The sequence below is a fragment of the Chenopodium quinoa genome, unplaced genomic scaffold (assembly GCF_001683475.1).
Source record: "Chenopodium quinoa cultivar QQ74 unplaced genomic scaffold, ASM168347v1, whole genome shotgun sequence".
NCBI lineage: Eukaryota > Viridiplantae > Streptophyta > Magnoliopsida > Caryophyllales > Amaranthaceae > Chenopodium > Chenopodium quinoa.
Window position 1 is genome coordinate 1,665,369 of NW_018742418.1, and position 72,089 is coordinate 1,737,457.

Genomic DNA, 72,089 nt, shown 5'->3' on the forward strand with positions numbered 1-72,089 from the left:
TATCAATATGAAATCCCACTTTTCTATACCTTCACTTGCATCATTTCTCTTCTTCCTATTCTTATTCTCACCTTCAAGTGGTAAGTTACTTAGATTGTACTTTGTATATATTTTAGTGACAACAAAGTTAATAGTGAACATATACGACTAGTTTGGTAGGCGGTTGCATAGTATTATAGTGCGATATGATTAGATTAATTACTACTCCTTCCTTTTGGAATTATAGTCATGTTGCTCGACTAATGACGTAATTGAACCAGCAACATGGCTACTAATTCCCGAGGGAAGGAGTAATAGAATTACTTTAAATTGTAGTACATACCATACTAACATCTAATACGTAATATAGTTCTAATTAATTAACACAACGCTAATAATAATTTTCTATATAAATTTTTTTTTTTTAAATTTCTTATTTGATCATAAAATTTCCTCTGTTCCTTGCAGCTGCACCAGTTGGAATATGCTATGGAAATATAGCAGACAACCATCCACCACCATCCTCAATAGTCTCCCTCCTCCAATCGAACGCGATACCGACGTTTCGAATCTTCAAACCATCACCAGAAGTGTTACAATCATTCTCAGACTCAGGGATCAACCTAATGATAGGTGTCCCAAATGAAATACTACCTTCCTTAGCCAATAACCCTGTTACATTTTCTTTACAATGGCTTCAATCCAACATTTTAGACTATTTCCCACCTACACAAATCAAATACTTAGCCGTTGGAAATGAAGTTTTTGTAAAAGATCCATATTACACACCTTTTGTAGTCCCTTCAATTTGGAACCTTCATCAAGCCTTAAAAACCCTAAATTTAGATCAAATGATAAAACTGTCTACCCCACATGCGGCGTGTGTTCTTGGGACTTCTTTCCCCCCTTCAAATGGGAGTTTTAATCATGAAATTGTGCAACAAATGATCCCTTTGTTACAATTTTTGCAACAAAATGATTCACCCTTTATGGTAAATATATACCCTTTTTTTAGTTACATAAATAACAAAAAAGATATTGGTCTAGACTATGCCCTATTTAACTCCCAAGGTTATATGTTGGATAATGAGTTGTACTATAACAACTTGTTCGATGCCACGTTGGACTCGTTCGTGGTGGCGATGGAGAGGGAGGGGTTCCCTGGGGTACGAGTCGTGGTGACGGAGACAGGGTGGCCTACGGGTGGGGGCGAGGACGCGAGCCCGGATAATGCTAGGATGTACAATGGTAATGTTGTTAGGCGCGCTAGAGGAGATGTTGGGACTCCTATGAGGCCGGGTGTTGGAGTGGAGGTATTTTTGTTTGATATGTTTGATGAAAATGAGAAGGATGGAGAAGAATATGAGAAGCACTTTGGGGTTTTTGAGCTTAATGGTATGAAGGCTTATGATGTTAGCTTTACCTAGCTAATGTAACATGGTTTATTTGATCACTAAATTTTCATGTCATTGTCTTGATATACTTGTAAAGTTGTTCTAGTTCATATACTTTTATCATGCATTCCTCCAACTTCAAACTAAATTAGAATGTACTTGCATTAATGCATATATGTTACAACAATATATTACGTGCAAAGAAAAACAATTTTATGTACTTTTTTTGTAGCAATTATTTGGGAAGTAGATATTAGAGAATTCTTTGTCATTTTTTTAAGATATATATTGGCGTGAATTTATACTCTCCAGATCCGATCATTTTTGAAATAGGTTGATATCAACTTAAATAATGTGATCTAAATATAGCCTTATTATAATTTTTTATTATTTTTTTTTTAAAAAAAAAGCACCCATTGTATAATTTGATTTTGACAAATAATATGAATTTCGTTTTCTTTAATTGATCTTTTGACTAATTTTTTCCTAATTTGTAGGCCATTAGGAATCTATGCAAATTCTTAGCTACACGCTTATGTAGGTAAGCTAGCTGCACTAGCTTCATATATATGAACACATAGTACTTTAAAAATGAACTTACGTTTTTTTTTTCTTTCATTAATTATTCGGAACTCTCTCTCTCTTCTCTTTTCTTACCTCTATTAATTTTCTCTCTCCTCTGTTTTCTACTTATTTTGAAACTTTCTCTCTCCTCTATTATCTCTATAAAAATGAGCATGTAAATGCCTCACTTTCCTTCAATCATTGTTCTTCTTTGTCCTTCTATTTCGAGCATTCTCCAATTCGTCATCATTGTAGCATTCTCCATCGTCATCATATTCATCGCGGTCGTGAATCGTGAGGTAATTTTGAATTTTTTTTTTTTTTTGTGGTTTTATAAATACGTGATTGTTATAAAATTGTTGATTTTTATCAATTTTGCATTTGTGATTCTAAATCAATCATATTATAGATCAATAATTATTTTCTCTATGATGAACCAAGATAAGATTTAAGGTGGATATTTGAATTTCAGAGTTAAAATAATTACAATCCAACTTGTGTATAATTTCCGTAAAAAAAAAGAAAAAAAAAATCCATAGTACTTTAAAAATGAACATGTAGTACAAAATGAACTTTAATACACTAAAAATGAACATATTTTAACGATTTATTTTATCTTTATTTTCGTTAATATGTAAAGAATTTGAAACTTTATGAATATATGAAAAATCATGTTCATTTTTAATATACTAAATGTTCATAACTTTTTTTGACGTGTTCATTTTTATTTAATAAGTGTTCATATTTTTTATGAAATGTTCATTTTATTAGTTATGGTCTAGGTATTCAATGATTGTATGATAAGTGTTCATTTGTAATATACTAAATATTCATATTTTTTATATGTGTTCATTTTTTATTACTAAATGTTCATTTTTTTAACGTGTTCATATTTATTTATTTATTTTTTTTTTTTTACTTAATGTTCATTTATAAGGCCGTTGTCTAGCAATTCTATGATTATATGATAATCATGTTCATTTTGAATTTGCAATATGATCATATTTTTTAACGTATTCACTTTTTAATACTAAATTTTTATTTTATTAACGTGTTCATTTTTATTACTAAGTGTTTATTTTTTTTACATGTTCATTTTATAAGTCGCGGTGCATCTATCCTAGCTGCACCCTCAAAACACTCTGGCATGGGTTTGCGAAAATACAGGCCCAACAAGTATAAACCTATTGATAAGGATAAAGATCCTACTACTTAGTTTTCATATTTTTTTACTACATGTTCATTTTATAGGTTGTGGTGCATCTATCCTAGCTGCACCATCACCACGAGCACACCACCGGCGCCTAGGGAGGAGGAGAGAGTCGTGTGAGAGAGAGAGAGAGAGTTTGAGGAGGTTGGTCTTCGTGTTTGCTAATTAGGGTTTGATCTCACTGATCATGAATTGTCTTGTTCAACCCTAGACACCTAGTCTATTTATAATCTTATTATAATTAGACTAGGATTAAAGCCCAAAACCTCCTAAACACCTCCATATGGCCGGCCACCTAGGGGATGAGACCCATCACGGGCCTCATCTTCTTATACTTGATCTAGGCCCTTTGTGTGACCTTATATGATCTGTCCAATTGGGCTTTAGCCTATTTTACTAGCCCAAAGACCGTTAGTACCTCTAGTTATGATATAACGACGACCCAAATGGACGAACTTAATTATCTCCATAATTTGATCCATTATATATCTAGTAATTGCACTTGACGAAGACATAAATTCTTCATCAACCCCCTCTCCCAAACCGCCAGACTAACCCCGTACTTGCTGGCGACCACCCCTGTCTACGGGTCCCCCACAAAACCCCGCAAATACCTCACCTAGCCTCAACGACCCCCACCCAGACGGCCAGACCCCTGCTACCCTAACCCGCCTAACCCTATCATTGCTGGCGACGACCCACCCAGCTCCATCTACCCCCTGAAGCGAACCCCCACCCAGCTCCAACTACCCCCCGCAAGTGAATCCCCACCCAGCTACCACCCTATCCCACCCAGTCAATCAAACCCACACACCAACCCACTAAGCCAGTGCGACCCCGGGGCACCCAACCCTCCTACACCCAGACGACAACCCAATTTTTTATTTATTTATTGTAAATAAAATTAATGTTTTGTATTTAAATTTAATACACGTATTAAATTAATTTTTCTTTAGTTGAAAGTTAATTATGGTATACTTAAACTTTGGCTTATGATTTCCTTCAAAAAAAAAAAAAAAAAAAAAAAAAAAAAAAAAAAAAAAACACTTCGACTTATGATGGTTAATTTTCCACTAAATTATGCAAAGTATAATTTATTTATCTTTTCTTGAGATTTATGGATAGAAAAATACCATCATCTAGTATTATTTATTCTTTTTGACAGGTTATCTAGTTTTATATGTATACAATTACAAAGTAGTGTTTTAGTTTGATAAAATTACTAAATTAGATAGACGGCACAATAGACACATGATAGACTTCAAAATATTAATACATAAATGAAAAAAAAAAGGAAAAATTGGTTTTAATAATTTCAAGTTGACCGATTTTCTTTAAATAATCCCAACTTTTAATTACTCTGAGATAATCCCAACTTATATAGGTATCTTCTAATAATAATCCGAACTTTTATTTTTGTTTTACATAATAATCCCAAAAGGATCGGCAAAAGCAACAAAAATAACACTTTGGATTATTTTAGAAAGATGCCTATATAACTTGGGATTATTATTAAAAAAAAAAAAAAAAAAAAAAAAAATTGGAATTACTTTAAGAAAATCAGTTAAAGTTAACATTATTAAAATCAAAATTTCCAAAAATCTAAAACAAAATAAAAGATAAGAGATTTTATATCAACTTTTCAAGCCAATAATTACCTATATATATAGGTTATTACTTATTATATATACTTCTTATCAATAACATAATACTAAAACAGACACTTCCTAGTGCTGTATTTTCCCTCCAAAACTGTTTTCTCCTTTTTTTTCAAATATATTTTATATATATTCATCAAATCATTTGATTGTGATTCACTTTCCTAGTAAAAATATATATATTTGTGATTCACATATTTTTCATATCTTTTATTGTATATATTATTATTATTATTATTATTATTATTATTATTATTATTATTATTATTATTATTATTATTATTGTTATTATTATTATTATTACTATTCAATCTATAACGTAATATTAAAACAGACACTAGGAAAAAAATGACTCTAGAAATAACACGTGTCACAATTTGGTACCATTTTTTCCTCTAAGTTTTTTTCCACGGTGACATCAACTACTTATTGTAAAATATACTAAAATTATTTACCAAATCATTCACTTACTTAAACAAAATATATATTTGTGATTCACATATTTTCCATAAAATACTATTCTAACGTCTATTACTTTGTATATATATGGAGTATATATTATTTCCTAATCCTTATGTAGTATTTTATTCCTTCGAATCTTCAATATATTATATATGCAGTAATTTTGTAACAAAAAAAAAAAAGTTATGCGTTTTAGAAATAATTGATACTTGATTATTAATATTACTATTACTATTAATATTATTCCCTAAGCCTTCTTTTGTTATTCATTATTCTCTATTTAGAAATTTCAAAATGTTTTAATTTCTTATTAGGGAACAGCTTCCTAATAGCATAACTTTTTTTTTTTTACAATATCAATCTTATTTGATTTATTTCAATTTTTAGTTATTTATGTATATCAAAAGTACGACAAATTAGATATGTTTTCCACTATCCTAAATTGTATCAAATACGCTGTAGTAATTATTTATGTTACAATCCCATAGTGTTTACAATTTTAAAATACTTAATTATTTAGTAAGTAAAAAGAAAAACGATATCAATTTATTATTAAATTTTAAACTTATTTGTCTAATTACTCTATTGTCATTATATTTCATGTTTCATTTCATTATATACATAAAAAAAAAAAATAATAAAATAAAATAAAATACTATGGTTACATATTGTGTCCACATGCATTATACAAAATATTTATTTTTATTTTTTAAAATTTTTGTGTTGAATTATAAACAATAGTGAAATTAATTACCATGCATGGCACGGAACCTAATCTAGTATTGTTATTGTATCTTTGCCAAAGGAAAAAAATTTACAACAGCATGATCACAGAGTCATCAACAAAAACAACCAGCGTTCGTCAAAGAAAAAAGCAAAAACAAAGAGCAAAATGATAGAGACTATGATTATGTCTCTGTTCGTTCTAGATTATTCTAGTCCTTAATGGACATTTCTGTATTCGTTGTATATATATTTATGTAGAATTTTCCCAAAACTACTCTAGTAAGTTGTATAATCTAGATATTTCCCTAGTCTAGTAAGTTGTAGTATCTAGATATTTCCCAAGACTATTCTAGTAAGTTGTAATTCTTATAAATACATATTTGAATGAATAAGAGAAGACAAGAGGGATTACAAAACTAACATGGTATCAGGCTAAATACTCTGTGTCTCAACCTCCATTTCTTTTCTTTCCCGTGTAACCCTTTCTCCAATACACTTTAATTTCTGCCATGGCTGTAACCGACGATACACATCACTCCTCTTCCTCTTCCCCTTCTTTTCACCCTGCATATGCTGTAACTAACATCAAAAACCTCATTCCTATAACTCTTGACAATGAGGACAGCCAATATGCAACATGGGTAGAGCTCTTTCAAAACCATGCTTGTGCGTTCAATGTACTCCACCACATCGATGATACTGTACCCCGCCCTTCTGACATTGATGATGCTTCTTGGAAACGATTGGATGCTATAGTCAAGCAATGGATTTATAGCACAATCTCGAGGGACCTTGTTCACACCATTATCAAACCGGGTGCAACAGCTTTAGAGCTTTGGAACCGTTTACCAGATATATTCCATGATAATAAACATACCCGGGCAGTGTATTTGGAGGAGAAATTCACAAACAATAGACTTGAACAATTTGCAAACATGACTGAGTATTGCAAGCAGATAAAGCTCCTACCCGATCAACTCGCAAACGTCGGCAAGCCGGTCAGTGAGGAAGCCATGGTGCTCCAACTTATCAAAGGGCTCCCGAAAGACGAATACGATGCCCTTGCTGTGCTCATCCAACAATCTGACCCATTGCCCTCTTTTAATAAAGCACGATCTCAATTTATCCTTGAAGAAACTAGGCGGAACAACCAAGATGAGCACATTCAACCGACGGCTCTCATTACACAACAGGCAAACCCGTCGACCAATACTTCTTCTCCGGTAGGTTCCGATCAAAACAATAAAGGAGTTGGCCGTGGTGGTAGCACCGGAGGAGGAAGAGGACGCCACACCGGCAGAGGACGTGGTGGTCGTGGCGGTCGAACTTCTGGCCGAAATAATAACAACTTCAACAATGGAGCTTCTGGTTCTCGTAATCAAAATATTGGAAATCAAAGGCAATGGTTTTCAAGCCCAATTTGGAATAGTCAGAATCTTGGAAATCAAGGGCAATGGCTTTCAAGCCCAACTTGGAGTAGCCCATTTAATTGAAAGCATCAAGAAAATTCATGGGCATCACCCCCATGCCCTTATCCAACTGGGCCAGCTCAACAAATCAAGCCTCAACAAGGGATATTGGGCCGCCCACCAGTCCATACATCTCAACAAGCCTTCCTCATGCCTCAATATGGACCTCCAATGAGCCCAACCGAATTGGGCGAGGCTTATAGCTCGTTGAGCATCCAACCACCCGGCAACGAATGGTATATGGATACGGGAGCCTCTTCTCATCTCACCAACAATTCCGGTAATTTTTCTAAACTCTTTAATCTTAGTTATCCTCAATTTGTTTTTGTTGGTGACGGTAAACGTATTCCAATTCGAGGTTTTGGCACAACAACCACACCCTCACCTCACCATAACTTCACTTTAAAAGATGTCCTTTTTACCCCCAATATAATTAAAAATTTAATTTCTGTTAGGAGATTCACTTCTGATAATTCTGTTGCCGTTGAATTTGACCCTTTTGGTTTTTCAGTGAAGGATCTCAGTACGGGGAAAGTCTTAGCGAGGTGCAATAGTGTGGGGGACCTTTACCCATTCACTTCTTCCGCTGCACCACACAACCAACATATCTCTCTTGCTGCTGTTTCTCCCTCTACTTGGCATAGTCGTCTCGGACATCCCGGGAATTCAGTTTTTCAACAATTAGTTAGTAATAAACTAATTCAATGTAATAATGGGTCTAAATCCCAATTTTATTATTCATGTTCCATAGGAAAACATGTCAAACTACCTTTTCAATCCTCTGTATCGGTTACCTTTTCTCCCTTTGATATAATTCATGCAGATCTATGGACTTCACCCATTACTAGCAAGTTGGGTCATAAGTATTACTTAGTACTACTTGATGATTTTTCGCATTTCACTTGGGTATATCCTCTTAAGTTTAAATCTCAAGTTTTTCATATTTTTCTTGAATTTCGAGCTTATGTGAACACTCAATTTGAGAAAGACATTAAAACTTTTCAAACCGACAATGGTCGAGAATTTGACAACACCCCATTTCACAAATTTTGTGCGGACCATGGCTTACGCTTCCGATTCTCGTGTCCAAACACATCGTCTCAAAACGGCAAAGCCGAGCGTATGATACGCACAATTAACAATATGGTCCGTCCTCTTCTTTTCCATGCCTCTCTCCCACCTTCCTTCTGGGTTTACGCTCTTACAGTCGCAACCCATGTTCTTAACATTCTTCCCTCAACCACTATACAAAATAAAAGTCCTACCGAAATTCTTTTCCGACGTACTCCGACATATGATCACCTTAGAATCTTCAAGTGTTTGTGTTTTCCAAACCTTTCTTCCACAGCCCCTCATAAATTAGCTCCTAGGTCTACACCGTGCATTTTCCTAGGATACCCTTCTAATCATCGAGGCTATTTATGCTACGATATTTCTAAAAACAAAATGCTAATATCTCGCCATGTCACTTTTGTAGAAAATATTTTCCCATTTTCTAATATCCAACAATTTCGGGAAACGGAATATTCCTTTCTTGATGATTCTTTGCCCCTTGCAGTCTCTCAATTCTTGGATCAACCCACAAACTCTCCATCTCAGCCCAACTCACACAACGACACAATTCCACAATGCACCACAAGCCCGTCTAGGCCTTCAGCTTCTACTACCCCGTCTGGGTCGCCTTCCCCACAAGCCCAAACTCTAACTTCCTCACCCTCATCACCGTCTAGCCCACAAACTCAACCATTACTCCCCACATCTCCTCAAATGCAAACTCGCGCCAAACACGGGATTTTCAAGCCTAAAACACATTTCAACCTATCAGTACAATCAATCTCTCCTTTACCCAAAAATCCAAAATCGGCCCTGCTTGACCCGAATTGGAATGCGGCTATGCATGAGGAATTTAATGCTCTTACTAAACAACATACTTGGGATCTTGTTCCTGAACCGGATGGGGTTAATATCATTCGTTGCATGTGGTTATATAAGCATAAATTCAAGGACAATGGTGAACTTGAGAGGTATAAAGCCAAATTAGTCATTAATGGAAAATCACAAGAGGTCGGGGTGGATTGTGATGAGACTTTCAGTCCAGTTATTAAACCAGCTACTATTCGGACTGTTCTCAGTGTTGGCTTGAGTTATAACTGGCCCATTCACCAGTTAGATGTAAAAAATGCATTTTTGCATGGTGATTTACAAGAGACTGTTAATATGCATCAGCCACCGGGTTTTGTTAACCCAAATGCTCCTACTCATGTGTGTCGTCTTCGAAAATCTCTGTATGGCTTAAAACAAGCTCCTAGAGCTTGGTACCAGCGGTTTGCAACTTATCTTTCTCAGATCGGTTTTGTCTGTAGTAAGAGTGACTCATCTTTGTTTATTCTCCGTCAAGGTAATATGACAGCCTATTTATTACTATATGTGGATGACATTGTCCTCACTGCCTCATCAGAGTATTTGAAAAATATCATTATTGCTCTGCTTAAATCTGAATTTTCAATGACGGATCTTGGTCAGCTGAGCTATTTTCTGGGAATTTCTGTCACTCGTTCTCCACATAGCATGTTCCTTTGTCAGAAAAAGTATGCCGAAGAAATTATTCACAGGGCTAACATGGACAACTGCAAACCTGCTGCTACTCCCGTTGACACTAGCTCAAAACTCAGTGCAACTATCGGACATCCGATTGCAGATCCGTCTTTGTACAGAAGTCTAGCAGGGGCACTTCAATATCTTACCTTCACCCGACCAGACATTGCATATGTTGTCCAACAAATATGCCTTTTCATGCATGATCCGAGAGAACCTCACTTTAATGCCTTGAAACGCATAATTAGGTACGTAAAGGGTACTTCTGATCATGGACTGCACCTTTTCCCATCCAAAGCTAATCAGCTTGTTGCCTATACGGACGCTGATTGGGGTGGTTGCCCGGACACTCGTCGCTCAACATCGGGTTATTGTGTATTCTTGGGGGACAATCTCATTTCTTGGTCCACAAAGAGACAAGCCACTTTATCTAGATCCAGTGCAGAGGCAGAGTACCGGGGGGTTGCCAACGTTGTTGCTGAGTCTTGCTAGCTTCGAAACCTTCTTCTCGAGTTACATTGCCCAGTCCAACGGGCCACCTTGGTTTTTTGCGACAATGTGTCTGCAGTATATTTATCTACCAATCCAGTAAATCACCAGCGTACCAAACACATTGAGATGGATATTCATTTCGTACGTGAAGAAGTGGCTTTGGGTAATGTCCGAGTCCTACATGTTCCATCATCTTATTAGTATGCGGACATTTTTACGAAGGGTCTTCCTCGCCAGTTGTTTCTAGATTTTCGTCACAGTCTTTGCGTCCGTCCTCCTCCCGCTTTGACTGCGGGGGCGTGATAGAGACTATGATTATGTCTCTGTTCGTTCTAGATTATTCTAGTCCTTAATGGACATTTCTGTATTCGTTGTATATATATATTTATGTAGAATTTTCCCAAGACTACTCTAGTAAGTTGTATAATCTAGATATTTCCCTAGTCTAGTAAGTTGTAGTATCTAGATATTTTCCAAGACTATTCTAGTAAGTTGTAATTCTTATAAATACATATTTGAATGAATAAGAGAAGACAAGAGGGATTACAAAACTAACACAAAAGATGGGTTTTAGAGTTAACCTTGGAGTTAGGCAAAGCCCTAGAACCTCCAAGTTGGACACGAAGACTAAGCCTTGGTCACCGAATGAAGACCTATTCCGTGGTGTGGGTTAACCCGGCTCGTAAGTACTTCACCCGTATCGACAAGCATGGTGGTTCAAACCCAAACCGGAACTGCAAGTTCGATTTTATAGTGAAAAGCTAAAACAAAAACTTTACTATAAACATAGAAATATATTATGTTGCAGTAGGGTTGATGATCAAGAACCGCCTTATTGGTAGCACCTGCTTTGAGGTTCAGGCTATACCTGTTAATGAACCTGTCGGTATCTTTCGCAACCTCGAAGTTAAACGCTCTGCAGCTAAGGCTAAGACTAAGGCCAAGGACGGAGTGATGCACGCTCGGTGGATCAACACCAGGACCAACGTGATCCCTTACAAAAAAACCGCCTCCGCCACCCAAGATGACTAATGAAGAAATTAAGAAGGAATTTGATGAATTAGAATATGCCACGTGGCATAATTAGCCTTAATGACTAACGGAGTTAGTTGTCGTTAGTCATTAAGGGCATTTGGTCATAATTTTTTGAAACTCAAGTGTTTTTGGTGAATTTGAAAAAAAAAAGTTGGGTATATGGTGAATAAAAAAATAACTCAAGGGTATATATTGAAAAATCCATAAATAATATGAACTAAACATAGCGTAATTAAATACGTTTTTTTATTTAAAAAGACACAGTGTATAATTTGCTTTATATAGGTTTTTTGGTGCAATCACTCTCAATCCGTTTTGATTCAAAAGATTCAATTAGATCTATAGGAAACAACTAAATAAAAAAATGCAAAGAACTTCTAACTATGAAAAATTATTGATTTATTTACAATTTGCTACTCAACAATCAAATTATGAGATGCCCGGATGAGGATAAAGTCTAAACCAATCTAAATCGGTCCGGTCCGAATTTTAGACAGGTGACGTGTGAGCACCATAGTACTGATTAGTGTGATTATGGGAAAGAATATCCCCTAATCAGTAATCACACTAATCAGTCATCTCTTTCTTTCATTCTCTCTTTGCCCTGTACATTGTCATGGCCACCCCAACAAAGTCCACAGTACATGATCTTCCTTCAATTTTGTCTTCTACTCGAACACATTTTCTCCTTCGTAACAACTTTCTGCAGGTACCTTTCCCTCTCTCTCTCTCTCTCTCTCTCTCTCTCTCTCTCTCTCTCTCTCTCTCTCTCTCTACACTTCAACATGATTGTGATTATTGGAACTTATTCATTGTCATATAACATTTCTCCATTTCGTAATTTCAGTGTTCTTCAATTTAATTCTGTGATCCCCTTTTTAAATGCTGCAAATTTGCTTCTTTTTTAAATTAAAGAAACAAATTTTAACTTCCGTTGACTTTGGGGAGAATCATTTTGAGGTTCAATACTTCAGTATAAACCTACTTAGTTTAATTGTTTTTGTGGGTTTTGATGAATATCAGATCATTTGCCACTTTTTTTTTTTATTTATTTTTTTTGTGAAAATTTGATATTTAAGTTGTATTTATGCAATAGAATTAAGCCAGTTTATGATATTTTCCTGTTCAGCATGTGAAAATCTTAATTAGAGAGGACATTGATTGACAAATGGGATCTTTCAATTTGTTTAAACTAAGTTATGGTGTAATTCTTTGGATGTTATTGATCAATTTTGTGTTATTGCTAACATTGTTGGAAATTTAGTGTTTTCAAGGATACACAAGAAAAACATGAACAAAATAATTTGGAATTGGTGTATCAGGGAAATATGGAACCACTAACTTGAAAACAATAATTGAGCACAATTAGGGTGCTTGATTGTATTCAGCGATTTGTTCCCTAGGTTCACATATGACTGTTACACACTTACACTAAGGCACTTTAGCGTGAGAGGTTGGATTCACATGAACTTATGTTCAGGAATATAAGGATGAAAGATTGAAGATGAATAAAGTTGTGAGTGTATATCTCATTGAGAATCACTGAATATATATAACAAAATGAAGTATGTGACAACTAGGAGATGATCAAAGATCATGAGATATGAATGCCATTAACAGAAATCTATTCAAGGAAAAAAAAGAGTTTGACACCTCATAATAATAGAAAATTACTCTTTGTATATACTCATAGAAATCAGAAGATTGATCTTATTTAAGAGTATTAAAGATAGAATGGAATCTAAGAGAAGCAAAGTTGAATTTTCCACCTGATTATCAGTGTTTCAATTTGTGCCCTATTGGGTGGCCTTGTCCTGGTGGTTGGGAGAACTTCCGACCTACAATTTTATTTTGCCACAATGTCAAAGTGCATGATATAGTTCAGACAAAGTTTATATCCATCTTTTACTAACATAAAAATGATGTGAAACATCTACATATTATGAAAAGTTTTACTATGTATGCAAGTAAAAGGTGGTTTATGAGGCGAATTTCAGCCACAAATTTACTACTATGATGTATCGGACTATTGGCTCTACTGTAACAGGATGAGTTAGATTGGTCTCTTTGTAGAGGCTAGTCATATAAAATAAATGTAATGGTGTATTTTAGAATAACTAATGAATTCAACTTAATGAATATCAGGAAGTTTGCTTATTGAAGTTTGTGATTTTTGTTTGGCATCATCTCCAATTTCTTTGTTGAGTTCAATCTGATGTATGGTCTTTGTATGCAGGTCAGTATTGATATTTTGAAAGGAAAGAAAGTGGGGCTATACTTTGCAGCATCTTGGTGTGGGCAGTGTCGTCGTTTTACCTCAGTTCTTGTTGAGGCCTATAATAAGCTTAAATCACAGGAAAAAGATTTTGAGGTGGTTGTAATTACAGCAGATGAGGATGATGAATCGTTTGACAAGTGCTTCCTGAAGATGCCCTGGCTTGCCATACCATTTTCTGATTCAAAAACTTGTGATAATCTAGATGAACTATTCGAGGTGGAAGAAATTCCACACCTTGTAATCCTAGATGAAAATGGTAAGATTCTTACAGACAATGGTGTTGATATTATTCATGATTATGAAGCCGAAGGGTATCCATTCACTTCAGAAAGAATCAAGATATTAAAAGAGCAGGAGGAAAAGGCCAGGAAGGAACAAACCTTAAAGTCTATATTGGTGTCTAGTTCTCGAGATTTTGTGCTCTCCGCTAATGGTAAAAAGGTACTCCACAGCTAATTAGAATGTTAGAAAATTATAACTTGAAATATACAATTACTTCAATCTACTCTGAAGGCATTTTTCAGTCCAAGGGGGGGAGGGGAGGGTGGATTGTGTTGCATAAATCATTAGTTGCATGTACCTTCCTCTGTAGAAGGGTTCTGATTAGTGATTACAGGGTCCTCTAACATGGACAAAGTTGTCACATTTGTCCTGAAAAGTAAATTTAGTACAGACCAGGGAGGGGTTTTTCTAAATACAAGTTTGATACAAGCAGTCATCATTAAGTATTGCTTTGGTGCTTCCCCAGCTCGAGCATCTCCCAGTTGATATGCATTTCTTCCTGCAAATTCTGAAGGCAACTTGTTCTGACAAAAATGCAGGTCTCTGTTTCTGAGCTTGAAGGCAATACTGTTGGTCTATATTTCTCATTGTCTTCATACAGATCATGTATGAACTTCACTCCAGTACTCGTAGATGTTTATAAGGAGTTGAAGGCAAAGGGAGAGAAGTTTGAGATTGTTTTGATTTCCCTTGATGACGATGAAGAACTATTCAGCCAGGGATTGGCCAGCATGCCTTGGTATTCTTTGCCATTTAAGGGCAAGATTTGTGTCAAGCTGGCCCGTTATTTCAATCTCTCAACTCTTCCCACTTTGGTGATAGTAGGACCAGATGGTAAAACCCTTCATACTAATGCAAAAGAGACAATAGAAGATCATGGATTTGAGGCGTACCCTTTTACATCAGAGAGGTTTCAGGAGCTTGCACAGATAGAAAAGGCAAGGCAAGAGGCTCAGACCCTTGAGTCCATTCTAATTTCAGGGAAGCAGGATTTTGTTATAGATACATGTGGCACAAAGGTGATTAGTTAAATGATATTAAGTATATGTTACACTTGTTTGATTATCTTATTTTAAAGCTTGTATTATACTTTGTATATAAATATGGCATGCCAGCAAATCAGCAGTGTTGGTGAAATCAGAAATTACTGCTTTAGTTGCTTCAATTATTTTCATCTGAATTGTATAATTTCTGGTCCCTGGGAATTTATCTTAAGAGTTCCTTGATTTGATGCTTATTCCAAGTTTTCTCTGATTCTGAGTCATAATAATACCGTGAACTCAATTCTTCTAGTTTATTTTATGCAGGTTCCTGTCTCTCGGCTTGTAGGGAAGAACATCCTCTTGTATTTTGCAGCACATTGGTGCCCTCCATGTCGTGCTTTTCTTCCAAAACTTGTTGAAGCTTATCAACAGATAAAGGCAATAGATAATAACTTTGAAGTGATCTTCATCTCCAGTGACAAAGACCTAACTTCCTTCGAGGAGTTCTTTACTGCAATGCCCTGGTTAGCTATTCCATTTGGTGACAAGAGAGAGGCTTATCTAAGTCGTATATTCAAGGTCTTTGGGGCTCCTAAACTGGTCGCAATCGGATCTGACGGAAAAACCATCACAACAGAAGCCAGGGAACTCATCATGGTTCATGGGGCAAAGGTTTATCCTTTTACCAATGAGAGGTTGAAAGAAGTTGAATCTGAACTTGAGGAGATGACTAAGGGGTGGCCCGAGAAGGTGGAACATGCTCTTCATGAAGAGCATACACTTCTGCTCATAAGGCGTAATGTATATAAGTGTGATGGTTGTGAGGAAGATGGGCAGTTATGGTCCTTCAACTGTGAAGAATGCGATTTTGATCTACACCCAAAATGTGCACTGACAGAGGTTAATGGATTCAGAGATCATAATTTGAAGGATCATGAAACTTCAAATGCTGGGTGGAATGATCATGTGTGTGTTAGTGTATCATGACAACTTGTACTGCTGCATTATCTGAAGACCTAAAATAATTTCATTGTAAGTTTGTAATTATGTTGTGAAGAGTTGAGGAAAACTAGCAGAGAAAGGCAGATGAAGGTGCTATTTTAGTAAAGCCCTTGCTGTTGCATCAGTTGTAGTGAGGCGTTGTAAATTTTGTTGAGAGATTTTCTTTTTCTTTCTTTATTCTGTCCTCACAAGTTTAATGTAATTGATCCTGTTTGGTGAATTTATTCCTCTGTTATAACAGTCAAGGTTGACGTGGTTTTCAAATGGTGGGCTGTGAAAACTAAATCCTGCTTGCCATTGATCATTAATTGACAACGCTTATCTTGATTGCAGGCAGTAGTTCTATTATCTAATTGTACCACATACCCGCCACTAGAATGGACTAATCCTATAATCTAATTCCCAACTAACTAACTTGATTAAAGTCTTAGGGTATGCCCATATAGTACCAAAAGTTAGGATAGAATCTCGTCTACATCGACCTTTGCCACTTTTTTTACACCAATCCAAGTGGGGCTTGATAAATTACTAATTACTACTATATACTTCCAATGTTTTTACTAATGGCATATGGGGAAAAAAAATCCATTTATCTCCTCAAATTCATATTTAAAGGGAGGGATGATACAAGGACGAGGATAAAGATAAATCGATAAAGAACAAAATGACTATTTTGCCAAACACTTTTAGTGTGGACCACTAATATTAAGGTCACTATATTTAAATGTTGTTATTTAAACTTAAAGAGTTTTATATCAATATAAAAAGGTCACTATGTTAAAATAAAGACGATTACTTTAAAATAAAAATCAATGTGTTTATAATAAAGGTCATAAGAGATTAATATAAATTTTAATGAAAATTTAATTTACATGTTAATATGAGTTTAATATATATTATAATGAAAATTTTAATATACTGGTAATATTAAAGGTCACTATGCTAAAATTAGGGTTACTATATTCAAATTAACAACACTGGCACATTTAAACCTCAAACCAAGCTCGTAAAATTTTTAATAAAGGTTAATATGTTAAAATTAAGATCACTATAACGTCAGTTGTTGTCGTGTATAGACCCCAGGTCCACTATAATCATATCATATCACTAATAAATAAAGTCGGTCTCGCAGCCAGGCCACGAGACATCGACACTTGACATTCTAGTTTTTCGCCAAGTGTCGAGCCACGTAGGCGCCAAATAGGTATTATTGTGACATATATGATGCTAAGTAAGCGAATTTCAGATAGAAATATTAAGATAAAAATGTAGTATAAAGTTTTATTATCGATATACTTCTAATAACTCTTATATACAAAACTAATCATAATTTTTAATAACTATCCTATAACTCAGTTCTATTTCCATCAAAAGTTTTAATCAATAAAAAAAATTATAGTTTGGTGAAAATACTTTCAATTAAGTGAAAATAATTTGAGTTCAATAAATATAATTTCAAGTTACTAATAACATAGTATCTATTTACAAACAAAACTACAAAAAGCAACTATTATATAAGTAAATGATATGATGTTATATGTCTAAATATTCTGCATCATAAAAAAGGATTATATGACTATATTTAACATTGAAACCAAAAAGTTTATCCTAAAATTTTATCAACAATGCGGGAATCGCCCGGGCACAAAACTAATCACTAATATAAAGCCGGTCTCGCAGTCAAACCACGAGACATCGACACTTGGCATTCCAGTTTTTCGCCAAGTGTCGAGCCACGTAGGCACCAAATAGGTATTATTGTGACATATATGATGCTAAATAAACGAATTTTGGATAGAATTTTTAAGATAAAAATGTTGTATACAGTTTTATTATCGATATACTTCTAATATATCTTATATACAAAATTAATCATAACTTTTAATAACTATCTTATAACTCGTTTCTATTTCCATCATAAAATTCGATTTAAAAAGTTCTTTAAAATAAGATCCATTTATAATATATTAAAAAAAATAATAGAGAATCAATAAAAATAAGTTTTAATCAATAAAAAAAAATTAGTTTGGTAAAAATACTTTCACTTCAGTAAAAATAATTTAAGTTCAATAAAACTAATTTCAAGTTACTAATAACACATTATCTATTTACAAACAAAATTACAAAAAGTAAACTATTATATAAGTAAACGATATGATGTTATATGTCTAAATATTCTGCATCATCAAAAAGGACTATTATATACGTAAACGATATGACAATATATGTCTAAATATTCTGCATTATCAAAAGATAATATGACCGTACTTAACATTCAAACCAAATAGTTTATTCTAACATTTTATCAACAATCTGGACATCGCCCGGGCACAAAATCTTTAGTCAGGCCATGAGGCAGCGACACTTGGCGTTCCAACGTTTCGCCAAGTGTCACGCCACGTAGACAACAATTAATTATTAATATGACATGTAAGATTTATTTGAAAATATTTTTTGTAAAATAGGATAAAAAAGTTATTTTATAGTTTTATTCTCAATAAAATTTGAATAGATTTCGTACGATAAAAAGGTTATTTTAGAGTTTTATTTTCAAGAAAACTTTGATTTAGAGTTTTATTTTCAATAAAACTTTGATTTAGAATTTTATTTTCAATAAAATACCAATATTTTTATACAAAATGGCGGATCCAAGAGGTAAAAAAGGAAAAAATAAAAAATCAAAGAGACTTGTTATTATATATAACCATTCTCATAAGTCTTAACATGCAACTAGACTTTTTCTAGATGTTCAGAGAAAATGAAAAGAGATAACCGTTCTTTTTAGTTGTATATTATTATTTCTAATTTTTTTAAAATTGTTAAGTGATTATTAATCCATAAAATACCCATAAACGGACAAGTATGATTGTCAAGTGATTATTAATCCATGAGTTAAGAATTCAAACAACATATATATTTTAGATAAAAAGTTTTATTTTAAAATTCAATAAACAACCCGGATATCGCACGGGGCACAAAACTAGTATTATTATGAACCAGGTTCACACAAGAGTTTTTAGCAGTAATAAGGTTATTTATTTAAGGACTTTTTGTGAAAAACTACCTCATATACATCAAATTTTGTGAAAAACTACCTTATAAAAAAATTGTTGTATGAAACTACCTTATAAAAACTAAATGTTGTAAGTTGTTACCATGTGCTTAATTTAACAATAAAAGAGAAGGGGAATTAGGGTTATAAGAGGGTTATGGAGAAATTAGGTGGAAAAAGGAGAAAAAAATGATTGAAAATGGGTCATTAAGCGTCTCTTATTCAATGCAATAATTCGGCAAAATATAATTTTTTACAATATTAATTGTTTTATAAGATAGTTTCTTACAATTATTTTTATAAGGTATTTTTTCACAAAAACTGACTTGTATAAGGTAATTTTTTACAAAAAAATCCTTTATTTAATTTAACTATTTTTTTTCAATCTTTTCTACGTGTATACCAAATAAGAAATAATCATTATTTTATCCTTGTCATAAACACTATTTAACTTTATCTTTTTTTTTTCAATCTTATCCACGTATATACTAAATAAGAAATAATCAATATTTTATCCTTATTCTCTACACTACTTTTCTGTCCCTTTACCAATTGTCCAGATGTTTCCTCACAACTATTGCCACATCCTTATTTAAATATTTTGTCATTAAATCTCATGATAACCACAATTTACTATTTTAGGATGAAAAATCTTGTATCTCCTCATTATCCTCATAAACACTTGTTATGTGAAGTAGCATAATTCTAATGTTCTGCAGAAATTAGCACTCTAGTAAGATACATATGCTATATACAGACTAATGAACATATTATTGCTGATTATAGGCCCTGTTTGGTAATTAGCTTTTAGCTGATTGATGTAACTGATTGTATTAACTGGTTTGCTAGCTAGTTATATTAGCTTATTTGATTAGCTATTTGTAAATAGCTGATTATGTAAAAGTGTTTGGTAAATAGCTATTTATTATTAACTGTTTTAGTGTATTTAATATCCAAAAAGCTAATTTACCCAAGATGACTGATGAAGAAATTAAGAAGGAATTTGATGATATGATGATGAATAGGGGATTGTATTGCGTAATTTGTATTGAGTAGCTACTTATTGTCCAGCTTATAGCTTTATTTTCTAAAATTAGGTGTCTTGTCGATCTTGTTAGCATGAGGACATGAGGTGTTTTTGTTAAAGGTCTGAAATTATTATTGTTTAGCATGAGAATTTTTTTTGTTAAAGTTCTGAAATTTTTATTGTTAATTAATTAGCAAATTTTTTGTTAAGGGTCTGAAATTATTATTGTTTAGTTTTGAGCTATCAATCTTCCACGATTTTTCAATGTACGGCTAACAAAGAATTGTAACCGGCAACTGTAATTGTTTTTATTTATTATTATTTTTTTTTACAAAGAATTGTTTTTAATCTCAACTCTTCAGATATTACTCCTTTCGTTTTAAATTACTCGCAACATTTTGACATTTTGCACTATTCACATATCTCACTTTGACTATCTTTTCTAGTGATTATATGACAACCAATGTAATCATATAAAATATTGTTGGGTCTCTTTTAATGTATAGTTTCTTAATATAAATTTTTTATAGCTTTTATAAATATATAATAAAAGATATCAATGGTCAAATATGTGCATCGTTAAGTGTGTCTAGTTAAAATATTGCAAGTAATATAGAACAAAAGGAGTAAGTGTTTTTCACTTTTCTACTACGTAATTAATTTTGCCTTAATACTACTTGTCGCCATATATGTGATAAATTTATAAGGTCTTCAATTTGTCCATAAGAATTAGTAATATAAATAATTATTTATTATCTTCTAAGCCTTAATTTTATTTTATTTTTTAAGAAAAAAAAAAACCATTCACCAGATTTATGTTTCCGAAAGTCCGAAACAAACAAAAAAAAACCAATTGGGCCAACTCTTGTGCACAAGCTTTTCAGTTTTCACACCAATAAACCCATCCTGACGAACTCAAGAAAAAGAATTTACTTCGAATAAAGTAATCACTTATAATGATAGGAATTATTTAATGTTTGCCTATAATATGAGCCCTAAAATCTTTTTCACAAAGTTTCATACCTGGCTGGTCAAACGGTGAAATTACTTATTTAGGGGCTAATCGGTCAGGAGTTATTTGGTTGGTCAGAGATTACTTAGTCAGGGGTTACTTGGTCGGTCATGAATTACTCAATCGGTTAGGGGTAACCCAATCAGTATTTTGGTGTGTGTGTCAGCCGGACGATGTGGCCAACCACACAAAAGACACGCTGAATCTTTTTTGATGTAAAAATGTGAGAAGTATAAGATTTTTTTTTACACCTAACATCAATACTATTATTTTGAAACAGGATGTTGGATGGACACTTGCCCTCCTATTTTTTCCTGTTTTAAAATAATTTTTAAGAATTAGAAATAATAAGCATCTTTCATCCCAATTCCCTAATCATACCTATTTTGATTAAAAAAATAAAATAAAAAAAATACAACTTTTCCAACCCAACTCCCTAATCATGTCTATTCAGGAAAATAATTTTTTACATCAAAAAAAAATTATTAAAACAGAAATTCAATCAAACAACTCTTTCATCCCAATCCCTTAATAAAATGTTCAAGAAAATAATTTATCGGATAAAAAAAAATTATTAAAACAGAAATTCAAAATTTATAAATTTATTAATCACGTCATTTCAAACATTTGTAGGATTATTAGTTGTATACTTGTATTAGATTTTTTCTTAAACAAAAAAATACGCTTTTAATTTATAAAACAATCCATTCTTATTCTAAATTCTAATCAACACACTAACTCACTAACTCATACTCTATACATCAATTTCTCTTCACTCAATGCTCCATTCAAATAATAATAACAATAATAATAACACTTCATTAAAATCTATACCAAAATACCAAACGACGTTCCCTTCAGTTTCTCTTTTCAATAGTTCTTTATAAAGGATTTGATTCCCAAATTCGTCATTGTTAATTGTCGAATCCTCTTTCCCTCTACTCCAGCGATCTCTCTGATTTTTTCAAGGTTAGTTGTTATTTTCCTTCCCCTTAATTTCTCAAATTTTAAGTAAATTTTAATTTTAATGTCTAAAGTTTTCAATTCCTTTATGTGGTCTTTGAACTCTGAAATTGGGGTTGATGGCGAATCGAATTTTCAGTTTTTATGTAATATTCTATACTTATTTTGCCGTTATTGTGATTAATTTCAAGTTGAATTGAAGGTGTGTTTTTGTATCATTTCTTCGTAATCATTTTTTCAAATGTATATTCATATGCCAATTGTGCAAATAAATTTAATTTTGATGAATTAATTGATTGTTTTTAATTGTGGTTAAGTTGAATTGAAGGTGTTAGGAAATAAGGGTGTAATTGTGTTTGATAAATGCGGAACAAGTCAATGAAAAATAAAAATGAGAAAAGCAATAAAGAAGATAAACAAAGAACAAAAGGATTTACGTGGTTTGGTCAAATTAAACCTACATCCACGGGTTGGGGATTCGAGAACTTCTTCACTATACTCTCCACCCCCGTCGGAACGAACTCTCTTTATTTTTCGATACAACTGATTTTTTTACTTCTGCCTTATACACAAGAAACTTGGACTCGGCTTCATCCTTTGTCCTCAAAAGATACACTCTGCTATACCTCGAACAATCATCAACGAAAGTGATGTAGTAGCGTTTCCCGCCTCTACTTTCCAAGTTCTTAAAGTCTGCTACATCTGTGTGAATTAGCTCAAGTAGTGTGGTCTCTCTCTTTGTGACAGTTTTGTAAGGTTTCTTCACAAATTTAGACTCCGCACACACTTCACAATTTTCAAGTCCATCTAATGACATGTTTGGGAGCAAATTCAAATTCTTCATTTGTTTCAATTTTGTTGCACCAACATACAACACAATCTACTATGCCACAATCCATTCAGTGTTGTTCTTACTTCAGAGATAACCGCAGCGATGACATCTTCATCCTCATTCTCAGCTAGATGAGCCTGATTTTTGTTACCTCCACTCGACTTCGGATTTTTCTTCTTCTTGTTCTTGCACTGCGAAGCAAAATGCCCCACTTCACCACATGTCCAACACTTGACAGATTTCTTCTTCTCAATCTTGCCCTTAGCTTTCCCTTCTTCTCAAACTTCCCCTTCTTGACACGATTGTCACCTTATTTTTAGCTGCTAATTCATTCTTTGGCTTGGAGGAGACATCCTTAAGCCTGTTTGATTCCTCAATCTTCATGTGGCTCACAAGTTCTTCTAGGGTTAAGTCCCTCTTTTTATGCTTGAGATGATTTCGATAATCAAACCCTGGTAATTTCTCAAGCAGGATCTCACACATCTTCATACCTTGAGCAAGAATTTCAGCAACATAATATTCATACACATGGACTTGGTCCTGATAGGCTTCGAATTAACCAACTTGAAGTTCAACTAATTTCCAGTCATATACTTCTTTTTTCCGGCATCATCAGCACCATATTTCTTTTCTAAAGACTCCCACATCTCCTTAGCAGATTTTATATTGACATACAAATCAAATATGTTGTTTTTCATGTGATTCAAAAGATGATCCCTAACAAATTTATTGTCACGATCAAATTTCTTGATTTCAGATTCATTAACAACAACTAAAGAGATGCTTTGGCTAGGGACGGATTCTTTATTCCCAGCGACGGGGGTACTAGGAATATCAATCATAGCATTAGTTTGAACAATAGGTTTTGGGGCATCCTTAAACAAAACATAATAACCTTCTACTTGTTCAAAAGCAATCAACATTCTTTGTGACCATCTCTTGTAATTAATTCCCTCAAGAGACTTAACTTTAGTCAGATCTAAGTATAAACGAGTTTGAGAATTGCTAGTCATGATATCAACAGTATAATATACTATCTCGCTTCTAAATTATTGGTAAAATAACCGTTGAAATCAATAACAAAAAAGATTAGAACTTTCCTGGGTTGAAGATCTCAAACTCACAGTCGTGCCGCGGAACAAAATCCACTACCTTAGAAGCGAAATACGCCACCACCGGTACAAGTTTCCTAGTGACGCCCCCCCCCAAGTTTAACGCAACTCTCCTCGTAATTCGTGCACCTGAAGAGTGGAATTACTCAAGAACTGTTCAGATCTCAAAGGGTAGGTTTGTGTTTGAGTGTTTAGGGTATTTCAATAGTGAAATTAACGTATGATTGAAATAATAGCCAAGGAGTAGCATTTATAGGAGTAATAAGAAAAAGGAAACAATAGCACAAGCCTCACGCAAGGCCCATACCACGGCTGGGCTGGCGAGCTATCGCTCTCTAGCGAGTGAGCTACCGCTCAGCCTTGCCGTAGCCTTCGCTCGCTGGCGAGCTATGAGCTATAGCTCCCTCGCTGGAGACCTCTCGCTCGGATTTGCTGCAAGGCATTTCCAGCAGCGAGCTATAGCTCACACATAGGTGAGCTCTCGCTCGGACCTGCTGCTGGCCATTGAGGGCATCCGAGCTCTAGCTCTCTTGCTAGCTCGGTCTCACGCGGCTCACCAACTTGCTTGCTACACCTTTCCCTCGTTAACTCCTTGCACACTCGGTAAAGCTTCGATTTGCATTACTAGAATTGCAAAAACTCTAACTATTCATTGGGAAAATAATTGAATCTCTTAATCTTCAACCAAATTTCCTCATGCTTTCATGCATGTGTTGATTTATTATTCCCAGATTGCCAGCTATATTAGTAAAAGTCAGTAAGATTATAAATTCATGACCAAATTTTACAGTACGGGTAATTTCCTGATCTCACGGATATTAGTATGGATTTTCAAGATTTTATTTTTCTTTAATTTTGAGTGTTTTGTTTGGGTTCCAGTTTTGTTAGATGGGTTATGAATTGCTGCTATTAATCACAGTATATCATCAATTGTGGGCTTATTTAGTGATCCAAATATTGGTGATGCACACTAGAATTTGCTGAAAGAGTTTAATGACAACTGAGTGAATGACAATTAGGAGCAAAGGTGAATGAATAATAACTAATGCAAATATGGTCAGTTCTCAGCTGTGAAAGTAATGTGAAATCAGCAAGTTATACTGATGTGTAACTTTTAAATTGACTGTAGGCAAAAATCTTAACACCTGTGATTTGGAAAATATACTTAATATGTTTCTATCAATGGATAGAACTTCTGTAGTGTGATTTATCCATACCTCTCAATGCTTTCTATACCAATTATTAAGTTTTGTAGTTAACTAATAATGCCACATTTTGTATGTTTCATAGTTTAGTGATAGGAGCAGGTTGATTGGGCTTTAGATATAAGTAGTTTAGGTAAAAAATTATGCATGCAATTCTTAGTCTTATGTTTACAATGCTAATGCCAAGCATTTAAATGCAGGTGAATAATATCCCAACAACAATTTAACGACTTTGACTACATGTTTGGTGAGTAAAATGTGCTGAACTTTTTGACGAAATGGGTGGTAATATGAGTTTTCGGCTACAGATAATGGCAATATAGGAATGGATGGATATGAGGCGAAATGTATTTCAATACATAGTTTATAGCAGCTTACGAAGGTGCCATAAACCCCAAGGGTCCTCAACTGCCACTCATTCACGGAAATTACATCCACATCTAAGATTATACCAATTTCTTTGACATTGTAAAAATATTGGATTTCCAATACTGTAGAAGTATTCTTGCTACAATAGGTTACTATGTTTTAGGATTTTTTTTTAAAGGTTTAGATTGATTCCTTGCGTTACGCTTAATTTCATTTTAATTGTTTCTTTGATTCAATTGAAGGATTTTTTGTGGCTATTACGAGTATTACTATGAGCAGTTTGTTCTCTGTTATTCAGTGGCCGATCGAACTCCATTGTTTGCCAGTGATGGTAACGACAATGATTGTTTGGTTAGACGTGTCTTTTGTTGTGTGTTTAAAGCGTGTCTTGCGTTTTCTTTGGTGGCAAAGGAGATACAAAGGCCAGGGGTGATGTTGGTGTAAACGAGATTTGATTCAAGGTCTTCGACATTACGTCCCGAGAGTTTTAAACCCGTGCATCGCACGCTAAATACTAGTTCAATATTTAAAATATGATAAAAATAATACTACTCCGTATAATGAATTTAGACGGAATATTTTTAGACGACTCGAAATACAATTTTGCATAAATAGTACAAAAATAGTGATGTTAATAGCAAATTGTCAAGATCGTATTATTTTGCACACATCGACACACCATTACTAATAAGTGAGATTCTTTTAAGTCATTTTTTATTTTTATTATTTTTGAAAGATATTTTAAGTCATTTTTCTATTTTTTTAAATTAATAAATGAGTAAATGTGCTAAAAAAAACATAGAGTTTAACCGTCCAAGAAGTAGGACTGAGCAAAACTATCTGAAAATCCAAAAATCCGATATCCAATCCTCATCCGATCCGAAAATTATGTATATCCAATCCGAAAAAGTCGGATATCAGATATCCAAATTTTAGATTTCGGATACCGGATATCGGATCGGATATCCGATTCGAAATTTAAAGAAATCACTCATTACTCCGATATTTCAGTACTCCATATTATTTTTTTACATCATATAAAAACTACCAAACCCTAACAATTGAGTCCCCGCGCCCCCACCCGCCTCTCTTTCTCTTCTCCTCTTTTTCTCTCTCTAGCTTTTTCAGATTCTCTCTCCTTTCCTCATCTCAAATTCTCAAGCAATTAAATCTCAATTTTCTCAGATCTCCTCAACCAAGACAACCATTCAAATATTCAATCGTAACTTTCTCTCTCCTCTCCTCACCTCACCTCACTCTCAATCTCTCAGATCTCAGGCTCTCACTCAGCTTTCACGCCCGGCTCAGCACCTCATCGCGTCGGTATGTTTTCACTCCATCAGCTTCTCACCGTCGTCAACGGTGGTTCTTAACCTTCGAGAGTTCCACTAATTGAACACCATTACAATTAGAACCATTGCGAGTTCGCAAAGGTGGAGCGTCATTTGGTTGATTGTAATTTGGTGAATTAGATTTTGATTTTTTTTATTATTTAGAATTTCGGATCGGATACGAATATCAAATAACCAATTTTTCGGATATGGTTACCCGATTCAAAATCCAATTTCGGATCGAATATTCAATCCATGCTCGCCCCTACCAAGAAGTTGCTATCGTGTCACTTCCTAAGATAAGTAGGCCAATCTTCATTAATAAGAAAATTACGAAGAATAAGACGCATTGACTGAAAATTAGATAATACACTCGGGTGCACCATGCTCATGGTGCACTCGGGTAAACAAAAAAAGGCGGAAAGAACATATAATGTTTGATAAAGAACATACCTATATTTGACAAAGAACATACCTTTAATATGTTTTTTAAGTGTGATCAGTGTGTTCTTTGAGTAAAATTATATGTTCTTTATATTATAACTTATGTTATTTAACATATGTTGATAAACATATATTTTTTTTGGGTTTAATAATACAAAGTATGTTTTTTGAATTTGGCGTGTATGTTCTTTAAGGTCGTAGTGACTCCCAAATTCTATTTTTTATTATCATATGTCATATTTAAATTACTTTTATTATCGTATATTCTTTGAGTTTGATTAGTGTGTTATTTAGGTATTAACTATATGTACTTTACAATATAAATTATGTTCTTTTAACATATGGTATTTTGAAATTTGATATTGAAATCTTAAATTATTTTTAATTGAAAATAATGTTAGAGTAAAAAACAAAACTAAATTATTATGGGAAGTTGAATTTTTTTTGGAGAGATAGAAAACTATTTTTTGGGGAAATGATATCTTTGGTAAGGATTTTCTAAGAGGTGATCAACATTGGCATGACTCGCATCCCGACCCGATCCGGCCCGAAATAGGGTGGGTTTGGGCAAACCTAAAAATACATTTTTAGTTAAAACTCGAACCGGGTTCGAAAAAAGCCCGAAAACCCGCTACTTTTCTACAGGTTTGGGCACAAGAAATTATGATATGGCCCGACCCTACTCGATTTTTTATCACCTCTAAATTTTTCCCGTTAATAATGTGTAATTTTTCAGAAAATTTTATCAAGTTTTTATCTCGTTCTTTTTATTATATCTTTATGTTCTTTGGTAATGCATGTTTTTGTCAAATACAAACATGTTTTTTGTCAAATACATGTATGTTCTTTATGAAACACATGAGATTCTTTCCGCCTTTTTTTTATTTATCCGGGTGTACGATGAGCACTGTACACCCGTGTGTATAAACCACGGATTACGCATTGACTTCGAGTCGTCTTTTTTAATTCTTACCCACGCTAAATTTGCGTAATATTTCCCTTTTTTTTTCTCTCTATAAAACTCATTTAAGACCGTTCTCATCATCATTCTACCAATTAATCCCAACAAATTATTCCTTTCAAAAAAAAAAAAAAAAAATCCCAACAAATTATTACAAATTCTGCAAAATTTAAGTGTGAAATGGCTGATTCTTATGATCTGAGTGCTCTTCTTTCTACAGAGGAGAGAGATTTTCTCATTCGCAACAATGGCGACCAGGTAACCTCCTTTCTCTCTTACCTTTTTCATTTTTGATAATTTTGTGGATTAATTTGTAAAGTTATTAACTTTACCTTATTTTATGATTAGGGTGCAATTTGTTAAAAAAAAAAAAAAATGATATGGGTGCAATTATGAAATTTCGCCATATTTGTTTTTAGACTTTTAGTTGCTTTTGTAAGGGGGTATTTCATTTATTCCAATTTTTTCTTGTAAATTAATTTTGCATCTTCATTCTATTAATTTTTGATTGGTAGGAAGTTTTATCATCATCCCATTTCCGGGGTTTGATATAAATAATAAATATTTTTGGGGGGTATTTTGCATCTTTTGTTGATATTAGTTGGCGATCATAAGGGTTTTCCATCAACCCTTTTCTGGGGTTTATGTAGATTAGGTCAATTTATTTTCAATGTTAGCAAATCTAAATGTTTCTGAGAAAAAAGTTATGTTTATGTTTTTCACTGTATGATTGCCTGAAGGTGGTTGATTTGATTGTTTGTGGATGTTGTTATGATTTGGGGATGGTTGACTTTCAGTTGAAGCAAGTTTTTTGGTATTGTGCATTAAAGTTTAGATGATTATGTCTTCTTTTGTTGGATTGCTAAAGTTGATCAGTTAAAATGTATATGGGTGTCAATTTAATTGTTTATGGATAATATGATATGATTTTGATTTGGTAAGTTTTGTTTAAGTGGGTATGTGTTCTATTGTTGGATTCGATGTTCCATCATTCGAATTTTCTCGTTGTTTTTGCTGATCATTGTAGGTCAAAATCAATGGTTTGAGTGGAAAGACTCTGGGTCTGTATTTCTCTGCATCATGGTGCCCACCTTGCCGTGGTTTCACCCCTACTTTGATTGAAACGTACAAAGAACTCTCCGAAAAGGGAGACTTTGAAATCGTCTTCGTTTCATCAGATAGAGATGAGGAATCCTTTCAGGGTTACTTCTCTAAGATGTCATGGCTTGCTGTTCCAATTTCTGATAAAGACACAAAAAAGAGCTTGGGGGAAAAATTCAGTGTGATGGGAATCCCTCATCTTGTGATCCTTGATAAAGATGGGAAAGTCTCAACCAGTGAAGGGGTGGAATTGGTCATGGAACATGGTGCCCAAGCATACCCATTTACACAGGAAAGAATCAATCAATTAAAAGAGGAGGAAGAGGCTGCAAAGAGAAACCAAAACTTGAAAACTCTTTTGGAAAATGGATCCCGAGATTTTGTAATTTCAAGTGATGATAAGAAGGTATGATTCATTTTATCCACCTGGTTGTTGAATTTAGATTCTTGGTTTCTTATGTTGTTGAAGACCTATAACAATTTTAGGAGTATTTTGTTATAGAGTCTAGGTTTTGGAACTTGGAAAGTATAGAAGGAATTTTGTTCTCAAATCTACTCCATATATCGAATCTCTTATGGGCTATGGCAATATAATTTATAAACTACGGTAAAAATGTCCTTTGAATTGGATTTTCAAAGGGTTTTAGATCAACTAAGATGATTGATGCTTTGTCCTGAAGTTGATTTGTGGTGTGTACATGCTTTCACGCTAAGTGAATTTGGAAGTTTAGGAAAAGATATGATTGAAATCCTTTTGTTGCATGAGAGTGCGAGTCACATACTTTCGTTTCTGGAAGTCGGAAAATGGTAAGATTTGTTTCACGTTATCTCAACTTACTGTAAATTTTGGTATATTTACTCTGTTTGCTACCTTCCCTAGATATTCATTTGCTTATATTAATTTTGAATTCCCATCAGGTTTCTGTGAGTGAGCTTGAAGGAAAGATGGTTGGCCTCTATTTCTGCGTAGGATCCTATAAGCCCTGCACTGACTTCACCAAGAAGTTGACGGAGGTTCACAAGGAACTCAAGGAGAAAGGCGAGAACTTTGAGATTGTATTAATCTATTTGGATGATGATGATGAAGAAGGATTTAAGGAAGCATTGGCACAGCTGCCATGTTTTGCCTTGCCCTTCAAGGATAAGAAGATTGAAAAACTTGCTCGTTACTTCGAACTGGCATCCATTCCCAGGCTGGTCAAATTGGGCCAGATGGAAAAACTCTAAATCCAAATGTTTCAGAACTGATAGATGAGCATGGTGCTGCAGCCTACCCTTTTACTCCAGAGAAGCTGGCTGAGCTTGCTGAGATTGAGAAAGCCAAACTTTTGTCGCAGACACTTGAATCAATTCTGGTTTCAGGAGAACTGGACTATGTCATTGACAAAAGCGGCTCTAATGTAAGGATTCCTTTGTTTTTTTTTTTTGGCACTTTAAGGGATCATAATTGGAAGGTTGCAAATGTACTTCAAGTTTCTGCTATTTACTTCGGTAGTTAATGTTTTGTCTTTCTTATTGTTGCTCAGGTGCCTGTATCTCAGCTTGTTGGGAAATATGTGCTTATTTATTTCTCCGCACACTGGTGCCCTCCATGCCGCACATTTACACCAAAGCTTATCGAAATATATCATGAAATAAAGGCGAAGGAGAATGCATTTGAGATCATATTTGTCTCCAGTGATCGCGACGAGTCCTCATTTGTCGAGTACTATGCAGACATGCCTTGGTTGGCCCTCCCATTTGGCGATGAGAGGAAGACTTCCCTGTCACGCAAGTTCAAAGTGCGAGGTATCCCATGTCTTGTGGCAATTGGACCAGAAGGTAGGACAATTACTACTGAAGCCAGACAGCTCGTAGGAGCTCATGGGGCAGATGCATTCCCATTCACTGAGGATCACATAAAGAATGTAAAAGAGAAAATTGAGGAGATGGCAAAGGGGTGGCCTGAGACACTGAAGCACGAGCTTCATGAACACATGCTGGTGAAGACTCGTCGAGATGGTTATTATTGTGATGGATGTAATAATCAAGGGCATAGTTGGTCTTTCCACTGCAAGGAGTGTGACTTTGATCTGGATCCCAAATGTGCCTTGAAGAACGAGAAAAGTGCAGAAGAGGGTGACAAGGGCAAGGTAGAGACCAAGGAAGGATATGTCTGTGAAGGTGATGTTTGTCGTAAAATCTAGATATGCACCTCTTTGGCGAGCCTATGCTGGCTGAATCTTGCAAGTATATGAGGGTCTTTGGATTATCAAGCTGTTTTCTTTGTGTGTGATTTGTAACTAATGATGTTTTATTAATATGGTTATTTGCAAGGAGTACATTAGCTTAGAAGGAATTTAGTGTCCGATGCTATCTTGAATCGTTTAGGATTTATAATGGTGTTTGAGTCGGATAAATTTATATTGCCTAAAGGTGGTTTATTTGTAGGACTTGGTTACTTGTGTGATGGAATGTTTAAGCTTAGTATTTCTAATGCTTTGAAAGACAATGTGTATGTTGTTAATGATTGCTCTTCTCTATGGCATGTAAGACTTGGACATATTAATTATAAGAAGTTGTATTTTATATAAAAGCATGATTTAATTCCGTCTTTTGATCCAAGGATAGAGAAGTGTAGGACATGCATGTTAACAAAAATCACAAGGAAACCATTTCCTAATGTGTAGAAAAGAAAATGCATTGCTTAATTTAGTGCATAGTGATATAGCACACCTTCCTTAGGCAATAAAAAGTATTTAGCAATTTTCATTGATGATTTTCAAAGATTTTGCTATGTTTATTTATTGCATTCTAAAGATGAGGCCCTTGACAAATTTAAAATCTACAAGAATGAAGTAGAATTGCAAACAAACGGTAAAATCAAAAGATTAAGAACCGATAAAGGTGGTAATACTATAATCCAAATTATTTTCAATCAATAGGAATAGTACATGAAACTACCGCGGCATATACACCACAACAAAATGGTGTAGCGGAAAGGAAGAATAGGACTCTTGAAGAAATGATTAATTCCATGTTGTCCTATTCAGGATTGAATGATGGATTTTGGGAGGAAACGGTATTAACCGCTTGTTACATTTTAAACCGAGTTCCAATGAAAAGGAATGAGGTAACCTCATATGAGCTATGGTACAAAAAGAAACCAAACTTGAGTCATCTCAAAGTTTAGGGTTGTAAGGCAATTGTAAAAGTGCCGGAACCTAAACGTAAAAAGTTAGGTGAAAGAGGAGTGGAATGAATTTTTATAGGATATGCGGAACATAGCAAATCCTATAGGTTTTATGTGATTGAACAAAATGACTATTGGTCATCGGCTCATACCACCATTGAGTCTAGAGATGCATTGTTTGATGAAAATAGATATTCATCAATTCCTAGACCAAAGGATATAACTCCAAATATCGATGCTCAAAATTTTGACCAAATTGAATTTGATCAAGAAATTGATGACCAAACTCATTTAGAGGAGGCTTCAACCACTACTAGAAAACAGCCCATTTCCGACGGACCGGTTCCGACGGACGAGTAATTCCGTCGGAAATTTCCGACGAATTCAAATAATCTATCGAAAATCCGTCGGAATTTATGTGTTTTCCGACGGAATATAATTTTTTTTTTTAAAATAAGTTTCTCATACTTTAAATCTCACGCCTCTCATTCCTCTCTTAAAAAAAAAACAAAACCCTCTCTTCTCTTTCTCTCTCCTCCTCTTCCTCACGCCTCTCCTCTTCTCTTTCTCTCTCCTCTACTTCCTCTGCTATCTTTGTTTCTCTTTCTCACGCCTTTCTTTATCTCTCTATAGTTTGTACGATCTAATTCATGGTTTTTACGGTCAAATTTGACCTTGAAATCCTTAGATCTAAAGGTTTCACGGTCGAATTTGGTCGTATTAAACCAAATTCGAGTGAAATTCAAAGCTTCGGTTGTAACAAAGGTATGTTTTTATTTTTTTGTTAATTTATGGGTTGTGAATACATATGTTTTCGGCGGCGGCGGTGGTAGTTTTTAGGTGGGTGGTGGGGTGGTTTGCTTAAGAAGGGTGGTTCGGTTGAATTTGTTAGGGTTAAGGTTGTAGATCTGGGTTTGGTTTGGGTGTTAGATTTGGATTAGTGAATCTGGTCGTTTAGGGTTAGGGGGGTGGGTCTAGTTCGGTTAGGTGGGTGGTAAGGTGGTTCGGTTAGGGTGAGTTGTGGTGTGGTTCGGGTTAGGGTGGTGGGTAGGGATCTGGTTTGTGTGTGTGTGTGTGTTTTGTTTTTAAAGGTGGCTTTGGTGGGGTTCTGGTGGTGGTTTTAGTGGTTGGGTTGTGGGTGGTGGTGCGTGTTTAGGGGGGCTGGTAGGGCTAGTGTGGAGCTAGGATGGAGGTTGGTGGTTTGAGTTGGGGGCTGGGGTGTGGGCTGGTAGTGTGGGGTGACAGCTGGTGGTGGTAAGGGGTGGTGGGAGGCGTTTTATTTTTTTGTTTTTTTTTCAGCATTTTTCGACGGAAATTCCGTCGAAAATTTTTGGCGAAATTGTGTCCGTCGGAAATTTTCGACAAACTTTTTCCGTGCCGGAAAATATATTTCGATGACTGAATTCCGTCGGAAATTTCATCGGAACAATGTTTCTGACGGAAATTCCTTCGGAAAAAGTCATTTTCCTACAAATAGCTTTCCGACAACCAGTTCCGACGGAAAACAGGGTGTTTCTGACGAAATTTTTCCGTCAGAAATGGGTTGTTTTCTAGTAGTGAACATCATCATCTCAACCTAGGAGAAGTAAAAGGGCAAGGAAAGAAAAATCTTTTGGCTCGGACTTTCATGTGTACTTAGTTAAAGGATCAAGGAATTCTGTTTCGACAAAATTTCCATACATTTTAATGTGGAAGATGATCCGTTGACCTATGATGAGGCTATAAGGTCTCGTGATGCTCCATTTTGGAAGGAAGCTATTAATGATGAGATAGAATCCATCATGGAAAACAATACTTGGGTGTTAGCTAATTTACACCAAAATGTAAACCAATAGGGTGCAAATTGATCTTCAAAAAGAAATTGAGGATTGATGGAACGGTTGAAAAGTTCAAGGCCCGGTTAGTGGCACAAGGCTTTACACAAAAGCCTGGTATCGATTATTTTGATACATATGCACCTGTTGCTAGAATCTCAACTATAAGGTTGTTGATTGCACTTGCGGAAAACCACAACCTTGTGATCCATCAAATGGATGTCAAGACAGCGTTCTTGAATGGAGATCTAAAGGAAGAAGTTTACATGCGACAACCGGAAGGGTTTGTTGTGGAAGGTCTAGAAGGAAAAGTTTGCAAATTGATTAAATCTTTGTATGGGCTAAAACAAGCACCTAAGCAATGACATCAAAAGTTTGATGAGGTTATGTTGTCTAATGGTTTCAAGTTGAACAATTCAGACAAGTGTATTTATAGCAAATTTGATGACAACGGTCAAGGTGTCATAATTTGTCTATATGTAGATGACATGTTGATCTTTGGAACGAATTTGTCACAAGTTGAAATGACAAAGTCTTTCCTTAGTTCAAAGTTTTCCATGAAAGACATGGGAGAAGTGAATGTCATCTTGGGCATAAGGATAAAGAAGGAAAAAGGAAAGTTAATCTTGTCACAATCTCATTACATTAAGCAAGTGCTCAAGAAATTTAATGTCAATGATGACTCTACTTCTCTTTATTCAACACCTATGGATACTAGCATAAAGTTGATACCTAATGAAAGTATTACAATTTCACAACTTGAATATGCGTGCTAAAGTAATAGGTTGTTTGATGTATGTCATGACAAATACTAGATCGGACATTGCTTATGCAGCTGGTCAACTATGTAAGTACACTAGCAATCCTAGTATGCTACATTGGCAAGCGGTTCGACGCTTGTTGAAGTACTTGAAAAAAACCCTGGATTATGGTTTGTCTTATAATGGATATCCTTCGATGGTAGAAGGGTATTCGGGTGCAAGTTAGATCTCTAACAAAGATCATTCCTCCACAAGTGGATGCGTTTTCCTATATGGGGGAAGTGTCATTTCATGGGCTTCTAAGAAGCAAACTTGCATTGCAAACTCCACAAAGACATCAGAGTTCATTGCTTTGCATTCGGCTGGTAAAGAAGCCGAATGGTTGAAGGATCTCATGTTTGAGATCCCTTTGTTGCCAAAACCAATATCACAAATAGTGATACATTGTGATAACAATGCTACCTTGGCAAGGGCTTATAGCCAAGTTTATAATGGTAAGTCAAGACACATTGGAGTACGGCATAGTTACATCTAAGGGCTTATCAAGGATAGTGTGATCACTATTGATTATGTTCGAACAAATCTTAATCTCGCCGATTGTTTCACAAAGGCATTGGCAAGAGCCAATAGATGTTAACAGTAGGATGACAATCGGCTTAGGATTGGAGCCCTAAATAATTACAAATGAGGGAGTCTTAACTTAACACCCAATAAGACGTTGGGTCTTAAGTTCAATAAGATTAACTTTCTCATTTGCTAATTGGGAACTTGTTTTCATCCAAGGTAAAGTTCCGGATATTCAATGATGTATAAGAGATTGTTTAACTTAATAGAATTCCTGATATTGTGCTTTTTCACAAGAGCATGTTTTGGAATTCTACCTATATAAGTACAAGGTTTATCCGCTTCAAGAAGCTATTAGGGGCATAGCTTTGATGTACTTATGAATAGATGTGGACACGACATGGCTTAAGTGTCAAGTTAATATGTATTTAAGTAATTAATCTTGTGTGTGTAATATCTTCAAGTATCCAATATGTATTGCTTTTGGTTCAAACGTTTTACGATACCAAATAGATACAGATTCTTGAATTGTATGTTGCACTAAGTGGGAGTTCAAGTATTTGTACACTTTCATTTATGCATGAAATTGTTTTTGTGATGACGATGTTTTGCAATGAGTCTAGATTAATACTCTAAATGGGGGAGGATTGTTAAATAATTTAGAGTATTGTAGACATTATTCATTGTTGTGTAGTTAATTTGCTTAGGCTAAGGTGTTGCAAATTAATTAAGCAAAGAATGAAGCAAGGGTTATCTCGGTATAGAGAAGTGGTCCTCCGCCTAGTGGCGCGCCCGGCAAGGCGAGCCATCACCCGATAGGGCGCAAGAGCGAAGAAAGATTAAACTATGTCAGCCGCCCGGCAGGGCCACCGTTACCTGGCAAGGCGCGAGAGCACCCAGATCTATGTGGGTTGCTTGGTTTCTCTCTCCCGGCAGGGCACAGGGCGCGGGGTGGTTCTGACGGTTATCGTTGTTGTTTTCTTGGTATTTTGCTCTTCATATATATGATTGTTCACATGATGAAAAACACACATTCAAGAGATCTGGTTATTGTCTTCTTGGAAAACCTTTTGCAAGTTATTGTTCATTATCACAAATCACAATAGCTTATTTACATTGTATTGTAATCACCCTACTTGTGATTGTAATTGGCCTTCGTTGTATCTCCTGAGTAAATTTCCGTGATACCCAGTTGGTATTTTGAGAAAGTCATTCCGTTCACGCCTCAAAGTTTATTTCTGAATTTTCATTTCTATTTCTTCTTTGTGACCCTTGTAAACACAAAATACCCAACAATTACTAGTACAATTTCTTAAAACATTAATGAGAACATCACAAAAAAAAAATTAAAAGTGTGAATTACAAAAAAAAAAAAAAAAAAAAAAAATACGAATAGAATTGTAGAAAATAACTCGGTGTATTGTCTTGAACACTCAATAGTTTTAGACTATTAGTGCATTACCACTTGAAATAAAATTATGAGTTGAATCTATATCTTTAACTAACCTAATTTTATTGTCACACATTTCATTTAGGGTGAGCCCCCATTAATCCCTGTGATCAACGCTTCTTGTTTATCTCTTCAACTTTTTGCTGCCACGTAACCGTATTTAAATTAAAATATTTGTTGTAATTGTGGGCTTATTTTTTCGTTAAGAGACGGCGTTAGATTATAATTTGACGGAGGTAAGAAGCATTAATTTGCAAACTTTGCGAAATTTAGGCAATTTACCTCACACCCTTCATCAACTCCTAAATTCACCACAGTTGGAGCATGCTCAGGTGTGTTAACAGTAGCATTTGTCACTACAACATGCTTTCTCGGTCGCTAGCGAAAGTTCTCTCTCAGAATCGCATTTCACCTAGTAACAAAGAACTTCGCTTAGTATGTAGATCTGTGGTTTTCCCGTCGTCCCATTCATGGTGGTTGAAATATGTTGTTTTCGTCTTCAGTGGTGTACGTGTGTGTTCAGTTTGCTCTGTTTGCTCTGTTTTTCAGGTTCTGGCCTTTGGTGAAGGTTAGTTTATTTTCACCATAGTTGATTTGATTTTGTTTGATTATGGCCCCAATATTTTGTAATTGGTTGTGCGTAACTGTGGAATTCCACCCTTTGTTGGTTAATTTGATATATTTCATTGTTTGAATTCGGTAATGCTTAGTTTATTTTCACCAGAGTTGATTAATTATGGCCCCAATTTTTAGTATTGATAGTGCGTTACTTTGGAATTGCACCCTTCTGTTGGTTAATTTAATATATTTTGTTGTTTGAATGATTATAGTAACTTGGGAAATCGCATGAATCTGTAGTGTTTGATTTTGGTATGACTATCTCCCCGAGGCTATACTTTTCAATCGTGTCTTACATTTGTTGTTTTGATTTTGCATAAATTCTGTAGTGGGTTCTGAAATCATTCAGTTGTAATTATGATTGTTGTGTGTTGTAGTGCATTGTGTTGTATACTCGTTTAGCATGTGTGACCTTTGCATGATATCTGTGGTAGTAGGTGTTGGATAAGATGTCTGATTTGGGAGAAGATAGCCTAAGTCCCTTTTTAGGGGACTATGAAGAGGTTGGTTCCTTGATGGAGATTGGTATAGATGAAAATGAGCAGGAAGAATAAGAGGATGTGAATGCAGTTGAGTAGGAGAACATAACCTTGGCTCAGACAGTTGAAACTAATACAACTACATTGTGTATGAATGACAAAACTTGCAATCCAACTCAATGCCCTTCCCCAATGGAGACAATCCAGACATTGGAGACTACAGTTTCTACCAATAAGGGGAGTGGGGTTACCTGTGCTCCGCCTCCAAAAGTTGGAATGCTTTTTAAATCTTGGAAGGAAATTGAGTTTTTCTATCAAACATATGCTAAGCATTGTGGATTTGGTGTTACTAGAGTGCAAGGATCATACACAAGTACAAAAGTGAGAAGGGGAATAACTTGGAGGTGCGAATGTTGGGGTGCATCCAACATGAGGGCGAAGCGTGAGGCAAAGAAAAGGGCAAAGTACATGGAAGTTGGGGAATTCTTGGAAATGTGAATGGGGCTATAGGGGAGGCCGAGCTTGCACATGGAAAACGTAAATCGAAGAAATGTGAGTGCAATGATAGGGTTTATGGGAGTTTAAACGTTGATTGGCTTTGGATTTTGAAAACTGTTGTGTTGGAGCATACTCATACTCTATCTCTTAGTATGGCAAATTTGGTTAAAGAGTATCGTATGAAGAAGTTGACTTCAACGGTACGAAAGAGGTTGATTAATGTTTTTGAGGAGGGTCTCTCCGTGTCCCAAATTCGCGGTTGTTTAGGCACTGAGAATGGAAACTTGCCAAGTGTGAAGGATCTTCAGCATGAAGTGTACAAGCAAAGGCGGCTCAAGATGGCCAGCAGAGATGCACGAGCCATGATGGAATACTTTGATTACATGCAAGCAGATAATCAGAATTTTTACCATGAAAATAGGTTGGATGATGATGGTCGGTTAAAAAATGTCATGTGGGTGGATGCAAGGAGTCGGGTAGCTTATGAAGACTTTGGAGACGTAGTTTGCTTCGATGCCACATACCTAACAAATGAGTACGAGCTACCCTTTGCAAATTTTGTCGGGGTTAATCACCATGGCTAGTCCATTCTGTTAGGGTGTGCCCTCATTTCTCATGAAGATTGTGATACCTATAGATTGATCTTTGAACAATGGGTATCTTGTATGGGTAATAAAGCTCCTATTTCCATCCTCACCGATCAAGCAGCTTCTATGCGGAATCCCTTAGCTGAAGTGATGCCTAATACATGCCATCGATGGTGTATATGGCATATTATGAGAAAATTTCCTGAGAAACTTGGCAAGTGTGCCTTGTAAGTATTGCCTACCTTGGTACATTTTCATTCACTATTTGTTATTGGTTATACCTGTTTATTGTAATTTATGAGTTTTATTTGTTGGTTTTACTTGTTACTTTAAATGCTCATTTATAGTTAAAATGTACTGGTAATTGGCTGACTTATTTATGTAATGTCAATGAAGTGACCTTTATTGAGAAACTAGAGTAGGAATTGGTTTCTAGCATTGTTGCAGTTGCCTAAGTTAATTTTACTATTCTACAATGTGGTTGTCATTGGTTTTTATGTCATTGTACAAGCTGTTACAAGTATTGTTATTCATTATCTTGCAATGCTTGTTGAACAACCCTTGTGTTGTTCTAATTTAATTTAGCATACAGGTTAACCTTTTACTGTTGTCCAGAATTTGAGTTATGTTGCTGACTTTGTGAAATAGTGAACCAGTAGTTTTGTTTGAATGCAATGACAGGTACGATGATTTCAAGAACCCTTTGAAGAATATAATATATTACAGCTTCACTGTAGAAGAATTTCAAACTCGATGGTGTGAAGCAATGAAGCTGTATGGGTTGGAGGACAATGAATGGTTGCAAGATCTTTTTATTGAGAAGCACATGTGGGTAACGGCCTACATGAAAGAGTACTTTTGGGTGAGTATGAAAACTACACAGAGGGTAGAGAGCATTAACTATTTTTTCGATGGCTATGTCACCTGTAAAACGAAACTCTTCGAGTTTCCTGAAAAATATAACAAAGCGATGAAGAAGAGGGTTATGGATGAGAAAGATGCTGATGCAAGGGATTCCAAGTACATTAGACAACTTGTGAGTGGATTCAAAGTGGAACGATATTTCCAAAAAATATATACTGATGCAAAGTTTCAAGAACTTCAAAAAGAATGTGTAAGGATGCTATATGTTCAGATCAAGGAGGAGAAAATTATCAGTGAAGTTGAAATTCATTACTTGGTTTTAGATCGCGTTTGGGTTGTTCGAGAAGGTTCAAATGAGGAAACCATCACTTATTCCAGAAGGTTTTACTCACTGATTCATAACCCTATCACTAAACATATTAGTTACGACTGTAGGAAGTTCGAAAAGGATGGGATCCTTTGTAAGCATGTCATTAGAGTGTGGGATGAAAACTTTATGACAGAATTTCCATTGAAATTTGTTCTAAATCGGTGGAAAAAGGATGTGTTGAGGAAGCACACTCGCATCAAAGTTGCATACCATGACCCTACTCAAACAGAGAAATGTGTGCGATACAACAAGTTAATTCCAGACCTTGAGGCATTGTGTGATGAATAAGCATCTGCCATTAATGACGAAACAGTTGAAGCAGTCAGACAAGCAGTGATCAAGATCCGAGCTGAAGTCAATGAGCGTCGTGCAAAACTCATGGCTAAAAATGGGTCTGGATCAGAAATAGGGTCATCAAATTCACCTGGACTAGAAGGCACTCCTAAGTCTGTGTCCAAGACTTATAATGTCGCTACATGGGGTAATAAAGCTGTGCCCAATACTTCTGAAATCAATGGAGGAAAAGGTTCAGGAAATGTAATCCAAAACCCAGTCACTCAAAAGAAGCCTAAAGGCCGTCCAAAGGGATCAAGGAACAAGACATTGTCTGAATTAGGATACAATGCAGCCAAAGGGAAAAACAGTAAGGTATGTATATGGTGCCACTATAGTTTGTTTGGGTGAATCCATTCTTTTCATTCACTGGCTGGGGCAGTATTTGCTTATGTATTTAATTTCTCTGTATGACAGAGAACCCAGAAGCAAGCACATGTAGGATTTGTAGATGAGTCAATCCAACCAACTAAATTGCCGGTATGGCACTTGCTAATATATCTGTCCAAAGGCTATCTTCTTATGGCAATACATACATAATGCCGGTTTGGTTGCAGGTGAAAAGGAGGAAACAACCGAACCCCTACACTGAGTTCTACGCTGTCACTCCTGCTGATGATGTTCCATGTGATGATTTTGAGCTCAACATGTCCACCCAGGAGTGGACCAGTGACCACCAAATGTTTTAACCTTGGCGCAATATTTTCATTATTTGTTTTGGTAACCAATGGACCATTATCAAACCATGAATGTAACCAATTATGTCTCAGCTTACCTTTATGGTTGTGTAATGTTTTAACTTGTTCACTTTTAATACTGCAACTAATACAACTGTATGCGGGTTAAATTATTTGGCCTGAGTTATCTCTTTCTACGTTTCAATTTTACAATACAAAGAAAGAAAGAAACCACAAACTAATACAACAATGTTTAATTATGTTCTATTAGTTCAATGGAACTCCATTAGTACTTAAGTACCCATTATTGCATACATAGTTGGGCAAATTATATTGAAACGAAACAATACTTACATTACATATAGATGGTTTAAAAGATCTACAGTACGATACATAATATAAACCCAATTAGCCCATAGTCTGAAATGAAGACAAAATCAGTTAACCTAGGCGATTACAACAACAAGAAACACTTGTTGATTAACATTAATTAATTAAAAACTAAGCAACTATCCCCGTACTCTAATACACCAAAAAGGGTATACCTTACATACTTGCTAATTGTTGTGCTGATTTCACTAAAACTAAAACAGCCTACAAAAGTGACAAACTGACCGCATGAACTACGTTAATTTGACCCCTATTTGTTGGCTAACAGAAATTAGACTTGCCTACAACAACAACCAATGTCATATTTCTAGACAAGCATACACATAGTCTTCATTCTTTATGCCAGCTTCACCAACTGTAAGGAGCCTATTTAACTTTCTATCTTGGTGTAGAAGCATTAGTGTATTAGGTTCCTTTCCCACCACTTCACCCCACTTGACGCATAGCCTCCTAAGCTTTGAAGTAAGCTTGCATTGCACCTTCACTTCATGGCAAGGTGTGCAAGTGTTGCGCATGTAGAAAAATTTCCTCCTTGTGTCCATGTTCTTCGAGGGATCCTTGCATTTAGAAAAAAAAACGGTAAATATTTGTCAAATATTACGAATATGAACATGCATATATTGAAATAAATATTAACAATCATAAGAACACTATTTCGTATGGACTGCTTTGCAAAAAATAACTCGTACCACATCACAAACATATAGTACATCTCCGGTCATAATTCTGACTGATGTGGCAGTGGCAGTACGTGCCACTAAAAAGCCATGCTTCTTGATAAGTAATTCATGGATTGAAACATCAACTCGTGATGAATAATCCTCATATATGAATTTAAAGGTTTCATCATCTCTTATCTCATATATAATGCCTGTATCATGACGTTGTCTACTCTTGTCAAGGATTGTATGGTTTAAGGGAGGTGGTCCCTCACCTTCTAAAGGCTCAGAGACATCATCCTCCGTCACAAGAACATTTAAGTCGGTCGTAGGAGGACCTTCGAGCTGCAACCGAGCTCTGTTGATGGCCACAATGGACCGTGTCAATGGTAAGCCAGCATCAACTTGTTCTTTCAGTTTCCCATTATTAGGAAATGGGTGTTCGCTACCAACCTTATGCTTCAGGAGGGTCTTAATGGCATTCCATTGAGTGTCTTAGCCAAAAGGCTCTTTTTCTTATAAACCTCCTACTAGGAAGCATTGGTTTTTTGTTTAACTTTGGAGTGGCATGGGTAATGTTGGTTGGAATTGTGGGAGGATGAAGTCCTAAGGGTGATAGCACACAGGTTGTTCTTGGTGTTGAAGGCATGTTGTTGATCAAAGCAAGAGTGATACTTGTAACTCACTTTTCGATTGTGAGAAGCTAGGTTTGTACATTTATATGTGTTTTTTACCCAATACCATATTGTCACGTGTTGAGGTAAGTTGGCGGGATAGTGGATGGCGGGAATATTTACCTCCATTTTGTGACATACCAACTCCACTATCAAGACCATAGTGAAGTCCAAAAATGGTTTGTATTAAGTTACTATTTTTGGTATTTTCATTATGTATTTCTTGTATTGACTTGTATCCCCCTGTTGACTTCTCCAAAAGAAACTAAGCAATTTTTTTAATCATTTGGTCTTCTCCAAATAAATTAAATGGGTTGCAGTTAATCAAAGCATGCAAGTGCAACCACGAGTCAATTTTGTTGAATATAAAAGATAAAACTAGAGATAAAAGATAAAGAGCAAAATTACTAAACATTGATATTATTTTCTTGATCAAAATGAAATACATCTGTTCCTTTAAATAAGCTAATGATAAAACAAACGAAGCTAAATATAAGGAAACCACTACTAACCTAACTACCCTCTAAATAGTAGCAATGAACATAAACAGAACAAGACTTAGACTACGTAAAACTCCCTGCATTGCTTTATTAAGCATAAAACTATTGATCTACGTATAACAATAGACAAAGGAACTACTAATACTAAGTGGGTAAACATGTCCCATGAATTACTCCACTAACCTACTGATGTTATTAGTAATGTTCCTAAACTATAGGAACTAACTTTGAATCAATATCCAACAAATTTCAACGACTCGTAAGAAGCTAAATTGCAATAGTAGAATGTGTTTAATTTTTTTGTTTTAAATCAGAATTAAGAATTAAAATAAAAATTATTCACACTAGTATAACGACTCGTAAAATTGACACGCTGTAGGAAACTAGGGTAACTTGCTATGTTTCATTATAAAGGGACTCTAGTAATTCACCAACGTAAAATTAAAATTCATAATTTATTTTTATCACTACAACAATGACCATAACACACGTATAATTAAAAATCAGACCACATGTTATTTAATTATTCGAAAATAGTCATTTACACCAAAAAGGATAATGTGCTTTTATCATGCAAAGACCAATGTGTATTACCCTTCCTTTGCTTTATGCGTACTTTGCGCTGAACTTAACATCAATCCTATTGAATAGAATCAATCACACACGCTATTTGATATGATCTTAATTTTATATCTTACCTACTGCTTATAAGCAACACCTAGCTATTTTGTTTTACATACCTTAGCTATCCTGCTGAATATATGCCTTGACTAACGGTTTCCCATAGGTCTTGTGTGCAATAGTTATCCAAATTTTCTAATTTGAGAAACACTTTCGTACTATTGTTATCAACTTCATTTGTTTTTCTAATTTCAATAATTTTGGTTTGTCTTCAAAACTTTGGCCCTTCCCATGCATGAACATTGTTTATTGACCCACATTAGCTACAAAATTTTGTTGGTGATTATATTTTATAAGAAAGAACATCATGACCCACGATGCTAGAATAGCATATCCCTTACAATGGACTCAACTGCATGTACGTTTAATAATAATTTAACGGTTTAAACCCTTCAATTAAAATATTAATTTCTCAAATGAAGGATACTTAAGCCATGTTTAATAAGAAAGTTAAGATTAATTATATGTACAAAAACATATGTTCTTCGTAATAAATGTTCTACTCCACTTACAGTCACAAGTAAGCTACTAAAAGTACTAAGCTACCAAAAGTACTCGTACTCATCGCTGCTTTCTTAGTCCTCAAATTTCAAAGACGATGAGCCTTCCTCCATTAGCATTTCCATGCTCATCGTGGTAGTAAATGGTCGTCGTGGTAGTAAATGGTTGAGTTTTAATGTAACTCGGATTGGTCGGATGCATACACAGGTTTGAAATAAATGGTTTTCGCAGGGGGTGATATTGTATATTATGGCTAGCTTTAGTTTGAAATTTATGCACTTGGGAAATAATGGAGGTTGGATTCTAGCTTTTTAATGAATTTGCATTAGCTGTGAAAATCTTGAGGAAGATTGAGAGTTTTACTTCTATATGAAGGCAAACGACTATAACAAAACTTTGTAACTAGTGATTTGTCACTAGGGAAATGGACAAAAATTTACTTTGATAAACATAAAATGACTGTGTCACCCTTAACCCTAAACCCTAAACCCTAAACCCTTAACCCTTAACCCTTAACCCTTACCCTTAAGCCTTCACACTAAGCCATAAAATCTAAACCCTAAGCCCTAAACCATTAAATCGTTAGCCCTCCATCAGAAATAGATAACCCCAAACCGGTATATTTAATAGTACTTCAACAGTTGAACCAAGTTTACAGATTCATGCAACCCAATAATCAACTTCATTGTAAACTTGAAAATAGACATTACGCTATTTTAGTATTAATCGATGAAATGGATATGCTAATTGCAATTTTGTCGACACCTTCCTAATTAATATTGGTAATGTTGTGTTTAGTTGTGTTTCATTTCTAATTTTTTTATTTTTTTGTCATTTTTGAACAATAAATTCACTTGCTAAGCAGTTGTGCTTCTTAATAATGTAGATTGATTGACTGACTTTGTAGTTTAATTCATCGTTGATCTATAGTAGTTATACAAGCTTGTCAACGATTTACCCCTTAAGTTAAGGTATTTTAGTTGTTACATCATTTTCACGATTATAGTAAACGAATGACCCTAGACCCTAAACCAACTAAACCCTTAATTGTACACCATTAGCCCTTAACCCTGCACCATATAACCCACAAATATCGGAATGAGAAATTAGACTTAGTGGAATGGTATTCTTTAAAAATGATTAAGCTGTTTTAAAAATGGATAAAAATCTTAATAATTGGGTACTTGTATTCTTTGTTTTACTAAGTTGTTTTAATAATTGATTTCAATGTTCGTTTAACCATTATGTCAATATCCAATTTTAGTTGCTCAATTTAATGATTATAGTATATGACTTTGGACATTACACTGTCGTTTAGGATATGTTTGAAAAAGTACGGAGCTTGTCAAGTTTCTTAGGATTAATGTCAAATTTTTATTGACGGTTTGGAAGAAATATGGCGAACTTGTGACAAGTGTCAGAAGGGTTGTCTAGAAGCCCACACAAGACGACAACGAATGAAGATAACGAAGGTGACTGCATAAACTTATAACTTTGTGACATTTTAGTAACCATTATAGTCCATACTCTATTAACCATTATAGCTTTATAAAGCCTCCAAATTAAGAGTCCAGTGCAACATTGTATGCATTTCTCTCAATAAATCCTTATTTGCGACATTTTAATAGATAATTGACATCAACCTCCACAAATTGATACTATGCAAATTTTCATGATCAAAGAAAGCTACATTATCATATCGATATAATTCTCTAAAATATAATTTACCAATTGTAGAAGATATTATTTATTTATTCAATATTTAGTTTAATTGTATTGTTGACACCAAATCGCAATATTGGTTTAGAACTGCTTTCAAATTATTATGATTATTAATTATTTTGCATGGGATAAGACATACCATGTACGGAGTAACCACAAAAATACAAAGCCCTTCAGTTTGACGGTTTTGTCATTATTTTTAATGTGAAATTAAGAAGAGGAAATAACGATTGCATATGAACTATTAATAATAAGGATGCAAATCTCTTACGTGTTCTAGTTTGTGCCTAATTTCGCCAAATTCATGCTTTGATATGAATACTACCCTGACTTGTTCAGTTTGGTGAAGTGACAATACATATATGCTACTTCATTCGTAAATGTGTCTTATTGAAAGATCAGATGTAGGGTCATAGGCATCCCTTTTCATGAATAATATTCAAATAAACATATTATTCAACTCTAAAAGAAGGAATTAGTACTCTTTTCATGGTTTAATACTTCATGACTCGTGTCTAATTTTTTATTGACGTGCAAATTATCATTAATAAGTATTGGTCACTCAGAATATTGCATGGTGTAATTATCCAAAATTATGGATTGCTTTAGAGTAATTCCATAATGTTTGTAAGTCACTAAGTTTACGTGGCAGTTCATGTACTTATCCTGTGCTCTACCCCCTTTGCTTTGCTATAAAAGCAATGATCTTGGAGTGGATATGGTACCCTTTACCTTCTCTGCATTTCCAAACTCCTAATTTTCTTGAAACAAATTCACAATGGCCAACCAACCCTTAGATCCCCAAAACCCGGTATACCCTCCTCGCTGCTACCCGGTTCCTACACCTAACAAAACAACTTTCCTTGACCCTAACAAAACCGGCGGACCCGAAATGAACTTCAACAAGTTCATGTACTTTTCACCCAAACCCGGAAATGGCAACCTTCAAATTCTGAGTGACCAATGCATTAGGGACATCATAAGGAGCCCGAGAGCCCATGGGAGCCAAAATTGCAAGGAATGGTCATGATTGGTCCCGGTGTAACAGACCCCGTCCCTGCACACCTTCCCAATATAGTTGATCTTGTGGATGTAGTGGATGTGAAGGACCTTTTTGACAAGCTCAACAAGGAAGTTCTTGTTTACAATCCCAACGACATTAGTGAGGTAATCCCAGATTTCCTTCTCAATGTAGTAGTTAACACTTTGCAAATGTAACAAAATTGGTTTAATTGAAAAAACAATAATATAGTAGAGTATCCTACAACGTCAACTACGGTTGTTAGCATATAACAAGTAGTAAATTTGGAAATAATAAGTACGTCAAAGAAGGATGAAAACAACTAATTTAAGATCAATCATTAAGCATCCACACAAAATGATGACTATTTTGAAAAAATAAAAGGGAATATAAATCGCTAGGACATTTAAGTGGCGGATTGGTGGCACTATTAGGTGTCCTACTTTGAGCTATTAGGTTTCCTAATTTGCGCTATTAGAGATATTACATACATACTAGGCCAAATGAGCATTACTTCATGAAGTTCCTGTTATTAAAAGTTGCATGCACAAAAGAAAAAAGATGTTACATAACTGCAGATTGAAAATCAAATCATGTATGGCCTAGATTGCACTGCAAATTAACTTAGTCCTTTGCATGCATGTGATAAAGAATCGGTTATAGATACTACTACGGACACTTACTTTTAAATGTAAAATTAAAACAAAAATAAATGCCATGTTCTAAATTTATCTACAAAACGTATGGACTTTTAACAAAAGGCCCAGCTATCATTGTGAATAACTTGCCAAACTACTATAAGGTAGGCCATTATAAATGCATAAGGCCAAACTCGACGACTAACAGTGAACCTTCATGAAAAAATATTTATTAAAAACATCTCAACGTTCAACTATAGGGAGTATTTCAACTCTAAACATACTTCTACAATTATTCCTTTTAGTAGAACTTCAATGAAAGTACATATATTACAAAAGAACGTAGAATAACGGAATTTGGAGGTGCTCCCTAAACATAGCTTACGCCGTTTGCCTTGATGTGGAAAGGACTTTGGCAGTGCTCCCTGCCTCCGCTTCATTTTTTCAATATGCCCAGGAGGCTTAACATATTCATGGACAACACCCTAGCTGACAAAAAAAATACAACAGTTTGTCAATTCAAATACTTCGATTCAGCTCATTAAACACATAAAAAAATACTCTACCTCAGTACCAAAATATGGCCCATTACTATCTCTTGCTTCCCTCGGATGGGTCTCCCCATATGCTACATCTAGAGTCTACCCAAACAAAAAATAGGACGTGAAAGATATTAGCAGCACTCAACAGCTCAACAACAACTAAATCCCGGAAAATACATACGAAAATGGTTTTCAGTTTTTTCTCTTACCCCCAACTGACCAAAATCAACTCCTACAGCAAATCGATCCTCTTTAGCTATGACACCGATCTTATGTGATTCCCACACCTTAATTCGTGGGAATTCACCCCACTTAACAGGGAACCGGTTTAACTTGTCCAAATAGAAGAGCTGCATTAGACCAACTTTAGTAACAATTCCAAACAAGATAACTCATATAGTGCAAACGGCGTGGTTTGAAAAATAAAAAAACTTACCACTACAAAGAATGTACAACCGCCACAACCCTCGGCAACCCCAGTCAAGTAAAAGCGGCGTGCAAACCTATTGACACTCTCCATCAACTTATTTAAAACTAGATCACACCAATTGTATGACGCAACATTCATAGCACAAGTAAGCACAGGGATCAAATCACAACCTAGCCTCGGTGATTGGGTAGGACATAACACCATCTCCAATGACAACAACAAGAACAACATCTTAAACTCCTCCTCTTCATGAGGCTGCCACTCACCCTCCACCCTTTCCATAAATTTGGAATTGACAGGGATGCCGACAAAGGTATACACTTGATCTGCATACTTGCGCGAATTTGTCTTAGAGGGTTGACCATATTTTTGTTGGATTCTATTCAATTCACCTTTTCTTTCAACTCAAATGACATCGATTTTCTTAAACCCCCATTAGGAATACCTAAAATCCAATGCACCTGATTGGCAGAAAACCTAAATTGATTACCATCCGGAGCAATTAGAAGCCTATCCAAAGGATCAATACGTGTCATTAGCCAATACCCCAACTGCCGAGGTAAATGAATATCAGTTGGAACATTCAACAACCCACCAAATACCATTTCATTAACCCAACGAGTTCTCCTCTCATCAAAAGTGCGGCATATTCTAGAAAAGGTTTGAATACGACAATTCATATTGGGGGGCTGCAAATTATAAGAAACATATAAGACAAACAAAACACACATAAACAACCAGATCTCCAAATAAAACCAACAACAATGTAACATACCCGTCCAAATACTTCCACTTGTTGCTTGATAACCTCACCCATTGCCTTGACACTACCTCCAACACTAATACTATCATCCTACATAACAACTTCACCATTTATATAACATATTCATTTGCACCATCTGTTTTTCATCTAGCTAACAAAACACACTCTGAACTTCCTTACCTTAAACAATTCAGTTGACATATGTTTTCTTTGAAAATCTCGTTTTCTGTTCATACTCTGTACACATCACAATATCCAAACATTACATCTATAACCCATATTTCCCACATAACCAACATTGGTAACATTCACAATGGAATATGAGCACAACAGGAAAATTAATTGCATTACCATTGTTATCAATCCATATCCATCATCAATTGAGCACTTTGTCACCAATATTTGATAAACACACTTCCTATGGACGACATATAGGGTATTAGCAAAATATGAAAACATACTAATACGAAGTTTTGCCACAACTAAAGATATACGAAACTCATTCATCCAAGATCATGGAAACCAAGCTATAAAGGGCAAGCCTACATTTACACATCATCTGGGTTCATAGGAATTGATATGCAACTCTAACATTCACAGTAACAGAACGCCAATTGAATGCGACAATAACAATAGAGTTAACAAAACGCCAATAGAATGCAACAATAACAATTAAGGTTTTATAATTGACAAATATCCACTTAAATTCGAAATATACAATAAATTACTAATAATTAACATAATTAACACAACAAACAATGAATATACCTCAATACTTAATTGCAATTCAACAATTTCATTGCACAAACACAATTGATATACCTCATTCGTGCTTCTTCGTGTTTCCTCAATTGTTGTACCTCAGTTGCTAATCATCAATTGCGCACACCTTCTGCATTACACCGTCAATTATATCAACGTTCTAGTGGCTTAGCTACTGCTCTTTAGTCGGTGTTCCATTCGCGAAGATACATTTCTCTCTCTCTCTCTCTCTCTCTCTCTCTCTAAGCATTTCTCCTTCTGTTAAAAGTCTAGGGTTTCGATTAATAGCAGTTTGGACACCGTTAGTCAAACGATTGACTGCTATCTAACTCCTCCCAACTGTCAAATAGAAAGTTGTAGCAAAATGTCATTATTGCCCCCGAGATAAACAAAAATTGTTTCTCCTGGAGATTAACTTGTATTTACCATTTCATTTACATCTATTCCATTATCATTATTACATTTCATTTTATGGGATGATCTAACTAGTAAGTACTCCAAACTTTGCGTAAATTTTTATATGTGACGATTAAATTGGAACATAGATTAATAATAATAAATCCAATGTGGGAGTAATAGTGTATGGATGGCCGGTATGAGTCATCAGAAATTCACATATTCCAAGCTTTCAACTTTATAACAATCTAGCAGGTCAAGTCTAGCACAAAATTTACAAACCGTCCAATTTCCAATTAGGGAGCCTAAATTTCCGAGAAATTGCAGGCAAATTTAACTAATCAAAATACAGAACACGTGCCAATTTATCTTCCAAGAAATCATTTTTTGGTCACATTGGTCACTAAAAATCATACTCCGCATAAATTGCAACAAAGTACGAATTTTTTCTTGAGAAATTCGGATTTAAGTTTGCTCTCTCAATCTCAATTATATAATCCCTAGTGTATATTCTGCCATCAACAAAGATCCATTCAGTAAGTCACTTCTATTATCTTCCTTATCTTCAATTTTCTCTCTCCAATCTATTTTTATATTTTCTGTTTGTTTTTTAGTAATAATTAATTAATGACAACCAATATAATTGAAGCTTTTACAGCTGTTTAATCAAATTTTAGTTTCTGGGTATGATTAGTTTGGTTTTATTTTGTATACATGGCACCTGGGTTTTCTAAGTAATGGTGGAATTTGATTGAAATTTGTAGATTTATGTAATTTTATATGATTTTTGAGGAATATTATTGATACCTAAATGATGATTTTGGTGGAATTAGTGAATTTATTGATATAATTGAGATTCCATTGAAATGAAATGGGAAACCATTTGCTTGCTGAATAAGTGATTCCCATGTGAAATTTTTTATCACAAAAAGTATATTGTATAAAATAAAGTATGTATGTGTGTATGATGAAATTCAGGTAATAATGGGTGAGACAAAGATGAGTGCAACAAGCCAAACTACTGATAGGAATCAAAATTCTATGCTGATTGATCCTGCATTTCCTAAGTTCTTCACACAAGCCCCTCAAAGAATGCAGAATTTTTTCAAGGTTGGTTGTTCTGCTCGAATTCGTACGCGGTTTGTAATTGTATTGTCGGTTTAGCTGATCGAAGCATTAAATATATTTCCGAAAATGGTAGTCAGTTTGTAACAAAATTACGTGTTATTCGGTGTTAATAAAACTGCTGCAAGTGCATTGTGATGTAGTTTAATGGATTTTGCTGTTTTTTTTTTTCTGTTTTCATTATGGTTCATGTCTCATGTGTAACACTGAATGTTTTTTGACAGTCACATCTCAGACAAAAAGGGAAAGTAGAGGAGGGAAAGGGTGTACTTGAACCGCAGCAGTTTGTCAGAAAGGAAGAGAAGTCGTCGACTGATTGGGAGGCTGATCTGCAGAAGCAGCTGCAACTTTGGCGAGCAAATCCTCATTGGGGTAGTCCACCACCTGAAATAAATGTGAGAATTGACAAAGAAGAGTTCATAAGTTTAGATATTTTTCAATGATAGAACATTCTATTTATGCAAGCCTTATGTGTGTAATTAACAAACAAGTAGTTTGAACAATTTACCTCAGATTTCTGTAGTTGAACTGACGGTACAAGTTGATTGTCTTTACAGTTCTTCAGACTTCAGTGTTGTGAGTTGATATGCAATTGAGTCACAACTAATGATTTATTTTCTTACAGGTTACTGTACCTGAAGGATCACTTTGCAACCTGCATGTGGAATTAGATGTCGGGTTGCCACCAGATGCTGTGTACAACATAGTCACTGACCCTGACAGCAAGAGAGTCTTTAGGAATATCAAGGTGAGTGGTAATGGAGATGCCAGCGATAAGAACAACTGGTCAATTACCATAGGCAGAAAATAATTTTGCTTATACTTATCAGATTATATTATGAGCTCGCTTACTATGTTATGAAATGAACTATGATTTGCCCTGCAATAGTTGCTTCCATTGATGAAAGTAAATTGGGCTTTTCAGGAGGTCGTATCTAGGAAAGTGTTGGTTGATGAAGGCTCTAGACAAGTGGTCGAGGTGGAGCAAGCAGCTATATGGAAGTTCCTTTGGTTGTCGGGAACAATATCAGTCCATGTCTTAGTAGATCAAAATAGGGAGGATCACTCTGTAAGTTTTTACTTGTATTTTACCCTCTGTTGTCTTAGAATGTTTCTTACTGTCATCAGTCTCAGAACATAATCTTAGTTTCTTTTTTGGGTTTCTTAGATGAGGTTCAAGCAGGTTAACACAGGATTCATGAAGAAGTTTGAAGGTTGCTGGAGTGTAGAGCCGGTATTTGTTGATGAGAAAATATGCTCCCCCTTTAAACCCAAAACTTTGTCAGAGTATCGCTCATGTACAGGAGGGAAAGGAAGGGTTGGATCGAGGGTTAGCCTAGAGCAACTTCTTCAACCAGCTATCGTTCCTCCCCCTCCCATTTCATGGTATCTTAGGGGTATTACCTCAAAGACCTCAGAGACGCTGATGAATTATTTGCTTGAAGAGGTTGCACGGGTTAAAGGCATTTCTCCAGCAGTAAGTTCAAATTGTGATGAGAAGTTAGTTCAAGAAATCACTAATGAAGTGAAGATAGATGAAGTACACGATATTAAGAAACGATGGGCCTTACGGAGAAGAAACGCTATGCTTTACAGAAAGAAGCAGGAGTATTCTTCTGCTTCTTAGCACAATATTTAGAAACATTCTTGTTTGTATTGTTGAAAGTAGATAAGATACATTATTCAACAGCATTGGATTGGATACTGTAGATCAGCAGAAGAGCTTACGATTTGATACTGTGAATCAGCGGAAGAGATTACACACTTTATTGACTTGGAGAGATGCAAAGTTAAGTTTAACTAAGAATTTAGATGAGCCAAAATCTGTGATTTTAAGTCATTTCCTGTATATAGATTTGGCAGTAGTTTCCGATGTGTTATATACACTTCTGATTTGCCAGAATATGATTGTATGGTTTAGCAGCATCCTCTAAGCTCCGTTTGGGCAACATTTATAACAGATTATTTCCCAAGAATTTCAAAAGCCAATATATTACCTTGTTGAGTTATATAGGCCATAATATCAAGTTTTTAATTTTTATGTACAAATGAGAATGTTGATATGAATATTACAGCTAAATGACATGTTACACGACCAAGACTGTTATAATTTAAAAACAAGGCAAGCGAAAATTTGCTACATGTAACCCCGAAACTAATTTCTGGTTATTTTCATTATACTTATACCCTAATCAATTTGCCCCAACTGATGCTTCCAGTCTGTCGATCCAACAAGCAAAGGACCAATAAACTTTTGTTCAATCTCAGCGAGGTGATGCTACAGGCGATTGTTCAGTTAGATGGTGCCCCATTAAGCTACCAAGGCCATGCTTCTCATAGCTCTTGAATGCACCCAATGCTCCCAAAAACCCTTCATGCCTCAGAAACATGGCCTTTGCTTTACCTTTCGACCTGTAAAGAGAATTCATAAATAGAAATCACAGCAAAAAAGCAGCAATCGAAATTCAAATCAAGCCATCAACTTATATTACTAATATTAGGATTCTGCACAATCATAATCAACTCATCTACAGGTAGCACACTTTACTATAACATTAAATTACAGCTTTTTAACACGAAAATATTATCTGAATGACTAAATGTGACCTGAAATTGTGATAACAGAAGTTCCACAGCAAAGACAACAAATTTTCAAATTATTATCTATATCCCACACCTGCTTTCATGCAATTTGAGTTGATTAAAGGGCAACATTCAATTGGTCTCAAAGAGAAGCCAGAAATGGATCTCAAGGATAATGATTCCTCATATAGTAAGCCCAAACTGAGGATCTCAAGGAGAAGCCAAAAATGGAGTAAATCTGTACAAAATTGATCGATGATATAGGCCATGGAAGTCATGAATGTCCATAGTGTGTTAACAGGATTCTAGCTACTTGTGGAGATGAACCAATTGACTTCTAGAAATAGGCCTGATTGTGCTTAGATTCAGGAGGTAAAGTGAGGCTTGTAAATAAGGACACCTATAAAGGGTATGTTCTCTTCACCTTGAAGCAATTAATTTCAAGAGAAAATAAATTTAGATAAGGGCAAAGGAAGTAGCGATTGTCCAACTGATATATCAAAAATCTAAAAAAAGTGCCCAAAGAATAGATATGTAATCCCTTGTGTTTTGATGCCATCAACACACAATAATTTGATGAAAAGAGAAATCAACACAAAAGACACCATCAAACAAGCAAAATGTATATCGAGTGAAAGGCATTTCGTCACTAACCAGTATTGAACTCCATCGGATATTGTCTCCATAATATATTCATGACCGCGAGTGAAAAATCCTCCAAAGATTATCCGTTTTAGTTGCCCGTGCCCCGCATTCAAATAGGCAATCTATAAGGCAAAATAAAAAATTAAAAAAAAGAAAAAATATATACTGGTAGTAAACTTCTATCAATCACTAAAGTACCAAAGAAACAAGTAGCCAAAGCTGGTAAATTAATGAAATTTCTATTTTTGAGCTATTAATGAAAAAAAAACTACAAGCTCACATCTAAATCAAATTTTTTTAATTTATGAATTATGAATGAAAAAAAAAAAAATAATAAGTACAAAGAATGTCAAACATCCCAAGGCCATAAATGAAAAGCTAGTAAATAATAATTCTAACGCTATAAAAGCTATTCCAAAGAATTCAGATTGAACAAACATAACTTCAGAGTGATGTAAGGAAAACTGCATCTTAGACAAGTTTACCTGTGCAACGTTGTTTGAAATCATCCGTAACAGAGATCGGGCAAGGTCCTCCTTTTTATAGTCCTTCAACACTTTATTATCAAAACTAACCTTGCCAAAACTAGACGCTATTGTTGTCGCTGACAATCCAAGCTGTCATGGTTAGATGAACAGATATTCAGCCATCAAAAAGAGAAAAAGCAGTAAGAAACTCAAGTCAAGCCCTTCGCATGTTTAACTTATTATATCCATTCAATTACATATGGGACAACTACAACAACGACACTCACACAACTAAAATTGAGAAAGTTTTTTCAGTGACATAGATAATACTCCATATTAATTTATTTTTGCAGTTACAAACTCATCCTCCCAGATAATACTCCATATTAATTTATATTTGCAGTTACAAATTCATCCTCTTCACAAAACCAGAAAATTCCCAATTTAATTAATATGTCAAAGAAATATGAACATAATGAAGTAAATTGATATGTAGACTATTTAGGAAGGATCTACTATACCACCCCTTTCCATACTTGGGTATAAGTCCAAACCTATGCATTCATTAATCAGTTGGTCGGCAGAACTTCTAAAACTCTTAAGTCTCATCCCTAACACTCAGCAACAAGAAGTGCCAAAAGAGATCTAATAATAGCTCAGGCAATCTACAATAATGCTTAATATATAGATCAAAATCATAGCATATTCACGAAAAGAACAGTACCAACTAGTTCAGGATAAAGGTGATTACATATTTTTCCATTGAAATCCTAATCATGGATAATGTAAACCATTCGTACTTAGCCAGCTATGAAAATCCAAATATTCTAGTCAAACTTGAAAGGATAATTCCAAATGTGATTATGAGCATACTACATAACTGGAACACCCTTACCGGAAAATGAAAACACGTGTATATCAAGTATTAGAATAACAGACCTTAGAATAGCCAGTTACTCCATAAATGTCTCTGACAAGCATGTCAATATTTCTATTGTCTCCCTTGTGGCTCAACTCCAGGAACTCGTCAAAGCTGGAAATTGTAAAAAATTGTATTCAGCTAATCAAGTAACTAAAACATAGATTACAGAACCAAAACCAAAGCATTTAATGGATCAAGCAAATTTTCAAACATCTCAGTATCTCACCATGATCCCACGAATATTTACAAATCACTCAGCATATTTACCAGGGTACAGAAGGATCCCCTAATAATAGGCCCGGTATACATGATAGGCAAATTAGCCAATAAAATTTTTTTATGAAAAAGATGTGCGACAATATCGATCTCATGATTACCTTTGGCAGTTTGTTAAAAGCATTCCCATACCCAAAAGGGTGCCACCACCTAAACTTGTCCCACTAACTCGCTCAAATTTTCCATCCCCATCAACCTACAGAAGAGAAATGATACTTAAATTTAGAAGCAGGAAACTGCAGCTAATTTTTAACAAGTTACAAACAGAAAAGTGAGAAGAAACAGATGAGAAACTGAAAACTGTTCCCTACTTATAAATGCAATATTTAATTCAGAATATATCAGCAAAGAAGTTTAAACAGTATGATTATTACCTTAATCATACTAACTCCAGAGCCTATGCTGACAAGGAGATAAGGAAATAAATCACTGGCATCAATCTGCACAAAATCTTTCCGACCCTCCATGTACGTGAAAGCTTCACAAGGGACTGCCTATCAAAGTACAGTTACAATACCTTAAGACAATGGTACAATTTAAGAGTACAGGAAACAACTAATGTATAGCTCAAAACAGACCTTAGGCTCATGTCAGATAATATAGATGATGTCCACTATAAGGGTAAAGTAAAATACATTACAAGGTGGACAAAAATACAAGCCACTTAACTTATTATCATATTCATACTTTACGAAAACATTTTCGCCATTGTTAGTCTCTTAGTCCACATATATCATATTCTATACTTGTTTCATCAAAAAAAACAAAATAAAAATTATTCAATAAAGAACTAAAGATACATAAATTTGAAGACTACAGACAAGTGAGCTTTTAAGGAGGCTTGTTTTTGCAAAAGAATCTAAGCAATAATGCAGAGAATGGGAATACGTAGAGAGCAATGTGCATCATGACAGCAGGAAATATGAAAACTGGCCATAACCTATATGGCACAAGAAGAAGGGACAACCTTAAAAGCACAGTCATGGTCATGCAAACAGTTGTGGATTACGGAAATGTAATTTCTCATTGTCAAATGACAAGTTTGTCCTGTATGCTTTTTTAAGAGCCCATATTGGTTGTATAAGCCTGCATCAGCTAATCAGCTGTAACTTTAGTAACAACCCCACATTGGCTGATTGGGACAACCAGTTAGCGTTACAACTTGACAAAAATAAAATTTTGCTCAATTCTATCCAGTTAAAACTAATCAGCCAATATTCAGGTCCTCATCTTACCCAGGGACAAAACACTACTTCCACCCCTTGATTTCTCTCATTGATAAAAAACATTGAGGCCTTAGCTCATCTAAATAGAGTGGTAAAATCCGTAAAACCTAATTTCAGGGCACAGCCCCTATCACTATAGGTAAGCAGAAAAGAAAAGAAAGGGAAATGCCACACAAAGCAGTTGTAACAGTGCATATCATTAATGTTATCAGCTTATCACATTCACAAATCCTCACCTTTAGCAAAAAATTAGCACCAGCCACAAGAGAGTCCATTTCATCCTCTTTGTCAAGCCTGATTCCAAACTTCTCCTTAAAAAGATCAGCATATTTATAGGCCCCGCCACCAGTGGCCTGCAAACAACAATAAACAGTTAGCATAGTTTCACAGCATTACTGAGAAAAAGCTATTTAGTGGGAAATACAATTGGGAAACATGTCTCATTGTCAATTAATAGAATAATAAAAAAAAAAAAATTTAAAAAGTATTAATGTATATTTGACAGGCTCATACAGATGCTTCACGTTGTTTTTGGGATAAACTGTTGGTTTATACCCTTAAGCATGCTTGTTGCAATATGGTCTTAATTTTATTAGATTAGAATTGAAGTTTGCAGAAACATTTTTTCAATTTATTGATAAGTTCAAGTTCAAATAATTTCATACAAAGGCTACCTAATTTATAATTAAACTAAAATAGGTTGAGATAAGAGATTTATAGAAAAAGTAAACATAGCCTTAAAGTCCATAAAGCCATTAATTAAGTGAAAATTATGAACTGCATAAAGCACAAGATACCGCAATAATGCTAGATTGCTACTTATTAGGTTGTTCATTAAAGAATTTTGTCATATAGCCTTCAACTCTATACTGATATAACACTTATATAACCTAGTGGAAATTATAGCATTGAGCTGCATTTCAGGAAGAGAATAGCTTACCATCCACAAACATAAGAATTTCAGCAAGAACAAGGGAAATATAGAGAGAGAGGTGAAGAAAAACATTCTTACCTTGATTAACAACTTTTTTTTGTCTGAAACCTCTTGATGACTGCAACCTAGATTCACCGCAATATGTTAGAAATTTGGTCAAATATAACAACTTGCTCAGGCTAGCAGCAATCTTAAGAGCACATAAAGAAGAACCTAGAAAAGAAGTTGCTCTATAAGCTGGAAAATCAGTTTGTGATCATACAAGTAGTTTAGAAAAGACACCACAAACTCACAAGTTTGTCATTCAGGATAGTATGAGAAAGGATGGAAATCAGGAATAGATGGGTTTGACTTGATGTTACAAGTACTAGCCACTCCATGAAGTGAATTTAAAGCACTTTTATGAGGTCCAAAAGTTACATAAGGATATAGATATATGAGTTCTGGTAGATTTTCTAAATCAATTCTTGGACATCAACAAACTTAGAAATGCACTACCATGCATGAAAATACAAAACAAAATTACCCCACTGACCCCAAACAATTACCCTTTCCAATGTGCCAAGGGAAAGACTTGGAATAAAACCCAAGAGAATGAAATATAGATTTCAAGTTTAGCTGAGCATAATCCAAGTTTAGCTTGGCTCATTGCCAGGTCTGCTTTTAGGGACATCTTCAGACATCTAATTCACAGAAGATATAAAACTAGTGACCAGCTTCGACAGAAAGTTCATCAAGCTACAAGCATACACAAATAACAAATTGAAGGACAAGCAAAAGTGATATATAGACAAGGTTTGGTAAAGGAAACAGTATCATACAGCTGCCATGAAGGAGCTTCGATTCGATGAAGTCCAGACACTCATTTATTTTGCTGGTCTGAAACTTTGCGAAATGGAGCTTGCCGTCAAGGATAGGATACTTCTTGGAGCCAGTTACAAGTCCAACCTCCTCCACTTGGACACTGTTCCCAACACTCTCCAAACTGCTATCTTTTCTTGAAAAATAAACCAACTTGATAAGGGTACCTACAAAAACAGGTAGGGCATCAGAAGTGATTGCGTTAAAGCCACACACATTAATGAGAGGCAGCAACAGATTGATTTTGTGAAAATATCTTGAGAAAAGTAGAAAAGACAGCTCCAAGGAATAATTAATTAAGTCAACCACAACCAAAGTCGGAAGATTACCTTTTAGACCGTCAATAAATTTCGTTTCAAAATGATGGATTTAGGATATAAACACCCTAAACTATGAAAAGAACTACTTGTCAACGAAATTGTGAAGCCATAATCACTAGTAAACAATAGTTGGATTATGACTAGACCCAACCAAACGTCTCACTTTGGTCTTAACCTACTTGGGGTATGTTTAATAATTACTAGTAAACAATAATTAGTCGGGTAAATGTGCCAATTTATTCTGTTTCAAAAACGTAAGCAATACCCTCAATTTGTTACCCTTTCAAACTAAGTGGTATCTCAATTACCTTTACCCTCAGAAGTCAGTTATACATAATGAAAAGCTGCTGCCTATACCATTCATTCTCTAATCACCCTTTCTCTCTCCCCTGTTCACGGATCATCTTCACAATTTGTTTTCCAAATCTATATTATTTGAATTTCGATAATTGTACATTCAGGGTGGAAATTTGGAATTTCGCCTAAAGTTATAAAATTCAAGTATTTGGCCATCCAGAGTTCCAGATTGCTTTTGAAAAGCATTGAACCATAGAAGTCCATTTCTTGTTGTCATATCTCCTTCCATAGTATTTCCTTTATGATTGTTTTGCCTTTGATATGTAATAATTGTGCTTTAGAGTGATTACAACATCTTAAAGAATATTAATATACAATTATATTATAATTTCAATATTTGGCAAGTCAAAAAAAGTCAATACGGTTACAACGAAAAAAGTACAAGTGATCCCATTCCATATATGAACCAAATAATTGAGAAGTAACCAATACCAATACCATTCCAATAGGTAAACCAAATGCATCATTAATTTGTTATTAAGGGGCGACAGATCCAAATCTTTTTCCTTTAATAAGATCTAACTAAATATTGTCGTTTCAACTTTATTACCTAACATAAACATAATCCATTTTATTAAGTATCTGTTTTATTCACATGATTTTCACTTATAAGAATTAGCTCGAACTAAATTAAACTTACTTGAACTCGAGTCCTCATGTGAGCTTATGTTTCCTGAATTTAAGCTATCATAACTAAATAATAAAGCTTAAGTAATAATTCTAGGATGCTTGCCAACTTAGCCATGTTCTCCTCAATTAATTTTTTGTAAACTTAATCCCAATCTTGCAAAATTTGAACTATTTTGACTTAATTTAACTCATTTTTGTTGAACTTAATTTATTTTAGTATGATTTAACTTCTGCTATTTTTGTTATTAGAAACTAAATTATGCTCTTATTAACTTATAACTTATATTTCTAAACTTAAACTTATGATCAACAGCTCACGTGGGATGACTCAGATTAATCGAATCACATCAACATAATCCAAAGAAACCCAATTACCAGTTCATCACAAGATTCTTATATACAAAATATTATATTAATCACAGAATAATAATTTAGTACTCGTAATTAGCAATTATTGAAGCATCAAAAACTTCATAATCTTAGTTTTCAACGTTAAAACATAATCGAATTATGACAACAACAAAAAAAACAAAAAACAAAAAAAAAATTAAAAAAAAATAATCATAGTAGGAAGAGAAAAGAGAGAAACCTCCAATATCAAGAGCCCAAGGAGAATTATGATCATAAGAATCGAGCTCAGAATTAGAAGTTGAATTTCCATCAATTTCGACGCTTCTGCAACTTTGATCCTCCATTAAAAGTGTCAAGAATCACTCTTTTTTCTCCTCAATCAAATTTGATTATGAATTTGAAGAAGATAATTGATTAAATTATGCGATCTTCCAACTTCTATCCCCCAACTTCAATCTAACTAATACCTAACTTATCCCAAATGAAATTATGAAAATTAAATGTTAGATAGAAATTAGATTTGGTGGGATAAATTTGAGTAGAAAATGTGTAGAATTAGGAGAGTGATAATATTGAGAATATATATTTATATATTTGTTGGAAAAATTGATGATAGTTGTATGACTCGTGGCCCACGTGGAAATAATGTTTTTTATGGGCTGCCATTTCCCTCATTTCTTCAACGACTTTTATTCGGGTTGTTTGGGTCCAATTTAGTCAAAATTGGGCCTGAGCACCAAATGATCCAATTAAAAGCCCAAGGTCAAGGTTCAACTCTCCAATTGCTCAAAAGTCAAAAGTCAGCCCACAAAGTAAGCCAATTGGGCTAAAGCCCAACCTCTCCAAGTATGATGAGGTATAAAAGCCCTCATATTAACACATTCAAAAGGAGATCACATACATTATCACATACACTGATTATTCCAATTCATATGCTCATTCTTGCATTGAGAAATACTCCACAAAAGCCTCAAGCTACAAACTCTCTTGCATAGTGTCTTCCTTTTTACACATTGTACTGACTTTAGCATCGGAGGGGCCTTCCTCGGAAATACCCCCGAGGCTAGTTTACGTGTGTTCACTGTGCAGGAAACCTTCGGCCCAACACAGCTTGGATCGAATCCAGTCTTCTCCATTTCAGTGGACCTTCGGCAAGGTCCCATTGTTTTCAACCGAAACAATTTGGCGCCGTCTGTGGGGAAGACTTTCAAAAATCTTTAAGCCAAATTCCTAACCAAGATCATCTTGCAATTATCTTAGCAGCCATGGCTAAGAACCGCAAGAGCAAAAGCCTCCGTCAAGGAGCGGGCGAAAAGCCTAAAACCCCTACACCATCGCCCACGCCGGACCGGAACTCTCCCAAGGGTGCCGGCTCGGGGGGAGGATCACACAAGGAGGATTCCCTATCTCCTATAATGCATGACTCTCAATATAGGCCGGACCACTCTCGGTCTAGCAGGGGTCAGTCTGATCATAGGACATATTCAGTGTCCCGAAGCCAACCATCGGCTGCACGGCCTCATGCCCACACTCGGCCGGGGACCCCTTTGACGGGGCCCAGTTCGGAAGAGGTGGCAAGAGCGCTGGCAGTACTCATGGAGGCAATGAGGGCACAGAATATGCCACCGCCTCGTGATCGAACTCCTCCGCATACCCGGCATCAGCGGAGGAAGTTAGACCATGACGGTGGGAAGCTTCCTTCCTTCCGGGAACTGGAAGAGTGGGAGGAGGATTCTTGGAAAAATGAAAAACAGAGGAAGAAGAACTCTCAATTATTTAAAGGATCCTCATCCTCAAGACCAGCAGCGCATAAGAGCGGCAGCTCAGCTTCTCGGCCAGAATCTACTCGCCGGGAACCCGAGACTGCTCGCAGAAGCGTCCTTGACCGACTCGGCGGCCAGGAACCGAGCGTGCGTAGTCGCCTCACGTTCCCTGCAGCCGAGGCCCAGACTTCCCAGCCAGGGACGAAAACCACTCCTACCTCTCTAAGAGGGCGGAGCGCGGTCCCTTCGGCCAGGAACAAGGGCAAGGCCATTATGCTTCCCGCTAGTTCACCATTTGAGCAATGGATACTGGAAGAGCGCGTACCCACGGTTAAAATACCGTCGCATATCACATATGACGGGACCACGGATCCGAAGGACCACGTGGCCTCGTATGAGACTCATATGCATCTTTGCCCCAGATCCGAGGCGACTTGGTGCAAATATTTCCCAACCACTCTCAAGGGGGTCGCGCAAGCGTGGATCTCCAAGGGAGTAAGGCAAGGCTCCATAACAGGTTGGGATGATCTGTCCTCCAAGTTCAGGAGCAAGTTTTCCACGGCAAACCGCCGAGAAAAGACTACCGCAGAGCTCATGGGTCTGCAACAGGGGGAAACTGAAAGCCTCCGAGACTACCTGACCCGTTTCAGTAACGAGTCATCAAGCGTCTCCCAGCTGGACCAGGGGCTAGCTGTTTTTGCAATGCAGAATGGCCTTCAGCCAGGAAAATTCCTAGACTTCATGGTCATGCATACCCCGCAGACCTTGGAGGAAGCTCTTAGTGCTTCGGATAAGTTCATCCGAGCCGAAGAATGGAATAAAGCAAAAACCCAACCTCAATCCGGGGGAGGGAAACAGAGGCAAATACCCTTGTCTGAAGGCCAAGGCCATAAGGCAAAGGGAAAATCAAAGGCCTCGGAGCCATCTTCGGCCAGCGACCTAAAGAAGGACAGGTTTGCCTCATACACAGGCAGATACGAGTCCTACACTCCGCTCTCTCTTCCACGCGCCAAAATTTACAGTGTGACGAAGGAGGAGCAGAGTTACCGAAAGCCGAGACCACTCCCAGAGTGGTATCAGCGAAAAAATAAAAATCAGTGGTGTGAGTTCCACGATTCTTCGGGCCACAACACTGAGGAGTGTATCCAGCTGAAGGACCAGATAGAAGACATGGTCCGGAAGGGATACTTGAAAAAATACATCGCGGATCACCGCGAGAAAAAAGAATCCGAAAGGTTAGCAAAGGACCCTCGGCAGGACCTTGATTTCCCCCGGAAAAACAGTAAAAAACCGGAGGGGAAATTCCCTCCGATCAATGTTATCTCGGGAGGAATATACTCTCGGAGGGAGCACAAGCGTCACCTTAGAGCTTTGACTCACCAGGTGAACAACGCTGACATTCAATCTCCCCAGTCGCCGGTGCCGAACATGACGTTCACAGCCGCCGACTGCCGGGGGATTACGTTCCCTCACGAGGATCCGTTGGTGATCATCGCCACGGTGGCCAACCACGACGTCAGTAAGGTCCTTGTTGACGGTGGCAGCGGAGCAAACATTCTGTTCCGAAAGGCCTACAACCAAATTAAGCTGAAGCCCAAGCACCTTACGCCGGTACCCTATCCGGTATCCGGGTTCAATGGGGCTTCAACTTATCCAGATGGGAAGGTGACACTTCCTGTCACCATCGGTTGCGATGAGGCAGCCCGGAACGTCATGATTGAGTTTTTGGTCATCGACGCTCCTTCAGTGTACAACGTGATTTTGGGGAGACCCATAATTCACGAGATCCAAGGGGTCGCCTCAACTTATCATCAGCTGATGATTTACGTCTCAGACGCCGGCTTCCCCGAAAGGATACAGGGCAACCAGAAGGACGCCCGAAGGTGCAACTACCTCAAGCCATCCAGTAGTCGCCCAGATAACGACAAGGATGAGGAGGAGAAAGAAAAAGAAAGAGAGCCAAGCACAAAAAAGCCGAAAGGCCTAAGTGCTTCGGCCCAAGGATCAGTGCCCAGAGAAAAAGGTCCCGAAAGGGAAAAGGTTGACTCTTCATCTGAGCCGAAAGACTCAGAGAGCCAGCCGAAGAACACAAAGACTGGGACACCTGCTGACATTGGCAGCAGACCAGATTCTGAAGAGTCCAGTCCATCGGCAATGGACATGGACCAACAGACTGAAACAGCAGAGTTGGCCGAAGGAGATGCTGAGAAATGTGTAACAATCGGGATGGACCTTGATCCTAACACCCGTTGTGAACTTATTCAGCTCCTGCGGGATAACAGAGATGTGTTTGCTTTCTCGGCAGCTGATATGCCCGGGATAAGTTCAGACCTCATCTCCCATAACCGAAGGGTCCATGCAAGGCCTCTCAAAATTGGGGATCTTGTCCTTCGGAATGCTGCTGCAGTTCAGAAAGGCCGAATCCATGGGAAGCTCTCAGCTACATGGGAGGGACCTTATGAAATTTATGATGAGCTTCAGCCAGGGACATACCGACTTCGGCAGTTGGATGGAACTGAGTTGAAGAGTCACTGGAATGCTGATGTACTGAAAAAATACCATGTGTAAACCCTTCGGGGCAGAACAATCTTTGTAAGTACATTTTGAACTAATGACAGGCCTTGGAGCCGCCATTTATATAAAATTTACAACTTTTTATCCTTTCAAAATTTTCTTTGTTCTATCTACTCTTTGAGGGTTTTTTATTCAGCCTCGTCTGAAGCCTTCGCCTTCGGGTAACTGGGTTTCAGATTGCTGACAAAACCTGTCTTTTTAAAGAACACCGGTCTTTCAGCTGAAGTCAAACTTCAGTAAGACTTGTTCTCCAAAGACATGAGTCCATGGACAATTCTGGGATATTGCCTTAACTGAGCCTTGTATCCCAGAGAGCCATTATCCGAAACATTGCCTTAAGTTGGCCCTGTGTTTCGGGTATCCATTTTTCAAAGATAGACAGAAAATCAAGGATAACAGCAACAGTTGAAAATTTTTAAATCAGCCTCGTCTGAAACCTTCGCCTTCGGGTAACTGGGTTTCAGATGGCTTACAAAACTCAGTCTTTTTAAAGAACACTGGTCTTTCAGCTGAAGTCAAACTTCAGTAAGACTTGTTCTCCAAAGACATGAGTCCATGGACAATTCTGGGATATTGCCTTAACTGAGCCTTGTATCCCAGAGAGCCATTATCCGAAACATTGCCTTAAGTTGGCCCTGTGTTTCGGGTATCCATTTTTCAAAGATAGACAGAAAATCAAGGATAACAGCCTTTTTAAATCAGCCTCGTCTGAAACCTTCGCCTTCGGGTAACTGGGTTTCAGATGGCTTACAAAACTCAGTCTTTTTAAAGAACACTGGTCTTTCAGCTGAAATCAAACATCAGTAAGACCTGTTCTCCAAAGACATGAGTCCATGGACAATTCTGGGATATTGCCTTAACTGAGCCTTGTATCCCAGAGAGCCATTATCCGAAACATTGCCTTAAGTTGGCCCTGTGTTTCGGATATGCGTCTTCTTTAAGAACGCTGGTCTTTCAGCTGAAGTCAAATTTCAGTAAGACTTGTTCTAAAGAGGTTAGTCCCAGAAAGCTAATATCCCAAGCATTGCCTTCAGTTGGCCCTGTGTTTCGGATATCCAACTTTCAGACAGTCAATCTTCAGTAAGACTTGTATCCCAGAAGCATTGCCTTCAGTTGGCCCTGTGTTTCGGATATACATTTTGAAGAAGTTCAGAAATTGCTTATTCAACTAAAGTCATACTTCAATTTCTGTGGGGGCAAGAAGCACGCAGTGCAGCTATGTTCGGCAGAGTTGAAGAAAAGAAACAGTAAAGCATTCAAAAATAAAGCAACTGAAGAAAAAAAAAATTGAGCTACAAGTTCAATAATTCAGTATCGGCAGCCGCCCACAAGCGGAAAATAACAGCTGCCGAAATACGTACATAAGCAAAAAAATAAAACTGCTGTACGACAAGGCAAGCTGAAGCAAAAAACAAGGCAAAAAACTCAGAAAGCGGCAAGTCTAAAGTTAAGCACATGATGAACCGCAAGATTCTGAAGACGACTGCCCGAGTTCCTATGCTTCAGCCGGGGGATCAGACTGATCAGCGTTGAGTCCCATGGTGGCCTCAGCCCCAGCAGCAGAAGAGGCGGGCTTTGCACTTTGCCGAGCCTCCCTTTCCCTCTGCTCAGCTTCCAACTCCAGTCTTTCAGCTTCCTCTTCGGCTTCCTCAGCCTTAAGAATTTCAGCTTCAGCTGGAGTTGCAAACTTCATGTGAGGGTCTTCGGGATTCTGGACCCACTCAGCACATTTAGACCAGTCCAGTTTCGGCTCAGCATGAAGGCAGACTCTTCGGCATACTCGGAATCCGTTTCTGAAACCCATCTCATATTCCTCTTGGGTATATACACGGACATTGAGTAAAGCCTCAGCATCAGCCAGCTTCTTCTGGGTCTCCTCCAAGTCTTCCTTGGATTTCTTCAGCTCATCAGCGACTTGGGAGGAGGAACCTCTCAGCTCATTCAGCTCTTGCTGAATTTGGAAAGCCTTTGTCTGGGCCTGGGCCACTTCAACTTTCTGGATCAGCAATTGATCCTCAGCCTCTTGGAATTTAGCTCTTTGGGCTTCAGCAGCAGCAGCAGCCTCTGAGAGTTGGACGTCTTTGGCCAGGAGCAACTCTTCAGCAGCCATTCGGCTGGCTTCAAGAGCCTCTAGACGCTGCTGCACTTCAGCTTGTGCAGCAGTTCCTTCTTGAATTCGGCTCTCAACGGCAGCCTTGAATTTGGAGACGTCCACTCCCATATGCTCCTGGAGGAATTTTTCCCCTTCCATCAGTGGGGGAAAAACCTCCATCTCCATAGCATCGCAGAAGGTTTGCAGAGCTTCGGCAGCTTTTTTACCGTACTCCTCAACCTCCTGCTGCTTCTCTTCAGCTGCTGCTTGCTTCAGCTTAGCAAGCTTAACTTCCTCTTCAGCCACCTTCCTTTCGTGCACAGCAGCGTCTACCCTATCTTGTAGGGTATCAATCAGCTCTACAGTGAGAGTCTGATTGTGCACGAACTGAAAACAGGAAGACAAAAAAAAATAAGTAATAAGAAAAAAATAGAGCTGAATTTCGGAGGAAATGAAGGAAAATTACCTGCATCATCAGCAGTTGGTTAGACCTGGCTGGGTCAGGAACTGATCTACTGGATTCGCCCATCCCAGCAGTGGCCTTCAGCGACCAGATCCTTGCCCTGTCTACTTCGGACATGCCAGCAAAACTGCCGAAGTAGGCTTCAGCTCCTTCTCGGTTTTGACCCCATATGAGGTCCCAGATGTGATCTGGGATTGGAATTCGGGGGGCCGAGAAACCCATTTCTCCAGAATGCAGAGTCTGGAAAGAAGGGAAGGACGACGATGGAGCTTGATTAGCTTTGGTTGTCTCAGCATCATCCTTCTCAGAGGAGTCAAGTACTATGACCTCCTCTTCTTCAGGGGTGAGGACGAAAGCCTCAACCTCTCTTGCGATATCTGCCGTGAAGCCCTCAGCACTGGACATCACGGCATCTTTATTTTCGTGCTCAGCAGCACTCTCCTTGATTTCTTCTTGGACCCCTCCCTTAGGTTCGGGAGTTCTCTGATCCACCTCCATCTCAGGAGGTGGCGGAGGGGTCTTTTGAGGAGATTGGGGTGTTGGCTGGGGAACCCTCGGCGATCCATTGCCTTCCTCAGGTTCCCTTATTGCGACGCCGATGGTCATCGGCCTCTGCTGAAAATCATGAGGGCCGATGATGGCCATCCTTCGGCGCCTTTTCAGAAGGGGCTGCTCGTCCATATCTGAGTCTGAAGACTCTTGTATTTGATCTTCGGGACGAACAGGAGCTTTGCCTTCTCTGTGTCTGTTACTCTCTTCAGACTGTAACAGACAGGGGGGAAGAAGAATGTGAGTAAAAAAAAAAAAAAAAAAAAAAAAAAAAAAAAAAAAAAAAAAGAAGAAAAGAAAAAAGTTGTCTGAAAGCTCACCGAGGTTTTCAGCAAAGCCTCGTCTTCTTCAGCTGCTCTAGCTGCAGCTTCGGCTTCAGCAGCTCTGGAGGACCCTTCTCCTCCTTCACAAGCCTCAAGTACCCGTGCAACCTCTTCGGCTGTGCGGGCAGCTTCAGCTTCTTCGTTCAGCAGCTGAAACCAAGGGTCTCTCTTCTTCCACCAAGGCTTCTGCCTCTGATACAGAGCAACAGCCTCAATTTGGAAGTGGGAAGAGTCCAGATGAACTTCCCTATGCCTCGGCTCAGTGATAGACGGGGCCCGTTCAGTTACAACTCGCTCTCGGTTAACACCAAGACGAGCGTAGTTAATACCAACGTTGGTCTCGTCCCGCTCTGAAAAAAGGAAAGGGAAAAAGTTTAGCTCAGATATGTTGGCACAGCATAAAAAAGCAAAGCGAGAGAAGAAAAAGAGGTAGTTAAAAGCCTCGGCCCCAGCCGAAGAAGCTTACCATCCTTAAACTTTCGGCTGAGGCCAACAGCTGCTAGCATATTCTCTTGGAAAACGTAATGCGTATCGGGGAGCCAAGTCTCCGGGATATGCTGCATTCGACCACTCCCCCCCGGGTTCGGCAGCTTGCCGAAGATATGTTGCTGATCCAGGTTCGGATCCGCCCCGTTATCTGCGGGGGGACCTAGACTTCCCATTTCGGGATCAGGCTCAGCTAAGTACCGGGGAGCGCTGAAGACGCAAGGGTGGCCCGGATCTATGGGTGCCCTAACCCAAATCCATTGACCTCTCCAGTCCTTGTCTGAAGAGTCATTTGGCCACATGGTCAAGTATTGGGGCCGGGACTCAATCCGATACCACCCAGAACCATGGCTTCCGTGCCCACTCTGAATATTTGGCACTAGCCGATGGAGCTTTCTGAAGCAGTGCAGGTTCGGCACGTATTTGAAGAACTTGCAGACCCATAAGTATGTCATCACCCTTCGGATGCTGGTGGGGGTTAGCTGACATAGGGAAATGTTGTAATGGATCAGCAAGTCTCGGACGAAAACGTCCAAAGGGAACCTCAGCCCATACTGAAGCTGTCTCGTGTACACCCCCACATACCCCGGGGGTGGACGATGGATTCTATCGGATGCTGAGGGCATTCGGCACCAATATCCATCAGCTTCAAAAATGCCGTAGTGCAACTCAATTTGCTCAGCAAATCGATATTGATCGGCGTTCTCTACCCACCATGAGTAGGGGCGGTTCTTTATCATGGCCGAAGCGACTTCGGCATTCTCCCACTCTGAAAACCCAGGGAGGATATCCCAAAGGACAGCGGGAATTTCATCGTCCCGTCCAGAAGCACTCGGCTCATCCGTTCTTTGAGGAGGAGCCGAGGAAAGGGGAGTCGCCCTAATCCCTTCAGCAGGGTCAGACTCCGGCCTTTGACCATTCCAGGTCCCAATCCTATTCCTAGGATCGGGAATCGGCCTTGCTCTTCTTGGAGCACGGGCTCTACCTCTAACTCCTCTTGCCATGGATTATTTCGAAGAGAAAAGTCGAAAGAAAAGGGGAAGGAGTTCGAATTCGAAGAAAAATAAACTGAAATCAAAGGAATTTACCTTAATCTGAAGCGAAAGTTGCCGATTTACGAGTTCGTAGTGGCAAGTCTCAGTTTCTAAGCTCAATGCTCGGGGGAATTTGCGAAGTTTTGATGCGGGTTCTTGGTTTCTCTCTCGAAGAATTCTGGGTTTGTGTTGGTGAATAAGTGAGGAGAATGACGCGCCTCTGTTTATATCTCCAGGTACGGGATACGAAGAGTCTGTGCTTTAATTTCTCTTAAGTACCCACTAAGTAACCATTAAACACATGTCTTGTGATTAAACCGCCCATTATCCGTCCAACTTCCGCAAATCATTAACCGTTGTTATCTCATTAATTACGGTTTAAATTCAAATTTTTGGATCAATTAAATCATTTACTTCCCTCCTTTTCTGAGTTAAATCAAACCCGACCCGTCATTCTTCCAAATCGGGTCTGGGGGGCAAGTTGTTTGGGTCCAATTTAGTCAAAATTGGGCCTGAGCACCAAATGATCCAATTAAAAGCCCAAGGTCAAGGTTCAACTCTCCAATTGCTCAAAAGTCAAAAGTCAGCCCACAAAGTAAGCCAATTGGGCTAAAGCCCAACCTCTCCAAGTATGATGAGGTATAAAAGCCCTCATATTAACACATTCAAAAGGAGATCACATACATTATCACATACACTGATTA

General features: G+C 36.6%; 5 protein-coding genes, 1 long non-coding RNA gene and 1 pseudogene across 6 annotated transcripts in view; 6 read left to right on the top strand and 1 right to left on the bottom strand.

The window, feature by feature from the left end:
- Positions 1-1,617, top strand: part of LOC110707059 (glucan endo-1,3-beta-glucosidase-like) — a 2,083-nt gene extending 466 nt beyond the window's left edge. Inside the window, exons 1-2 of the mRNA XM_021885091.1 lie at positions 1-80; positions 448-1,617. The exon at positions 1-80 is cut by the window's left edge and continues 466 nt beyond it. Coding sequence (XP_021740783.1) covers positions 8-80; positions 448-1,406 — 1,032 coding nt within the window. The 5' untranslated portion in view covers positions 1-7 and the 3' untranslated portion in view covers positions 1,407-1,617. The remainder of the gene's footprint in view (positions 81-447) is intronic.
- Positions 1,618-12,104: 10,487 nt separating this feature from the next.
- LOC110708743 (probable nucleoredoxin 1) lies at positions 12,105-16,433 on the top strand. Its single transcript, XM_021886958.1, has 4 exons — positions 12,105-12,293; positions 13,821-14,303; positions 14,684-15,163; positions 15,452-16,433. Exons 1-4 carry the CDS (start codon positions 12,201-12,203, stop codon positions 16,112-16,114), a joined length of 1,719 nt encoding a protein of 572 aa, XP_021742650.1. The 5' UTR covers positions 12,105-12,200; the 3' UTR covers positions 16,115-16,433.
- Positions 16,434-21,617: 5,184 nt separating this feature from the next.
- Positions 21,618-25,957, top strand: LOC110708750. Its single transcript, XR_002508794.1, has 2 exons — positions 21,618-22,189; positions 25,533-25,957. It is a non-coding gene; the product is annotated as an uncharacterized LOC110708750 (long non-coding RNA).
- A 2,375-nt stretch (positions 25,958-28,332) lies between these two features.
- LOC110708756 lies at positions 28,333-32,024 on the top strand (annotated as a pseudogene).
- A 6,564-nt stretch (positions 32,025-38,588) lies between these two features.
- On the top strand, positions 38,589-41,737 carry LOC110707834 (protein FAR1-RELATED SEQUENCE 6-like). The gene is made up of 7 exons (XM_021885889.1): positions 38,589-38,769; positions 38,907-39,429; positions 39,532-39,708; positions 40,163-40,950; positions 41,029-41,363; positions 41,466-41,528; positions 41,606-41,737. Exons 1-7 carry the CDS (start codon positions 38,589-38,591, stop codon positions 41,735-41,737), a joined length of 2,199 nt encoding a protein of 732 aa, XP_021741581.1.
- Positions 41,738-51,679: 9,942 nt separating this feature from the next.
- Positions 51,680-54,505, top strand: LOC110708774. The gene is made up of 6 exons (XM_021886994.1): positions 51,680-51,940; positions 52,383-52,514; positions 52,754-52,924; positions 53,155-53,277; positions 53,455-53,598; positions 53,698-54,505. The coding sequence occupies exons 2-6, from the start codon at positions 52,389-52,391 to the stop codon at positions 54,154-54,156; spliced, it is 1,023 nt and encodes a 340-aa protein (XP_021742686.1). The 5' UTR covers positions 51,680-51,940; positions 52,383-52,388; the 3' UTR covers positions 54,157-54,505.
- On the bottom strand, positions 54,498-62,666 carry LOC110708765 (pantothenate kinase 1-like). Its single transcript, XM_021886985.1, has 10 exons — positions 62,340-62,666; positions 60,404-60,610; positions 59,661-59,707; positions 58,885-59,001; positions 57,797-57,916; positions 57,524-57,618; positions 57,164-57,257; positions 56,243-56,374; positions 55,767-55,879; positions 54,498-54,941 (listed from the first exon to the last, which is right to left on the bottom strand). The coding sequence occupies exons 1-10, from the start codon at positions 62,443-62,445 to the stop codon at positions 54,794-54,796; spliced, it is 1,179 nt and encodes a 392-aa protein (XP_021742677.1). The 5' UTR covers positions 62,446-62,666; the 3' UTR covers positions 54,498-54,793.
- Positions 62,667-72,089: the final 9,423 nt, after the last annotated feature.

What these genes read in the sequence shown, in the direction of transcription:
- LOC110708765 (XM_021886985.1), bottom strand. Translation starts at nt 62,445, where the DNA reads ATGGAGGATCAAAGTTGCAGAAGCGTCGAAATTGATGGAAATTCAACT. An exon ending in GAAGCTCCTTCATGGCAGCT is followed by an intron (nt 59,708 to 60,403) that starts GTATGATACTGT and finishes CGGTGAATCTAG; the next exon opens with GTTGCAGTCATCAAGAGGTT. An exon ending in TCCGATGGAGTTCAATACTG is followed by an intron (nt 54,942 to 55,766) that starts GTTAGTGACGAA and finishes TTCTCTTTACAG; the next exon opens with GTCGAAAGGTAAAGCAAAGG.
- LOC110708774 (XM_021886994.1), top strand. Translation starts at nt 52,389, where the DNA reads ATGGGTGAGACAAAGATGAGTGCAACAAGCCAAACTACTGATAGGAAT. An exon ending in GAGTCTTTAGGAATATCAAG is followed by an intron (nt 53,278 to 53,454) that starts GTGAGTGGTAAT and finishes TGGGCTTTTCAG; the next exon opens with GAGGTCGTATCTAGGAAAGT. An exon ending in AAAATAGGGAGGATCACTCT is followed by an intron (nt 53,599 to 53,697) that starts GTAAGTTTTTAC and finishes TGGGTTTCTTAG; the next exon opens with ATGAGGTTCAAGCAGGTTAA.
- LOC110708743 (XM_021886958.1), top strand. Translation starts at nt 12,201, where the DNA reads ATGGCCACCCCAACAAAGTCCACAGTACATGATCTTCCTTCAATTTTG. An exon ending in TCTCCGCTAATGGTAAAAAG is followed by an intron (nt 14,304 to 14,683) that starts GTACTCCACAGC and finishes ACAAAAATGCAG; the next exon opens with GTCTCTGTTTCTGAGCTTGA. An exon ending in TAGATACATGTGGCACAAAG is followed by an intron (nt 15,164 to 15,451) that starts GTGATTAGTTAA and finishes TATTTTATGCAG; the next exon opens with GTTCCTGTCTCTCGGCTTGT.
- LOC110707834 (XM_021885889.1), top strand. Translation starts at nt 38,589, where the DNA reads ATGGAGACAATCCAGACATTGGAGACTACAGTTTCTACCAATAAGGGG. An exon ending in GCCACATACCTAACAAATGA is followed by an intron (nt 39,430 to 39,531) that starts GTACGAGCTACC and finishes TGATACCTATAG; the next exon opens with ATTGATCTTTGAACAATGGG. An exon ending in CCAAAGGGAAAAACAGTAAG is followed by an intron (nt 41,364 to 41,465) that starts GTATGTATATGG and finishes TCTGTATGACAG; the next exon opens with AGAACCCAGAAGCAAGCACA.